This window comes from Poromitra crassiceps, assembly GCF_964638095.1.
Source record: "Poromitra crassiceps genome assembly, contig: HAP1_SCAFFOLD_586, whole genome shotgun sequence".
Taxonomy (NCBI): Eukaryota; Metazoa; Chordata; class Actinopteri; order Beryciformes; family Melamphaidae; genus Poromitra; species Poromitra crassiceps.
The window spans coordinates 16,531-88,619 of record NW_028151822.1 but is presented as its reverse complement, the minus strand read 5'-3'; the positions used below and the strand labels follow the sequence as shown (position 1 = coordinate 88,619).

At 43.0% G+C, this 72,089-nt stretch overlaps 2 protein-coding genes across 2 annotated transcripts in view; one reads left to right on the top strand and one right to left on the bottom strand.

Annotated features, from left to right (window-relative positions):
• Nucleotides 1-13,467: 13,467 nt before the first annotated feature.
• On the top strand, nt 13,468-48,377 carry LOC310771391 (PDZ domain-containing protein 2-like; the record flags this gene model as incomplete). The annotated part of the gene is made up of 8 exons (XM_083664014.1): nt 13,468-13,521; nt 14,178-15,112; nt 15,328-15,499; nt 34,183-35,044; nt 38,673-38,790; nt 38,976-39,077; nt 46,094-46,364; nt 48,232-48,377. Exons 2-8 carry the CDS (start codon nt 14,195-14,197, stop codon nt 48,375-48,377), a joined length of 2,589 nt encoding a protein of 862 aa, XP_083520140.1. The 5' UTR covers nt 13,468-13,521; nt 14,178-14,194.
• An 8,451-nt stretch (nt 48,378-56,828) lies between these two features.
• The window catches only part of LOC310771390 (equilibrative nucleoside transporter 1-like), a gene marked incomplete at both ends in the record, with an annotated part of 22,660 nt that continues 7,399 nt past the window's right edge, over nt 56,829-72,089 (bottom strand). The window contains 6 exons of the mRNA XM_083664013.1: nt 56,829-56,940; nt 59,771-59,970; nt 61,492-61,577; nt 61,882-61,990; nt 64,801-64,868; nt 66,990-67,062. Of these exons, the coding sequence (XP_083520139.1) occupies nt 56,829-56,940; nt 59,771-59,970; nt 61,492-61,577; nt 61,882-61,990; nt 64,801-64,868; nt 66,990-67,062 (648 nt within the window). The remainder of the gene's footprint in view (nt 56,941-59,770; nt 59,971-61,491; nt 61,578-61,881; nt 61,991-64,800; nt 64,869-66,989; nt 67,063-72,089) is intronic.

Sequence of the window (72,089 nt, the reverse complement as noted above, 5' to 3'; positions counted from 1 at the left end):
GTGCATGTAACAAGGCTAATATAAAATAATAATAGCGATAAACATCCGACTTGGGCTATCAGGTAAGCACTGAAATAGCCCAACATTACATACAGATGTAATTCAGTAGAGACTAAGAATGGCACATGGTCTGCTGCCATCTAGTGGACGAAAAAAGGCACTGCAATAATATTCCAGGCCTGGATCAGTGACTGATGTAATGTGCTAGTCTGGGTATGATATGATAGCGGATATCACCGGATATGATAGCGGAACCCCCTTGTGCGGCATGTGGCTAGTTGACGCTAGCTTGACACTAGTTATATAGAAAGAATACGACTTTGTAAACACTTTGGTTTTATCCAAAATGGCACAGCCGCCACCATCGCCTGACACACCAACCAAAAGTGTAAACGAGGATGCGACGAGACAAAAGAGGTATCGTTAACGTTAGCTAATCATGCATGCCGTCTGCACACAGCTATTTTTGTATTTATTTAATTTCGTCGTTTTTTATGCAGATAAAACATGAACAAAGATTATATTTACTGTAATTTTATTGTGACGTTACAGAAGCAACATTTAGATGTAATATTATTGATCTTGAGTCGATTTTCTTAAAGTGTTGAGCGAGGTTCCCGTGGAAGTTCAGTGTCTAGGGGCGTGGTCTAGACCGGATTTCAGAATCTTGAACGATGCAAACCAGGCTCTTTCTCCGCAGGAGGAAGAGACTGGTGACGCGAGGTTAACTGAGTCTGAGTGGGTGGAGCTCGGTTCAGCGGGTGCGAGTAGACTGCTGGTCTGGAGTCAGCTGCTGAGCTGGATACATGCTTTTGAGTGAATGACTCGTTTCACTATCAGAAATGTATCCATTTTATCCAATAACATTTAGAAAGTGCTGCATGATTAAATTATTGTAGCCCGTTCAAGTTAGCAGACTCAGAGCAACTCGAGGGTTACACCGAAAGTTACCCAGCAGACTAGCAGAATCGGACGTCTCTTGTGAGCTGCTCTGGGTGGGGGGCAAGGGTGATTTCCCAGGTCCTGGGGGTAACGGATTCAGGTGACTCAAAAACCCAACTCTTTAGTGAATGACTCATACAAACTTGAGTTAGTAAAAAGAGTCAAACCTCCCATCACGGTTTGTTCTCAACAGAAAAACTGATGATTCTACCTGCATCGCCCCCATATGGGGGAGGCAAGCTACGGCTGCATAGTGGTGGATTATTAATTTAGTCGAAATATTGTCTTTTTCCTAATATGGGCAAAAACCTGAGGTGTGCATGTAACCGGTCACTATGTACAGATCATATTTACATCTGGAATGATTGGTTATTGATAAGTACCTCACACAACCCCATGTCCAAAAATCCCAACTATCCCTCACTGCAAATTATGAAAATAACCACATTTATATTGATCTAACCTTCTTGGCTTTCTGTGGTGGATCTACATCGACCACCTCATCCTCCTTTGTCAATGTCCTCCTCTTCCTCGGTGCATGTGCGGTTTCCATAATGGCAGGTGCGGCAGCCAGCCACTCCTTCTCAACCCTTTTGATTTCTTCATGACTATCTGTAAGGGTTAAAATAGGCCTGGGTTACACAAACAAATGAACTGTGCAACAATAGATTATGGTGATGACACAAGAACATCTCTTAACTGTTGATGACAGGGGCGCTGAATGAAGGGCATGGTCTACTTAACTTAAAATACTATACTGATACTGTACACAACATGGTAAGGTCACTATAAACCCACAAAGAGTTAAGTCCATATCAGAGTAGTATTATAGGAAAACTATAGGACTAGTCTAGTGATGTTCCATAACATACATAAAAAAATTGTCCCCCCAAACTGTCCTGCACACACACACCCCCGTCAACCAAACTGTCCGTCCTGCGCAACACACACCACCGTAAACCAAACTGTCCGTCCTGCACACACACACCACCGTGAACCAAACTGTCTGTCCTGCACACACACCACCGTCAACCAAACTGTCTGTCCTGCACACACACACACACCACCGTCAACCAAACTGTCTGTCCTACACACACACCACCGTCAACCAAACTGTCTGTCCTGCACACACACACACCACCGTCAACCAAACTGTCTGTCCTGCACACACACCACCGTCAACCAAACTGTCTGTCCTGCACACACACCACCGTCAACCAAACTGTCTGTCCTACACACACACCACCGTCAACCAAACTGTCTGTCCTGCACACACACCACCGTCAACCAAACTGTCTGTCCTACACACACACACACCACCGTCAACCAAACTGTCTGTCCTGCACACACACCACCGTGAACCAAACTGTCTGTCCTGCACACACACCACCGTGAACCAAACTGTCTGTCCTGCACACACACCACCGTCAACCAAACTGTCTGTCCTACACACACACCACCGTCAACCAAACTGTCTGTCCTGCACACACACCACCGTCAACCAAACTGTCTGTCCTACACACACACCACCGTCAACCAAACTGTCTGTCCTGCACACACACCACCGTCAACCAAACTGTCTGTCCTGCACACACACACACCACCGTAAACCAAACTGTCTGTCCTGCACACACACACACACACACACCACCGTCAACCAAACTGTCTGTCCTGCACACACACCACCGTCAACCAAACTGTCTGTCCTACACACACACACACCACCGTAAACCAAACTGTCTGTCCTGCACACACACCACCGTCAACCAAACTGTCTGTCCTGCACACACACCACCGTCAACCAAACTGTCTGTCCTGCACACACACACACCACCGTCAACCAAACTGTCTGTCCTGCACACACACCACCGTCAACCAAACTGTCTGTCCTGCACACACACACACCACCGTCAACCAAACTGTCTGTCCTGCACACACACCACCGTCAACCAAACTGTCTGTCCTGCACACACACCACCGTCAACCAAACTGTCTGTCCTGCACACACACACACCACCGTCAACCAAACTGTCTGTCCTGCACACACACCACCGTCAACCAAACTGTCTGTCCTGCACACACACCACCGTCAACTAAAACTGTCCGTCCTGCACACACCACGTCAACGTTCTAATCATACAATATTGTCATTCTACATAGTTCTATATCATGTTAGAGACTAAACCATTAATCATACAATGTCATTCTACATACTGTAGTTACATCAGTCAGACATATCTAATTATCCAATAATATAATTCAACATAGCGCTGCATAAACGGCAAAGCATGCAACTACAAGGAATACGTCTGTAGATGTATGAAGATTTCTACATTTCCAAATGTTGCTGCCGCAGACTGAAATTGCGATTGTTTAACTTGGCGATGGAATGGCAACCACATGGCATGGCCGCCATTATGCACAGGTGCAGAGAGCAGACCTGCGGGTGGGGGAGGGGAAGCTTAACGCTACTTCCAATGTCATACATTGCGACTAAAAGTATATTTGTAGTTGTGTTTACTTACCTCTGACTGCCAACACTTTAGCCAGGTACATTTTCCAGCCATGTTTGGGTGGTTTGCGGGTGTGGCATCCGTGTTCAACCAAACCAATTAAGTCTGGATTATTTTTAACAAATCGTTCTTTGAGTATGCTGACCTCGTTGCCTTCTGTCCAGTGGACAAACACCCAGGGTTCCGCCTCTGCCATTTTATTACTTACTTATTATTTTACTCTTTTTGCTATACCTCTCGGGACTCCGCGTTCTAGGGTGCACTTCAGCGCCAAGGTCTGCGCGCATGCGTAGACACCGCTAGTGCTGGGGCCTTCATAAATGTTTTGGTAGCGCCTGCATACCTTGTCTCACGGTACGTGCACATCATGAAACGCTCGGCGGCTTGCCTCCTGTGAAAGCCGCTTTGACGCTGATCTTGATAGGCTGTCTTGCTCTATTTCCGTGTCTGATTGGTCCATTTACCTCGCGCCCCCTGCCGCTGGAACCGCCCACAGCGTTTCACTGGCGCCTGGCGGTCTCTGCTTCAGCTTGCTGAACATGTGGGTTCAGGCAATACAACTTCTTCTGCTCTTTCTGGCAGACTGGATGCCTTTTGGCACAAAAGGTCTTGAAACAGTCTTTGTTGTGCCCTGGCTTAATACAGCAGCAAGCATGTGATGTGGTTAAAGAGACAGTTCAGAGCTACATTGGTTTTGGGGAAGTTTACCTTGAAACAAATAAATATGGCCTTGGTTTAGTCTGACTCTGAAGCATGTCAACAGCAATCTCAGACTAACTTGGTTCAATATGTTGAGTGGATTTAAAGAAGAAGAAAATACAGCAGAATGAATGGACGATATTGTGTGGCTCTCCTGCACTGCATGCTGCAGCAGTTAATTAACGGCCCCCTTTGAAGTTGCAGACTGCAGTTGGACAACAGAGGTGGGGGATGGTAGCACAAGTTGTCATTTGTGAAACTGGTGGCTTTTTTGCCTGAAAGGATTGTAACCCTCGCCATGAGCCCTGTAAAGTGACCTTTTATGTTCATCAAAGGTCGTAGATAGTTGGGTTTTAGTGTGTTTCTAGGTAAAAAAAAATCTGCAGAGCAGCTGCACATTTTTGATAGTCAAATCTACTGCTTCATCAGAGATGCTCACAAGTCTTTGAGGTGCAAGTCCAAGTCAAGTCTCAAGTCCCTATCGATGAGCGTTCTATCATCTACTGCATGCCATCCGGTCTGCATTGATAAAAATAAGGAATCCAAAGCATGTAGCATTATCATCACTCCTTTATCTATTACAATACAGTAGCAGCAATGATTAGTGATGACATTAGTAGACATTTCCTTAATGTTAATTAAACAAAAAATACAATTTGTTAGAAAGAAAAATAAAGATTGTTCCCAAGTCCCAAAGCTTCAAATCGAAGTCAAGTCCCAAGTCTTTGATGACGAGTCTCAAGTCAAGTCTCAAGTCACTGTGTGTTACTTAAGTCCCACTCAAGTCCAAGTCTCAAGTCCAAGTCCCCATCTCTGCTTCAAGATACAAGATGTTTATTGTCACTCGCTTTACAAGTACAACCGTGTGAAATTCTTGGGCTGCGTTGTGACCCTACATGTCGCAGTTATCATCATCATCATCATCATCATCAGTACACGTGTCATTATCACTCACTCTTGTATCTGATATCCAACATCAGGAAATCTTCATCAAAGTTACAGCTGTCGTATAGTATTGCATTTTTCCCATGTTATATATTGCATATTGCTCGGGGGGGTTTGAGTCATTACTGGGTGTGTTTTATTTGTTATTTAAGAGTCTGGTGGCCTGGGGGATGAAACTGTACAGCCTGCTTGTCCGAGTTTTTGGGGTTCTGTATCTCCTCCCTGATGGTAGCAGGGAGAACAGTTTGTTGAGTCTTTGATTATTTTCTGGGACCTCTTGAGGCAGCGCTGAGATAAGTTCTGCAGTTCCGGCAGCTCGCAGCCTGTTACGTGCTGGGCAGCGCGTCTCACTCTCCTCAGTGATTTGAGGTCCTTCGCAGTCCCGTACCAGGAGGTGAAGCAGCCGGTCAGCAGGCTTTCAATGGTGCCTCTGTAGAAGTCTTTGAGTATCATGGGACTCAGGCCGAACTTCTTTAGTCGCCTGAGACCATGCAGGCGTTGTTGTGCCCTTTTGGCAACAGAGGTGGTGTGGCTGGTCCAAGTTAGGTCCTGGTGTATGTTGACACCTAGGTACTTGAAGCTGTCCAACCCTGTGCCGTGCTGTAGATGGTGATCGGGCGGTGCTCCCCTCCTTCTCTCCTGTAGTCTGTGATAACCTCCTTGGTCTTAGCCACGTTCTGGGAGAGATGGTTGTCCTGGCACCACTGTTCCAGGACAGCCACCTCTTTCCTGTAGGCCGTCTCGTCGCCGTGATCAGCCCCACCACTGCTGTGTCATCAGCAAACTTCACGATGGTGTTTGATGTTTGGGTTTCCACGCAGTCGTGGGTGTGTACCAGTAGGGGCTGGAGACACAGCCCTGCAGCGCTCCTATTCTGATGGTCAGAGGGGAGGAGATGCGATCGTCTATTTTTTACCACCTGTTGTCGGTCTGTGAGGAAGTCCAATATCCAGTCACATATCGCTTTGCTCAGGCCTAGATCTTTGAGCTTCTCGACCAGCCTGGAGGGCACAATGGTGTTGAACACTGAGCTGTAGTCCACAAACAGCGTTCTTACTTTTGTGTCCTTTGCCTCCAGGTGGGAGAGGGCCGTGTGCAGCACTAGGGCTACGTCTTCTGTGCTCCTGTTGGTGCGGTATGCGAATTGCAGGGGCTCGTGTGTGGAGGGGAGCAGGGGGCGGATGTGTGATATTACTAGTTTTTCCAGGCACTTGCTGGCTATGGGGGTTAGTGCTATTGGTCGCCAGTCGTTGTATATAACATTACCTTCACATGTATTTGTATCCGGCGTCTTGCAAACCAGGTTTGTGCACAAATCTACTCCACTTAACTAACTACATGAGTGCATGCATTTCCATGGATCGACTGTATTTCTCCATGGTCTTATCTGCCTTTTGAATGAGTCAACAGAATTGGCAGACCATATGTGGGCAGAGCATAACTTGTGTGCACTGGTGCAGCCAGTGTTCACAATGACGGAAAAACATTTTTCCCCCCATAAATGCAGTATTGTGGGTATCGGACGAATGGGGTCACCCCTATGTTCCCCGGGTCCTATGTTCCCCGGGTCCTATGTTCCCCGATTGGGGCCGAACGCAAGTCCGACCTCATGCTAGTCTGACCTCACGCTAGTCCGACTGGGGCCGGGTGCGCCTGTGAGGTTAGGGTTAGGGTGAGGGTTGGGTGGGGGTTAGGGGCCGTCAGCACCCGGCCCCGGTCAGACTAACGGTCGGACTAGCGAACGCAAGTCCGACCTCACGCTAGTCCGACCTCACGCTAGTCCGACTGGGGCCGGGTGCGCCTGTGAGGTCAGGGTTAGGGTGAGGGTTGGGTGGGGGTTAGGGGCCGTCAGCACCCGGCCCCGGTCGGACTAACATGAGGTCGGACTAGCGTCATAGAAAGGGTTCTATGTTCCCCGGTCCCACAAAATCGGGGAACATAGCACCCGGGGAACATAGGACCCGGGGAACATAGGTACGCTCCCGGACGAATCAGCGTGACGATCAATCCCCCAGAAATGCTGATCCCCGTAGCAGTTAACTAGTATGAGTAGTGCCAATGTTAATATCTCAAAAAATATACATCACATCGCTTATATTTTGACATTCTCAGTAAGAGCAAAAGTAGCTCAAGAGTTTAATATACAGTTTAACATGTCGTACAAATGTTGTGTAACTGTCGCAGTTTTTAAAATGTAAGCAGCAGAGCCAGCTAGAGTGAGATGCTCAAGCTCCCATGGCTGTTTTGCACCAGTTTGTTAACCTTATCGACTGATCCCTCATACTGTATGTACTTTTGGAAGCAGGGACAAAGAGGTTAAAGGTCTGTGATGTCACAACAGGAGTGGCCTCAGTGGCGGATTTAGGCTGTTTGAAGGGCAGGGGTGAAACTATTAAAAGGGCAGCCATCCATGGGGTCCCACCAACATGGAAAAAGCTATGTTGTAGGAATGACAAAGTATTGGAGGTAAACGCTGATCCAGCAAGCCGCTGGCATCGTTTATTGCATACAAGACAGCAGGTTGTAGGCTAGCTAGTAGAGCGGCTAACTAGCTGGTAGGTGCAGGCTATGAAGAGTGGCCTATAGTTGCCTCCTCAGCGAGGTGGGTCGGACTAGCTGGCAGTCCCCATCCAGCCATCCTCAAGTTTCTTCACCATGCCTGCCGCATACAAGAACAAATTCAACTGCATCATAACGGCTCATTGTACTGCCCACAAATTACTCTGACCTGAACAACACAGCCCTAAAGGCCCTGACACACAGGCGACGTTTGGCTGTCGTCAATTGACTGTCGCGTCTGTCACCCTTGTTTTTGTGGCACGTCCCACACCGTTAACTCTAGTCGTTGGGTTTTCCAGCCGATAGGACATGTTGATCAGCATCGGGCTGTGTGGGTGAGAAAGATCACATCAGATTGGCTGGTCAGCTGAAGCAGCTGCAGGATAAGAGGGCACGCACACGACCTTCTGCTCAATTTTTCAACTTGATCACATCTGGTAATTCCATACACAAATGTTCTCATTATCCACCTCCAACTCTTTCAAGCAAAAGACTCGACAAGGGCTGACAACACCAGTGCAACTTTTTCAGACATATCCTCTTAGAAGCAGTGAGAGTAGTGTGAAAATGGTAGGCAAATGCTGCTTTGTTTCATAACATATGGAGTCCTAGGTCTCACGCAGGGCCAGAACCTACTTGCTGGTCGGCTGTGGTCATCGGGGTGTGTTCAAATGCAACGTTTTGTCCCGGAGAAAGGTGACATGATGCAACACAACATTCTGCCTTCACTGCCATTTGCCATCATTGCATGTGTCCAGGACAAGGGGGACCACTTGCTCCCCTTTTTATAGAACTGGCCCTGTATAGGCCTGCTTTCACTCACGGGAGGCCTGCTTTCGCTTAGCAGCAGGTTCTCTGGCCCATGAAGCTTGCTTTTTCTCAGCATTAGTCATAGCCCTCAGTGATATCATTCGCTTATATAAGAAGATTATGACATCACTTTTTACATAATTAGTGATGTCATAACATGATTTTGCTCTTATGACATCACAGATGATATCATCAGTGGGACTCTTATGTCTTCACCAATGATGTAATAACTCCTTTTATGACATCACTGGTGGCATCACAATTGCTCTTATGACATCACTGATGAATCATCAGTGGGACTTATTACATCACTTCCGGGACAGACAGAGATTGGATGAGTTGAGTTCCCTCCCCCTCCCTCCCCTGATATGTGAAGCACTTTGGGGTGTCCTGAAAGGCGCTATATAAATCCAATAACTTAATTAATAATTGCACAAAGCCCCTTTTATATAAAATTAGAGAAGATTGTATTGTGCCACATTTTCTTATTCACCTTGTGTTTGAATTATGTCTTGAAAAAATATCAGGAATTGAAATTACAATCGGAAACTTCTGAACTCATAACTGATTCATAATGTGAGTCAAACTAGGTTTGACCAGGTGAGACATACGTTTTAGCAGGTAAAACAGCTGACAGGAAGTCGTGTTACAATGGGTCAATTGGCTGCATAAGGTGAATTTTGAAGCTAATCATTCAATCACAAAAATGAAAGACAACACATGAATTTTGCATGCTGGCTACATTGAGGCAGTTTATAGCCAAGTCTGTCTACTGTTTATTTGGGTGCTGTGTTTTTATTTAGAAGGCGACGTGATTAATGTATTTGACAGGTTACTTACAGGCTATTGTGCAACAAAAAATGCTCACCAGTACCAAGATAGCATTCTTTTTGGTAAATTTGAAAGACGGCAATTGAATCATTTTGAGAAATATTGTGTAGAGACTTCTTTAAATATACTTGTTGAGGATTATGCTGTATTTTCTGACAAAGCCATAATCAATTCTCAGGTCTATAAAAGCACAAAGTATAGAAAAGCAACCAAAAGAAATGATTCAGTAGTTGAAACACGCAATGGTACAGCAAGTCAAATTGAATCATTTGTGTCTGTCAAAACTTTGACTGGAGAACAGCATGTTTTTTGCCTGTTAAGAACATTACAAACAGCAAGACTGAATACCATCACACCACCCGCTCACTTGTTGGCTCCACATGGTGCAGCTATAAAGCACATCCATGCAGTTGATGATGTTGGCAATCTCACAGCTGTAAAGCCCACAGATTTGTGTGGTAAATTTGTTGTATATAAGAAAGACACATGTTTCATTATCTGTTTGTTGCCAAACCTTTTTGAGAGGGACTAAAGACCGATATTATTTTTTGCTGCTTCAGGTCCAATGTTGTGGAATTTTCGAGTCACAATATTATCCCTTGTTGGTTTCCCTGCGATGGCTCGCCCATTTCGCTGGCTCACAGCCGCTTGCCAAGCTGATGAGCAATAGACCTGTCATTAAGTCCCACCATGCTTTTTGAATGGAGTTTGGTTACGGATTTGCCTAACCTATAAACTATCTAGGCTACTTGTCACCACCATATCTAGCTTTACATGTTGTACATCACCCTCCATGGCATATGTGAAGTCCTTTCTGATGGCTTCTTGACGATATCAGGCCTCCTTGGGATATAACTTTTAACAGTGACGGCTGCCATGTATTCTCAGTGCTGTGCTGCAGTCAAGCCGTGTGTGTGTCAGAGGGGCGTGGCTTATCGATAGGTCAATTGTGGCTCGCCACGACGCCCTCCTTACTCGAGTATTCCCAAATGTAATGTACTAAGCATTGGGTTTGAATGAGAAAATGTACTGACTTTAAAAGGTAATTCATAAGCATTGTTGATTATTTTTAAATATACATCTGTTGTGTTGCTGTTATATGTTTATGCAATTGACATGTTTACTGTTTTCTATTTTGGTCTGTCAATGTGGTTGCATTGGAGGATTGTTGCTAATTGATGAGCCAGCTTGGCAATTTCTTACTCTGGTGAATCCAATGACTTCTCACTTTGGAAATGTCAGCGAGTGTGTTGATTTGCACCAAATAAAGACTTCTTAAGATGACCCATGTGCTCCAGTGACCTTCTGTTTGATGCTGATGTGTTCCTGAACTGCACATGCACCGGCCCTCATCTCCCCAACTGTTTTAGCACATGAACTCAGGTTAGGACTAAATGCCTCTATGCATAAACAGAAATGCATCTGAACCGGCTTCCGATAGCTTAACTCCATACCTGATCAGTTGTTCATCTCTTTAGCACTTTTAAATTGAAAAAGGAAAAGTAACATTTTAAATTGAATTACATAATTTTATGTAAACTATGCATTCACGTTTATAAGTTGCAAAGTTTTAAACCACATACGTGATATTAGTTTCACATTAATTCCATAATTCACATTTTAAGTGTTTTTATTTTTACATACATTTAAAATGAATACATTACTGTACATTTGACCTATTTATCTGACAAAGGTTGCACGTGTTAATTTTACATTTTCCACATGTGATTGCCTTTATTCAAATGTCAACTAGTTTGTGAAAAAGTGTTTCACATGTGAATACTACTCACATGTGGTTAGGTATTCATTTCCATGTGAGTAGATCTAATCATGTGTGAAACTCAAATTAATTTCAGCTCACATGTGAGTAGATACAAGCACATGTGACTTTGACAACTTTATTTTGTCACATGTGGAAAATGTCATGTCACATGTGACATTGACACATTATACTTTCACATGTGAACATTTTTATTTCACATGTGAATAAATCATAATCACATGTGAGATTGCATGTTTCACATGTGACTTTGACACACATAACATTTTCACATGTGGAAAATGTCATTCACATGTGAATAAATCATAATCACGTGAGATTGCATGTTTCACATGTGACTTTGACACACATTCAATTCTCACATGTGGAAAATGTTATTCACATGTGAATAAAGCATAATCACATGTGCGATTGCACGTTTCACATGTGACTTTGACACATGTAAAATTATCACATGTGGAAAATGTCTTTCACATGTGAATAAATCATAATCACATGTGAGATTGCAAGTTTCACATGTGACATTGACACACATAACATTTTCACATGTGGAAAATGTCATTCACATGTGAATAAATCATAATCACATGTGAGATTGCATGTTTCACATGTGACTTTGACACACATAACATTTTCACATGTGGAAAATGTCTTTCACATGTGAATAAATCATAATCACATGTGAGATTGCATGTTTCACATGTGACTTTGACACACATTAAATTCTCACATGTGGAAAATGTTATTCACATGTGAATAAAGCATAATCACATGTGCGATTGCACGTTTCACATGTGACTTTGACACATGTAAAATTATCACATGTGGAAAATGTCTTTCACATGTGAATAAATCATAATCACATGTGAGATTGCAAGTTTCACATGTGACATTGACACACATAACATTTTCACATGTGGAAAATGTCATTCACATGTGAATAAATCATAATCACATGTGAGATTGCATGTTTCACATGTGACTTTGACACACATAAAATTATCACATGTGGAAAATGTCTTTCACATGTGAATAAATCATAATCACATGTGAGATTGCATGTTTCACATGTGACTTTGACACACATTAAATTCTCACATGTGGACAATGTTATTCACATGTGAATAAATCATAATCACATGTCAGATTGCACGTTTCACATGTGACTTTGACACACGTAAAATTATCACATGTGGAAAATGTCTTTCACATGTGAATAAATCATAATCACATGTGAGATTGCAAGTTTCACATGTGACATTGACACACATAACATTTTCACACGTGGAAAATGTCATTCACATGTGAATAAATCATAATCACATGTGAGATTGCATGTTTCACATGTGACTTTGACACACATAAAATTATCACATGTGGAAAATGTCTTTCACATGTAAATAAATCATAATCACACGTGAGATTGCATGTGTCACATGTGACTTTGACACACATTTAATTCTCACATGTGGAAAATGTTATTCACATGTGAATAAATCATAATCACATGTGAGATTGCACGTTTCACATGTGACTTTGACACACGTAAAATTATCACATGTGGAAAATGTCTTTCACATGTGAATAAATCATAATCACATGTGAGATTGCAAGTTTCACATGTGACATTGACACACATAACATTTTCACATGTGGAAAATGTCATTCACATGTGAATAAATCATAATCACATGTGAGATTGCATGTTTCACATGTGACTTTGACACACATTAAATTCTCACATGTGGAAAATGTTATTCACATGTGAATAAATCATAATCACATGTGAGATTGCACGTTTCACATGTGACTTTGACACACATAAAATTATCACATGTGGAAAATGTCTTTCACATGTGAATAAATCATAATCACATGTGAGATTGCAAGTTTCACATGTGACTTTGACACACATTATACTTTCACATGTGAACGTTTTTATTTCACATGTGAATAAAGCATAATCACATGTGAGATTGCAGGTTTCACATGTGACTTTGACACACATTATATTTTCACATGTGGAATATTTCATTTCACATGTGAGATTGCACGTTTCACATGTGAAAGTGAGTTTTCACATGTGAAATGGAAGATTTCACATGTGAATTACATGTGACTTTTTCGTAAGGGTAAAGTCAAGCTCAAACAGATTTTTAAAACGAATTGCCAAAATCAGAACTTCATAGGTGCAAGTTAAAATGAAAACAATGACTCTTCTTCTTCTACTCCTTTTCATGTCTTTCTTCTTCTGTGGTTTGCCCCCCTCTCCGCAGCAGGGCTCACTGAGCTCAGAAACAGAGCTAGCTCAGTACTTTTCGCAGGAAGTGGCCGGCCATTCCTCCCTGTCTGAATCCATGTTGATGGCCTTGAGCAGTGATGACATGCCCCACCATAGGGGCTGCAGTGCCTCAGTGGTCAACTCTTCCCCACAGCCACACGGTACGCTCCACCACAACCCCTCCCCACAGCCACACGGTATGCTCCACCACAACCCCTCCCCACAGCCACATGGTACATTTCACCACAACCCCTCCCCACAGCCACACGGTACACTTCACCACAACCCCTCCCCACAGCCACATGGTACATTTCACCACAACCCCTCCCCACAGCCAAATAGTACACTTCACCACAACCCCTCCCCACAGCCACACGGTACACTTCACCACAACCCCTCCCCACAGCCACACGGTACACTTCACCACAACCCCTCCCCACAGCCACATGGTACATTTCACCACAACCCCTCCCCACAGCCACACGGTACATTTCACCACAACCCCTCCCCACAGCCACACGGTACACTTCACCACAACCCCTCCCCACAGCCACATGGTACATTTCACCACAACCCCTCCCCACAGCCACACGGTACGCTCCACCACAACCCCTCCCCACAGCCACATAGTACACTTCACCACAACCCCTCCCCACAGCCACATGGTACACTCTACGACTGTAAATGTCAAGTTAAAGCCTGGCTTGATTCAATCCTTTGTGAAAGCATGAAATCTTTCTCGCACAAATCTCAAGTAAATCCAGCTGAAAAGCCATCACCAGCATCTCATTGTCAGTATTCACCTTCTCTTTGAAAGGAGTGGAGGGTGGCCATATGTGCAGTGCAACACATGGCAAGACCCCTGTCCCTGTGAAGCAGCATGCGGAGGCAGTGTGCCAGCCCAGTGTTGGCTCAAGGCCCGCTTCAGTTGGAAGCCCACTTCTCCACCAGCGACAGGTGATGTGCTGTGAGGATGAACCCAGCGATGACGACCAGGACCCTGTCAACACTGGAAAGACCCCGCCCTTCTGCCGGCCGAGGAATTCCAGGGCTGCTCCCTCCGGTGATGCCCAGTCATCCCAGTTACCGGAAAATGATTGTGGGATTGTAATTGCTATGTCATCCTTGGATGTAGACCAAGATAGCCAAGATGGTGGGGATTTGCAGAGGGATGGAAATAATGACATGCCCACACCGCTCTATGGTAGCTCCCTGGGATCTGAGGAGGGTATCGTCATAAACTCAGGTTCCGAGTCACCCTTCATGCCCATTCGCTGCCCCTTTGGCCATGAGGCAGGGGTGACAGCCAGCATGAGTTCTGGGTCTAGTCATTTGGGCGTTAAAAAGGATACCTGTGCAAATCGAGATGGTGGACAAACGGAGTCCAAACGCTCCCCCAAACTGGAACACAAAGCCGTAACACGGGTCAAAAGCATGATGAACATCGAAGCACCCAACCTGCCCCAGCCACTAAAGCCCAAAGTTGATGAGTCTTCTCCAGTGTTGGCCTCATCCCAGCCCCCATCCCAAGCCCTGCAGTTTGGGGGAACAATCCCCAGGACTCCAGGTTGGGTGATACCCCACCAGCACTGCAGCAAGGGGGAGGCCAATGAGTTGGCAGGAGTTTGCACCATTGACATGGTGATCCTGAGGAGAAGTGAGGATGAGTCATTTGGCCTTGATCTGGAGATCAAGTCATCCCCTCTTAAGGTCATCATCACTGGGCTAAGGCCTGGAGGGGCTGCAGAAAGGGTATGTCTAGTCTGCTACATCTTTAAGTTATTCCAATGTCAGCTAACATATAGTATATAGATGCTCTTAAAATATTGTATGTCCTTCATGTGTTCATGACAGCTAAAGTTATTTGAGGAAATGACGAGGTAAGACAAGGTAACTTGATCACTGGTGCTACTGTTGCTCAACGAAAAATTGTGTTTTCTCCCTGATTTATGGCCTCATCCTTCCAGGAATCCATGGGTAAACTGGGAGTTGGAGATGAGATTGTGGCCATTGGAGATAAACTGGTGAGCTCATCTAGCTACCAGGAGATCTGTGAATTAATGCACAACCTTCCTGTAATGCTCTCCCTGGAGGTCAGGAGACCAGTTTTCTCCCTGGAGGTCGGGAGACCAGTTTCAGGTGAGACCCTTGCTTGCAGTAAAATTACTTATTCCTTGCATCGGAGGTCATTCGGCATCAATGTGGATGCTACTATCATGCTAAAAACATTGAAACTCAAATTATATAACTATCATGTAGAACTTCAACTGATAAGTTAAGTTTTGCAAACCTATGGGCTCATTCATAAAACTTGTTACATCACGCCGTGTTGCATGTTGGGACGGGGGCAACATCTGTTGGGGCCAGGCCATTATTTAACGGTAGTTACCTGAAAACCTGTGTTGTTAATTTTTCTTTGCCTGAAAGTTGGTTAAATCATCTTCATGGAGAAGGTAAAAGAGAAAGAAATCTAACCGTACCATACCATAAGACTTTTTTTAAATTTTTTATTTTAAATTTTTAGAGAACAATAATAAAACACAAACAAAACAAACATGCTCAGACATAGGAAAGAAAAGAAAAAGGAAAAAAATACACCATCGGCGTTCAACATTACAACATGGTGCTACCAGCCGCATAAGGTGATTGTGTTTGTAATAGATATTGTGCATGAGGTCCCACGAAAGGGGTCCATGAGAAACCAGACGTGCGAGCCATCTGTCACCTCTAGCCTCAGTCACTATTCATTGTTAACCTTGTCAAAGTCGGCCAAAAACAACAACCCTTCAGCCGGAGGCGGAACTCGCCATTTTCGGCTGCTCGGAATCCTCTCTGCTCCCTATGGCTATACAACAGTCTCTGACGCAGGGAACGACTGTCGCCAAGAGACTCATTCTGAGGGAGTGGAAGTCTCCCTCTACACCTTCTTTTCAGCTGTGGCTGACGGACACGATCTCGGTTATACGTATGGAGAGGCTCCGGTTTTTGAGGACAAATTCTCTTGGGAAGTTCTTGGTTGTCTGGGACCCGTTTCTGGCCTATTTGGATGAGGTTAATAACGGTACGTGACTCGCATAACTGACTTCTCATGGACCCTTTGCGTGGGATCCTACGCAAATCCCTTGCAGGCACATGGGGACCTTACGTGGCTGGTAGTGCCAAGCTGTAGTATTGGAATGTGAACTATGTTTGTTTTTTCTTTCTCTGTCTGAGCCTTTTGTGTTGTTTCTGTTTTACGTTTTGAAAATTGCAAAATAAAAAGAAAGTCGGCCAAAAACGGGTCCCAAATAGTTGAAAAGCTTTTAAGCGAGTTGGCCCTCAGGGACCTGAGTTTCTCCATCTGTATAACAGAGATCATGTCCATCAGCCACACCTGAAAAGAAGGTGAAGAGGAGGACTTCCATTCCTTCAGAATGAGTCTTTTGGGAACAGTTGTCCCGAGTGTCAGAGAGGACTCCGAGCAGCCGAAGATGGCGAGTTCTGCCTCCGGCTGTAGAGTTATTTTGTAGGCCAGTACCAGTCAAATATTTTGGCCCAGAATCCCGTTAATGAAGGGCAGAACCAGAAGGCATGAGTTAGTGTGCCCTCTGACACCTGACACCTGACACCTGTCACACAGTGGTGAGACAGAAGGAGAAGATCTTGCGTAGTTTATGCTTGGAGTAGTGAAGACGGTGAGTTACTTTAAATTGGATCAGCTGGTGTCTGCTATTAACTGAGCAGAGTGGTACCACAGACAGACTCCTCTCCCATATAATGTCAGATAAATCAATACCAAGTTCCCCCTGCCATGTATCTCTAATCCTCTCAGTAGAGGCCGTGTTGCAGTTATCAAAGATACATACAAATCTAGAGATAAGATGCTTGGAGTGAGGGCTCAGCAATACATAGAAAAAAGCATGTTCATTTGGGAGTGCTTCAAAGGTGTGAATCTTGGATCGAACATAATTTCTGATTTGCAGGAATCTGAGCCAGTTCTTGCCGGGCAACTCAAACCTCCTCTTCAGCAGATCAAAGGATGCAAAATGACCATCTATGTATAGGTATTTGATGGAAACTAGCCCCTTCTCACTCCAGGCATGGTCGTTTTTGTCTGACCATGGAGTCAAAAAAGACTGATTGAAACAAATTGACATGTGGACAGAAACATCTGGTAGACTCAAAACACTCCTGACTTGGTTTAAAATTCTTAAAAAGATGTAAAAGGTTTTTCATGACAAAACTTAAATTAGAATTGTCTAAGGTCCCAGGTCTCTCTGACTTAGCAAATAGCATGGCTGGCAAGGTAGAGTTGACAATGGAGCTGGCCTCCATTTTCAGCCACAGGGGAACCCTGGAAATTCCTGGAGTCCCTTACTGCCAGTGCATCAGAGCCCTAACATTGCCAGCCCAGTAGTAATGCCTAAATACTGGTAAGGCCAGCCCTCCCTCAGACTTGGGTTTTTGTAAGTGAATTAAAAAGATTCTGTGGTTCTTATAATTCCAGATGTAGGACAGAATTACGGAGTCCACTTCTTTGAAAAAAGCGAATGTGAGAAAGATGGGAAGATTTTGACAAAGATAAAGGAACCTAGGAAGATAAACCATCTTAACTGAGTTTATACGGCCAATCATGGAGACGGGCAGGACTTTCCCGTTTTCCATACACTTCACCACTCTAGTCAAACGCTTTGCCACGGCAAAAGTCAGGAAGAAGACATTTCAGGTACGAACAGACTTGAATACTGCTTGATTGATTTGTGCAATAATTGTGAGAATGTGTGTGTGCACTGTAATAATAACAGCAATAATAAATACTAAATAATAATAATAAAAGTGCTTGTTGTGACATCTCAGTGGCAATGTTTTCTTTCCAATCAGGCTGTTTATGAAAGAACATGATGGCTAAACCTACAGTTTGTGTTTGTAAGTTAGAATGCTGACAGGAGAGCAGGTGGTGACATGAAAGTTAGTGAGAAAAGGAGAAGATACTGAATAATGACATCACAACAGTATAATCCTAATGTTGATTTAAAATGAGATATTCCTTTAAATACGGCTAAAAAAGGTAAAAAAAAAACACTCAAGCCCCCCCTTCCGCTTGAGGGGGGGCCCTGCAGAGATGAATAGCCCAGGGGCCCATGAAGTGTAAAATCGGCCCTGAACACAGCAATCGCACTCGGATGCGGGACAAAACAAGCGGACCGAGATCGCCAAGAAACGAACTCTGGTGCGGTTCGTTTGTGGTGAGAACGTGATCCGACCTCGATCCGACACAACTACAGGAAACAGTGCGCATTTTTGGATGAAACAGCTGCCGTAGTCAGCTGCGCTGTGCGTAATGGCCTGAAGAACACGCATTTTTATCGTTTAAAAACATCTTCATTCAGATCCTGCTTTGGCGACTTATGAAACTAGCGTTTGCATGGATAAACTTTGGGGGATTTTTGCATCATCACATCAGCTGTTTGAACTCGATCAACTTATCTGGTCTCCATTAAATAAATGAAAACAAGTCATGGTAATCAGAGCCAGCCTTCTGTGTTCATATGCGTAATCCTCTGAAGTCTCTGTGATAGTAATATCAGAAGGGTCTTTGATCTTCTATCTCCAAATTCCCGATAGATAGCCTAAATAAATACATACATACATAGGCTAAATAAATAAATAAATAAATAACTTTCTCCCTCTCTCTCCCGATCCCTCCCTCTTTCTTTCTCTCTCTCTCTCTCTCTCCTCGCGCACGCCCGACGTAGCCTACAATGTAGGTCTAACAAAACGCATTCTGCTTCTCCATACAACCTTGCCCTGAACCGCCACTGTTATTTGTACCTGTCCCCTGTATCTGTTGCCTGTTGCCTGTATCTGTTGCCTGTTGCTTGTCTTTTGTTTTACTTTTAAGCGTCTTTGAGTCTTGAAAAGCGCTATATAAAATAAATGCATTATTATTATTATTCTTATAATCATATAGGAAAATCTCTGGGAATTATGTTTTCCATCCCGAGAGGCTATTAGCCTCCTGGGGCCCTATTCTCCCACAGGCCTTAGGCGCAAAAACTGGCCTTAAATGCAAAAAAAACGTGCCTTGCGCCTGCCTCGGGAAGATAGCAACATGGCTTTAGGCCCCGAAATGCGCTTTACGCCAAACAGGCGTGGCGCAGTGCCAGAATAGGCCAGAATGGGCGTTTCAGCCTTAAATACTGGCCTAACGATATCTTCCGCCCTGGCGTTAATTTAGTGCTTAGCGCTTTTCAAAACCAGGCCTATTCAGTGCGCCGGTTGCGCAGAGCTCTCCTCTGCCATCTGACTCTCTGTCCCCCCTCTCTCTGTGTCACTCCCTCTCTCTTGCTCATCAGACAGGCAGACTGCTGGAAGAAAGTTTGCCGGTTCTCTCTCTCTCTCACTCCCTCGTGCATCAGACAGCAGACAGGCACAAAGCCACAGATGTGAAATCTCCCAGTATGCATTGAGGCGCATTGAGGCGCATTGAGGCAAATCTGTTTGAGAAGAAATAGCAACCAAATCAGCTTAAATAGGGTAAGTGGTAGATCAAAATAATGTTTATCTTAACACAATTGCAATTGTGGAACATTTCAATATTGGACAAAATAAAATCGCTAAATCAAATCACAACCCTATGTGAAACATATATGTCATCCTGGGCCTATATATATCCCTCGCAGATTTAACGTGATTTAGATAAGTGACAGCGTAACGCGGTTCTACTGTCATGTCCTATACTGTGATGTCCACTCCAATAAATTGGCCCTACTTCACATTTAGTTTTACAATAAAAACACATTTCTGCAATGACTTTACATAATGTAGGCTATATTTATGTGCATCATCCTACCTGCAGCAGGGGAGAGAAAACAATATCATTCTGGACAAACTTTCACCAATCTAATCTCATCATGACATAGGGATAGGCTATTTTTTTCTAGCCAATGCGTTTAGAACATTCTTTTCACTTTGATCTTGCTATAGTGTAGCGTATTTACATATTTACAGTATTTAAACTGCAGTTAGATCGGTTTGAGAAGCATAATAATATGGAATAATAGCCTATATATGGAGACAGATAGACGGGGATGAAAGGGAGGGGGGCGAGCAGAGCGCTTGGCTTTACTGGATCGCTCCGTGGAATTGGAGCTTAACACTTTCAGTGCCACGGCCCTTGGGCAAAAGGTTGCTTGCTGTGCCACATAGGCCGCAATGCATTTTAAAACAGTCATATAATTTCTTTAATAATTACTATGTAAACACTGAACACGCACAAATAACGATGAGACTCTCTTCTATCACCTGCAAAAAAAAGTTTATTGATCCCATTTTCCGTTCTTTAGTTATGAGCCGGAGAAGATAGCTTGATTGAACGAAAAACAGAGCTTTTTTTCTACGAGCTGAGATAATGAGCCTTTTGTGAAATTAAACATTTCAAGCACATCACTGACTCTGAAGCTAATTTTCTGATGTAGTCACACCTCAAAAATAATTTCCTTCAATAAAACAGTGAAGGCAAGGGAATTTTGTTTGGAAGAATAATATTTTTAGCTGAAACCAGCAGCGCTGGCGCCTGCATGCGCTGCTGGTTGCAGCTTCTTGCTGATCTTTTGCTGCTGGTGGGCATCGGATATTCTGGCTTGCGTTTGCCAACCCTGTCCTGCTGTCTGGGTCTGTGTTGTGTACTTGGCTCTGCGTGCCCACCTCCCCCCCTCCTCCTCCCCCCCCCCCCCCCGTTGTGGGAGGAGTGTCTCTCTGCTCTGCTGTTTTCTCTGCCTGTGCTCAGCACTGAAAAAGTCCGCTAGATCCTGCTTTTTTACAGCCGCGTGTACCAGCTCCCATGCTTCGAGTTGAGAATAATAACAAATCCACGGCTGATCATGTGTTGCAGCGGACACGGAGGCTGTTGCAGCGGACACCGAGGTGCTCAATTGTGATAGCAGATTGGCTGCTGCAGGGGCACAGCTAAACGTTGCTTCAATGAAGCCGCTGCATACGGACGGATGCGATGCGATTTCCTTCCCCCCAATGACTTCTTCTGTGTGTTTCACTCCACGTTCTCTCATCTGGAGAGCGCTGTCGCCACCTAAGGGTTCTGTAAAATAGGTTAGACACATTCAATACCTCTGAATATTGTAAGAGGCGATGTAAGAGGCATAGATCGACACCCCCCCGTCAAAAAAAAAAATCGAGTTATTGACGCCATTTGGCATCGCTGGCACTCTACGGTAAATTTCTAATGACGCCATATGGTGTCGCTGGCACTGAATGTGTTAAAAGGCAAGCTTGTGATTCGTTTACTGCACTTCCCCAATGAGCAGACTGTGCATAATTTTATGCTTAAAAGGCGTGGTTGTAATGCTTGAGGCCGCCTGTAGCGCCGACACGAAGATATCGAGTGGCTGGCCCACGCCCACTGATCTGCGCTGCGCTGGGCGCAGTTTATAGGCTGATGCAATGATAGGGGCCCTGGAGTGTCTCCTGGCCAATCCAGGAGGCTTGGCAATACTATTTGGACCGTTTGATTTGTGGCTGTGTGTGAACACAAACGAAGCAAGGCACAAATGCAACAATTGTATCAATTAAGCCCCTGAATCAGAACAAAGCGAACGACCTAGAGGTGTGAATACACCCTACGTCTTAAAACAGAGACCGCAAAGTTCAACTTAAATATTAGTTTAGGATCTCTGGGTATGGTCAAGCCAAGATAGGTGAGGCAGTCCTTTGCCAATTTGAATGGGAGATTTTCCAGGAAACCAGGAGTGAAGACATCAGAGAGGCATAAAGCCATAAGACATTGAGGGCCCTATCTTGGTACAGGCGATATCCCCTATTTGCGCTTGCACACCTGTTTGCGTGCCTTAATGATTGCAGTCCGACACGCGCAAGTGTCCAGGTGTTATGCCGAGTTTTTGCACCCCCGTCCGGCCGGCGCTAAACGCATCCCCACCTCACGGGAGCATATTGTAATGATTTATACAGAAATTATATAATTGTCTGGGTAGACGTGACCTCCCTGTTTTCAAAGTTAACAGCCTCGAATTATGGTGGGGATGCAATTCTCGGCGGAGATGCAGAAACATTCACAGCACCTGCCACAGGCTCAAATTAGAGCCCTGCCAAGTCATCTGCACCCCCAAAATGCCAGCGCAAACGGGATTGACAGAATTATTGACAGGTGTGGCCAAGCATTGCCTGGGTGTTACATCAATCAAACCAATCAGATTCCCGTCTCGCAATCGCTTTGTTTGCGCGAGGCATGCAATATTCTCTCATTTTCTCCATGTGTAATTTGGTTAGGCCTATATCTCACAATAACATCACATCATATACCTGTTAAAAACATCTGTGATTTGATGCAATTTGGGTTATATTGTTGACTGGGAAATAGAAACGTGTTTGCAGCGGGGAAACTGCGGAGACAAAATAAAATATGGGAGGATTTAGAGTTGACTCACTTGTGCCGAGGACAGAGAGAGATGGAGAGAGCTTGTTGACAATCGTCTGTGGTGCCAACGACCCTCCGGGTTATGGGATAGGTGAAGGTGAATAGCCTATTGCAAGTAGGCTACAATGTCCATGCTCCAACACGTTTTCTCAATTAATTTCCCTCTTTGCAATGTGATAAAAGTTTCTCAGTGACTTATAGTTGATTGCCTAACTGAATTATCTGCTAATACCCAATTTTAGCAGCCGAATTTGATGTCCTGGCATGGCACGTCTGTGCGTAATGACATATCCAAAAGGAATTACTCTGCAGCACTGCGCTGCGCAGCACGGAGATTATAGTGCGCTCAAGCGTAGCAGTGTATTTTAGCACGTAAGAGGTGCTTTTCAAAGCTCTTAGCGTAAAGTAATTGCGCGCATGCTGACGATATGAGAATGCGATCTGTCCCCACATTTTTGCGCCAAAACGCCTGGTTTGGCATGTGGCACACCTACCCTCATGCATGTCCAGTACAATTCCCAATTTGCATTGCGCGCGCCGTTAAACCAGCGCAAAACCAGAGCAAACACTGAATTACCGATTTTGCAACGATAGGGCCCTGAATCTCAATGCTAAGCAACCGTGTTTGGACAAACTAACCATGATTTACAACATACAGTAAATTTACGTTACCTCCACTCACATACCAGCACATCATAAACTATCTCGTTTTTGGGCTGAGTGCATACACTTTTCATGGGTTTAAGTTGAAGCTGATTTTTCAGAGGATCACACAGATTGAAAGGAGGACACGAAAGGGGCAGGCAGGATCACCACGTATGCTACCGATCGCTCTATCAACTGTCAAAAAAGTTTGATATCTTAAGGACAGCAAATGTAACATTACCACAGATTAAGGTCCTTTAAAGTATTTATTATGCTTTAAAAAGCTGCTTCAGAAATAATGACACAAGATGTGCGTGGGGAGAGAGGGTAAAAAAGAAGAAGCCATAACAGAGCAATCTGTTCATTAAAAACACTTCAAATACATTTTTCTCTCATGTAATGTAGCCTGGCTGTGTCTTGTTGTTCCATATTGCTCAAATCAGGGGTGGCCAACTGCGGCCCGCTGCCCATTTTTAAGTGGCCCGCCATGAATTTAGAAGTTAATAAATAAAAAAATAAAAAGGTTTTTTTCGTTTCCGTTTTAAACTTTAAAACGGAAAAACGAAAACGAAAAAACTGAAAAACTTTGTTTTCATATTTCGTTTTTCCCATGTAAAACCATTGAAAATGGGTTACTTAAGTACCCTGACCTGGTCTATTTTTTTTACATTTGAAAACATACAGAAATACCCATTGTAATAGGTGAGCACATCAATAAACTAATTATTTAGGTAGAAATCTAATTTTTGATGGCACAAGGGTTCCTCCCCCCCCCAATGAAAACTGACTGTTTTCATTAGGCCTTTTGTACTGCTTTTATTATTGTGTATCATATTTTTAGTCTCCCCTTGTCTCTCCTTCCTCCAGCGTGGTGGCAACACACACGCATCCCCAATAGTCTCTGACACCTGCACTTTAAAACTAGCAGTTACATTCTTACACACTCACACGCACCCATCTCTGACACCTGCACTTTAAAACATGCACTTATATTCTTACACATCCACACGCACCCATACATTCATTCATCAGTTCTTATTCCACACTGACACCTCAAGGACCGCAATGGAAATAAGCTTCTAGCTTTATTGTGTTTATCCTTTTGATAATGGTGTGTCTATGTTTGTACAGTATATATGTCTTCATTATCAATAAAGATGTCAATCAATCAATCAATCAATCAACCATTAATGCCATTAAATAGGAATAGGTCTCTTTATCAAAAATAATAATACATAAAATGACGGCCAATATGGTGATTTGATTGTCTATCGCCAATCTCTAATGACCACGATTGGATGATATGAAAATAGGGAGGATCGACCATCCCTAGTCCCGTCCCAACATGACTGGCATGACGCCAACTCCGCAAGCTCTATAGCAGCGTGAAAACTCTGCGACACTGTAATTTGACCTAATTATTATTATTATCTCTGCCAGGAGATGATGTGTTCAGTCATGTGTGTGAGTCTCTGTCTGTCTGTCTGTCTGTCTGTGTGTGTGTGTGTGTGTGTGTGTGTGTGTGTGTGTCTCTGTCTGTCTGTGCGTGTGTTCTCCAATTATATGATCCAGAAGAGAGACTCCAATTCCATGATCCACAGCAAGATGACGGAGAAGTAACATTAACATTTTAAACTGTTGTTTATTCTCCAGTAGAGTCGATGTGGACAACACTCGATGCTTGAAACACGATGAGTGATCTGTCTAAAAACACTGAGCGAATGTGAAAAGTGAAGTGAAAGTATTTTTCTGACTGCCTCGTTCGTCAGGTAACATTATGTACGCTACAGCCCATACATGGAGTTGACTATACGAACATCATGCGTTAATGAGCTTGTCAACATGCTCACATAAATCACCTGAAGTCTGTCAGCAAATTGCTCTGCGACCGCGTAATTGCACGGCACACCTGAGAAGGATTATTCAGGAATGTGTCTGTCATGTCCACTGATGATCACTCCAACCAAGCCAACCTGCCTGCCACAACCTCGATCTGCTGCTCCCGTTACTCCACTTATAGACTATATGCGTCGGATAAAACGTGAGTCCATATAATCCCTTTGATGTGGAGTTATGAATCAATTTAGTTGTATTACACATGCAGGAGAGTTTCCAACTTCCATGATTGGAAGTTGGAAAAGCTCATTACTGTTTTGCTTGCACCTGTGTTTACCCTGCCTTTTCGACACAAAATGGCCACCGTGAAAAAGGCCCATATATGAAATATGAACTATGGATATGAGTATCCTGTTATTATATACAATATATAGGCTACTGTAAGACAGGCTATAAAGCATGCTACGTGCTGTTCACTCTTGGCTGTATGCCAAACTCAATTAAAACAATGTGGCCATTTAATGTTGCCTTGTTATTGGCAAGTGGTTTGGTTTGGCCATGGTTAGCCGTCGTGGTGCCTGGCAGAGATCTGCACTCTACTGAATGCACTTTCTAGTTCATTAATTAATTTAAAGCTGCATTCAGCAATGTTTTTGTGTTCAAATAAGTGTTAAATGGCTCTATATTCTGACAGCAATCACTGAAATAGAGTGTTTGGTCAGTGACTTGAAACCCCCACCCCCCCACTGTCCTCTATCTCTTTCCTGTAGTAGGAAGGAAGTTCGACGGAATCTGACCAATCACGACACGTGTGTCCACGAAAAATGCGGCATATGCGATTCTGATTGGACTAATGAGCGCAAAACCCGCCTTTCTACTTCCCATTCCGGTTGGTGCATGATTCCCCCCCACGAAGTACAGACGGTATGGCGGACGCATTTGAAAATTGCGGACGCCAACTCGTCTGTTCTAAGAGACTAGGGGTTGGGGGTTTCAAGTCACTGACCAAACACTCTATTTCAGTGATTGCTGTCAGAATATAGAGCCATTTAACACTTATTTGAACAAAAAAACATAGCTGAATGCAGCTTTAAGATAGTGGGAAAACATATTGAAGAACATTTTCATAATATGCCAGATTATAGCCAGAGGCTAATTTCCATTTGTACGGTAATCCCTTGGCAGGTTGATGTTATAAAACAGACAATTCCAAACAGTATACAAGTGTACATAAACTTCATAAGCACAAAAGCAAACAACAGTAAATATACAAGCCACAAAACCAGACCGGGTTACAGCCAATCAAAACTAGCAAGAGAACCTCTTTCTCCTCATGCATTCCTACTGTTGCAATTCACCTTATGTAGCCCCGCCCACTTGACCCATTGTGTCATGACTTCCTGTTCAAAACAATGGCAGGTTTACCTGCTCAAACTAGTCTGACTCACCTGGTCAAACCTACAGTAGTTTGACTCACATATGAGTCAGACTAGGTTTCAGATCAGAATCAGAATCAGAATCATGAGTCACAGGAAGTGTAGACACAATCAGAACTTCCGATCGTGTTTACACTTCCTGTTAGTCTCTCAAGCCAGACTGTCCTACATAAGGTGAATAGAGTGCCAAAGGCATGCTCTCTTCCGGGCTAGGCATACATGTACGAACCAAGAGATTTCATCCACCATTTATTTTTCCATATACTGTACATTTTGTAAAATGCTTAAAAAAAATAGTTTTACTCATCACCAAATGATATATTTAGAATCAGGAGAGACCATAGAACATTTCACTCGGACCAAAACTTAAAAAGAAAAACATCGCATTAAACGTAAAAACGTTCCAAGTTTTGGTCCGAGTGAATAGCTGGATCACTTGGTTTGATCACCTAAAACTCTTCTTATAGGCATTTTATGAAATTTTAGATGGAAAGAAGAATGGGGGACGAGATTGGTTCTGGTGCATATGCCTAATCCAGAAGTGGGTGTGACTTTTGCTCTCTATTGGCCCTTGGCTTACTGTAGATCTTAATTAAATAGAGAAGTATGTCTTTCCCTCCAATGCTGCCTTAAGATGTAGGATCAACCTTCGCTTGCTGGCAGTACCCTTCACTGCAAGCATCTGGCTTTGTATCCATGGTGACTATCTTATTTATCTTTACCTCCAGTAGTTATCGCTAGAGTTACCTTGTAGTTCCTCAACTCCCTGTCCACTTTCTTTTGATCCTTATTTTGATATTAGATGACTTCTTAGTAGACTAGTATAAGTCTTTGGCCATAGTGTGGACATTGCTGTGGGATGCTGTTTCTTGGTTACAAAAAATATTCCTCATGTCATTTAACAGAGTACCGCAGGAATGAGTCGGGAAGTAGCACTTCCGGTTCCTAAGGGGAAAAGTGAATGGGATTTTAGTATGGGGATTTCGGTTAAATGCATGAAATAAGGTCTGTGACTGTGGTTAACAAAAGTTTATGAAACAGCAAAGTTTGTGTTCAGCAAGATAATCTTCACAAACCACTTTTGAAGCCTAAATGCGTTTTTTTTATGTGATTTCATAAAAGTCATAAAAGTGTACAACGAAACTGTAATCATATGCGCAGGTGCCAGCACAGTTCGGCAACTCACCTTTCTGTTTGTTTGGGGACTTTGAACTGTTTTTAATGTGTTTTTCTCGGTCTCAAGCACGGTCTGAAGCAACTACTATAAGAATGTTTGCCATCTATATATATATATACATATATACATACACACATATATATGTGTGTATATATATATATATACACACACACACACATATATATATATATATATATATATATATATATATATATATATATATATATATATATATATATATATATATATATATGCATTATGTTACATGCATTTAACCGAAATCCCCATATAAAATCCCATTCACTTGTCCCCTTATGAACCAGCATGGCGGCGGTTTCTGGGTAAGCCTACGAAAATACATCATCCCTGCGATACTCTATAGCAGGTCTATTCAACTGGCGGCCCGCGGGCTGGATACGGCCCGTTTGAATTTTGATCCGGCCCGCCAGAGTTTTATATTAAAGAAAAAGAAAAGAAATGTGGGTGGGGGACAAAAATCTATGACTGGCCCAGGAGAAGCTTTTTTATTTCATTTTTCCTTGTTTGTTACATTACAGTGTTTGATTTTCATCATAATCTGGTTTTCCATAATAATAATAATAAGTTCAGTGTTTATGCCTGTGTTGCTGTCTGTTGTAGTGTAAAACGACTAAAGGGAGAGCAGGTGGTTACATGAAAGTGAGTGAGAAAAGGAGAAGATACTGAATAATGACATCACAACAGTATAATCCTAATGTTAATTTAAAATTAAATATTCTTCTAAATATGGATAAAAGTCCAAAAAACATAAAATTTTCTTAGCGGGCAGCGTCGAGATTCCATTCCTTACAGCACCCCCTACTTAATAATAGTTCCAGCACGGCTGCGGAAATGTGGTGGCGGGTTGTGTCAAGTGTACATATAATGGCTCGGGGTCCGGCCCCCGGCCCCTTAGGTTTCTGACAATGTGGGCCCCTGAACAATTTAATTGAATAGCCCTGCTCTATAGGGATGTTGACTCAGGAGGTCCTGTTATTAGATCAGACTAGTGCAGTGCCCGTTCACCCGTCGGATAGTAGTCCTGCCACAAAGTGTAGCAAAGTGCAGTGCCTCACTGACCTTTAGGGGGGTTGTCGCTAGTGTAGTCCTGGAGCAGTGTTAATTTCATTGAGAAAAACAATGACAAAAATGTTCGTCAACAAACAAGACGTTAACAGGACCTTAACTCATTGAGTGCCAGCCACTTTTGGAGAACGGACGCTCCCAGAGCGTGTTCAGTGATTTCTCGAGGCCCACAGAATATTGTGTAATATTACACACATGTAAACACCGAACACGCACAAAGAACGAGGAGATTCTATTGTATCATCAGCAAAAAAAAGTTTATTGATACCATTTTCCGTTCTTTATTTATGAGCCGGAGAAGATAGGTTGTTTTCAGCAAATTTCAGCGTTTCAAATTAGAAGCTGAGATATTCCGCCTTTTGTGAAATGAAGCATTTCAAGCACATTCACTGAGTCTGAAGCTAATATTTTCTGATGTAGTGATGTGGTGTAGTTGTGTGGTGCCCTGCGTGCCCCACCCCCCTCTCCCCCCCTCAGCTGCAAACTCCTCCCCACACTAACACACAGCCTCACGCACCCAGGTCTATTTTCGGAGTGCTCCGTTTTTGTGCGCCGGCTCCCAGCGCGACACGGAAAAGCCAAACCGGACTGCTGAGAATGGTTTGGCCCTTCAGCGTCGGGTGCTGCTTTTCTGGCGGCTAATCGTGTGGAGAAACTATGCAGACAGACAGACAGAGGCAGAGGGGCTCAGTTGTGGGCGCGGATTGACTGCTGTTCGCAGCCAACGTCAGCTGCAGCCAGAGCCATCTATATGGCTCTGGCTGCAGCATGAGCGGTTTCTCTTTCATCACGGGGCTTTTTCCCGCTGTTTTCCTGACCTTTCTCTAATCTGGAGAGCACTGTCGCCACCTAATGAGTCCGTAAAATAGATTATACACCTTCAATAGCTACAATATTTGTACAGGAGATGCCTGAGGCTTTGATCCACGTCCCACCGTCAAAAAACGCATTTGACGTCGATCGACGTCCTTGGCACTCAATGAGTTAACTAAATAAAAACCAAGTTGTGGTGACAGAAACTATGATCATATCTATTGACACTTTTGTCAATGAATAAAAACTAGATGAAAATATTAGGGAAGGACGAATTGGGAAGAGATCCAATCAGAAGAGGAGAAGAAGTTAAACAGTTAAAGCTGTGTTGGCACGTTTAAGCCTTAATACCATTCCATAATAAGAGATTTATAGATCTTTCCATTGAGTTTGGAAATTCTAGAGAAATATTTAATTAATGCATTAGACTTTAACTAAGCCCATTAGTCAACTAAATCTACCATAGATTTCGTCGACATTTACCAAAATTACCACATTTAGTTTACCAAAGGAGAAGAAGAGTGAGGTAGTGTCCTAAACTCGTTTGATCGTTCCCTATTGGCTCATTTCCACCACATTTTACAGCCCTGCACAGCCCGTCACCACTCGGCTGTATTTGTTTCGACCCGATGGATGTTTTGTTTCCACCACTGCTCGATCTGCCCCCGCCCACACCTGGTCGTCATAGCGACCGCATATCTGCCCTCCGCCCATAACCGAAGTAGGCTATAACATATAACGTTAAAATTAAATCCATACACAGAACTTTTAAACTGTTTATGAAATACTGGTGCCTAAATGACCTACAGCAGTGATACTCAACTGGCGGCCTGCGGGCCATATGCGGCCCGCGGGCGCCCCCTGTGTGGCCCGCGATGGAATTGCAAAAAAATAAAAAATAAATTATATAGATTTTTTTTTTTTTACAGTGCACCTGAACGCAACATGCAAGATACCCGCTGAATAAGGCCATGTTCAGACTAGGAGGCCAAATCTGATTTGTGAACTTTAATGACCTATATGACTTTATCCAGATTGGTTTTATGAGTCTGGACGCTCCAAGTCTGATTTGTGTCACTTGTCCCAAACCACATATGGAGGTACAGTAGTTTCCAATCTGCTTTCGACTGATGTGACTTGAGTGTGGACGCGCAGATCCACCAAATCTGATTTGAACGTCACTCGCAACTCGTCATCAAATGCTTCTGCGCAGGAAAACCACATCACCAACATCACTGACGCCCACGTCGTTACCATAGCAACCCATGCAGATAGGCTGTTTAGGTCTGGCCACACAGATCCGACTTGAGAATCAGATGTGTGGCAGTGCGGACACACTCCCAAATCAGAATTGGGAAACCAATCAAGATAATGATGATTGATCACTTTATCAGCAAATCGGATTTGCCTGTAATGTGAACATGGCCTAAGTGTCAAAATGTTCATGTCATTCTGGCCAATACTCCACTTCTGTTATAGCATTTCAGTCTGGAATATGGAATATCTTTCAATAATCTATGATTTAGCTGCTAAATTGTCAACTACCGCCGTCTGCTCCCTACCCAGGCACTTATGTATGTACTTAACCTAACTAACTATCCGGTGTGCACAACATTGTCAGACTAAACTCCGGCTGACACCCCAAAAACCTACAATCCGCTACAGAAAAATGTATATTGATTGTTTATTAACTGGCCCCTGGCCTTCTATCATTTCACGAAAGTGGCCCTCGGGCAAAGCAAGTTGAGTACCCTGACCTACAGTGTACATGGGCAAATGTGACAATCGGCCAGGAGAATGGATATCACTTTGTTGTTAGTCAAACTCACATGCATGCGCTGCGCGAGGGACGGGGGTTGCGCTACAGAGTGAAGCCTCTACCCCGGCGGCCTCTCACCAGGCAAGACCGCGGCTTCACTTACCCCCGCCTGCGGCCTAGCGCAGACGATGCTGCACACAACTACAGGAGCTTCCTGAGCAGCGGACTTTTTCTCTCTCAAAACAATTGAAAACCACCGCCATGTTAAAGCTGAGTAAGGAGATCGATTTTATTTCACCAGAGGCGAAGGCAGCAACACAAAAGACTGATGGAAATAACATAACAGAAGAGAAGGTAAGCCCCACTAAACTGATATGCATTGACAGTCAGTAGATAGAGTAAACATGATTCTGCCTGACCAATCAGTCGTCTGCAGTGTTTTCACGTCACCGTATGAACCCGGGTTCACAGCGCTAGAACCTCAACAGAGCAGGGACCAAAAGCAGCACCACTCAACCCCGACTCAACCCGGGCTGTCCACGTTTTTGATCGGTGGAATGAGACAAAAAAGCGAGACGAGCTGGGCGGGGCCGCGTTGATACCAGCGGTGGAAATGGGCCATATGTAGTTGACTATATGTAAACACTACATGGAGAATACTGAGTTAGTGAACCATTCCGAACACGGCTACTGTCATCTCTCTCTGAGTCATGTCTAACAACAGGTCCTGACTGTTTCTTCACATTTCCTTTCTCACCACAGCTGTAGATCGGCTGTCCAGTTTGATGATGTCATCAGGAGGCTGTGATGGAGCGGACCCACCCACATCCACTCGGGTGCCAACTGATGAAGGACAAGTAACGAGTGAAAATCCAGGGAATGACCTACCACAAACAAATTCCAACCCCACAACCCAAACAAACCCTGACTCTCAAATACCTGTGACCAATATAGATGATTTTATATCAGAACTAAGCTTCTGCAATGATACATATAAAACCTCCAAATCCCTTTCCAAAACTGTATTAAGTAATGATACTGTACTCTGCTGCTCTAGCCAACACAGTGCAACCCTGCCTGAGAAAGGTCTTCAGGACTTTTCCATCTTGGATGCAAGAAATAATAAAGATCTAGGGAAATCATTCCTAAACAGTTACTCGTTAAACATAAGCCATCTCACAGAGAACAGCTCTTTTTCCAGTGGCTCAAGTGGGGAGAGGCCTGAGGCTGCCTCTAAGAGGCCTGAGGCTGCCTCTAAGCACTTGTTTCATACGGTGGATGACTTGGAATGCGACTCCACCACTGACAACTGTCACATCGGCGATAAAATGGCCGACCGTGATGCAAATCTCCAAGGACCATGCTTGGATGAGGAGGAAGTGGGGATTTGTTTCTGTGAATCCCAGCAACCTGCTGCTTTGAACCGATCTTCACTCAGCCAGTCACTGAATGGACCGTTGCCTCCCCAGCATGCCAGCAGCCCAAACACAAACATTGCTCACACCTTTGATATGTTGCTGGATTCCTCCGGCCAAAAGCTATGCCAGTCTTCCAAGGATACAATACATGTGCCTTCCACAGAGTGCCACATTAATAGAGCTAATGGGACATGTGACAAAGTTGACACATTTGTGGCATCCACTCCTGCATATGTAAAGGTTTATAGCAGTCCCTCCCCCACACTAGATACCCACAGTGTCACTCCACAGAGTCAAGAAAGGACTGCAAAGTTGCATGCAAATGGCTCACAGATCTCAGCCTCTGGGAAGCAGTTGACTACACAAACACCACCTCGTTCCACTCCAGCGGAAACAAAGACCCCCAATTCAAGCAACAGTAGATCAGGCACAGGAGTGTCAACATCCCTTATGATAAGAGACAAGGAGAGAGAGAAAGTCCTGGATTCCAGAACAATTTCAAACATCCCAACTAGCCCCTTGCTTAGGGGCTCCAGCCCAAAATGTCTCTATAGTTCAAGCTGCCCTGTGTTGAGTAATAACTTTAAACTTCGGGACAACGCTCACAACAGGTCAAGCACTAGTGCTCCCAAACTGAAGGGCCTGAACATTAAGTGTAAAAACAAACCACAAGAGCAACTTTCCTTAACATCTACCAGAGCAGAAAGTCCAGTTCCTAGGAAAGCCACTGCTTCCCCAGTCCAGTCACCAAAACCACAAGCCAAGAAGGCAGCCATGTCCAGCTGTTTGAAGACCAGTAAACAGCTTGATATTAGCAGCAGTCTTGCCTCTCCCATATTAAGTGACAGAGGACAACATAAGGCTAAGTCCTGGTCTGCAGGTGCTACATTAGACACCGCACAATCTTCTAAAAAGAAAAAGGAGGTTAATTCGGGCCAAGGGGAGCAGGACTCCCAGGCAGTTAGCATAGCACAGGGCCAGCCAGAGACACCGGCCACTCAGAGGACATTCATAGAAGTCAGATTGTCATCCTCATTGGGGTCTTCATCATCGCCATTCACAACGGTTCTGGCATGCAGAGAAACTGTGAATACAAAGGACTCTAATACAACTCAAAGGTTATTTTCACAAAATGGCGTTAAAGGCAGCACAGATACAAGATTAGCACCTATGCTTTTGCCCTCCAGCTCCACATTTAAACTAGAAAAAACTAATGGGATGGCTGATAATGAAGTACTTAATGCAATGTATTCAACAAATGAAACTCATTCAATCAAAACCAATGGCTCTGAAACTTGTACTACAGCAAAGACGTCCAGCAGGTCTACTCTGTACATAAAAGCATTCGAAAGACGAAGTTTCTCCTCAGATGCTGTCTTACCTGCGGAACCCAATCCCTTCTCTGTCAGACAGAAGATCAAGTCCTTTGAAAACCTGGCTATCTTTGACAAGCCGGTGGTCAAAGGCATTGACATTCAGTCGTATGCTCCGACATGTAGGCCCCCACTGAACCAGAGGCTTTCTGGTTATATGGACTTGGTTAACTCTATTGACTGCCGTGCACTGCGAAGGAGTTTCAGCTCTTATGTGGAGACTCTAAACCCTGCCAGGCCTTTTCATGGCAAATCTCCCTCGAGTATTACACTGATGAACTTTGACCTGCCCCCTTCAAGCTGCAACACCACTCCCCCGCCCCAGGACAAAGTTGGGGGTGAAATTCCCAAAGCTTCGGACGGGGTCACCCCACACACTCCTCCGGTGCTGCGGAGTAAACATGCCAGAGGAAATGCCAACCTGTCCCGCACCAGGCTGCGGGAGCTCAGGGCACTCAGTATGCCTGACCTGGAAAAACTATGCCCAGAGGACTTTTCCAGTGAACCAGGTGCAGTCACATATAAAATTGATACTACAAGGCTTATGGAGTCCCCCATGACTGAGGGCTTCTCCCAGTCTGCAAGCCCCACAGGAGTGGATGTGACCAGGGTGAGCCAAGCTGATCCTGAGGCCAGTGAAGATTGTCAAGGGAGCCCAGGGACCAATGGGCAGCAGCCAGGCTGGTCCATCAGGTGGGGGAAACACATTTCAATTGAACTGATTCCTCAAAACAAGTCAGTGGTTAGTGGACTAAATTTATACATTTCATTGCACACTGATATTCCACTTTGTTATCCCGTAGCATAGCAGCATGACATCATCACGCTGGTCATGACAGGGGCGAGGCCTCTGCAACCGCGTACCTGAAGATTTTTCTAGCAGCGCGTAGCTCCGTAGCTCCCGGAGAGCGCTGCGCTGCCAAGCTCCCCTTAATTCGAGCTATGGTAGCGAACAACAACGGGACTCCCTAAAACACTGTATTTAGTCATCGACAGTAAATAATATTGTAACAGACTGGTTTGTGTAGGTTTTATGTTCTCTCTATATATATATATATGTTATATATATATATATATACAGTATATATACAGCTTTGACATTTTAAATAGCCCCGGCCCCCAGATCTATTCATCTGTCATTGATGTTTTAAAGCACTCATAAATAACATGATATAGACCAATTTCGCGTGGACGTCACGGGTTTACGTCAGTGGTTGCAAAAAACTTACATTGATATAGGAACAGAAGATAATAGGTTGTTCTATTGCAACATCGGCGCACAGCAAATCCGCCATTTTGGCCTGAAAGAGACACCTCTGATTGGCTGTCATGGTTCTATGCTGTTGTCCCATTGGCCATTGAGGCTTTTTTCAAGCCAAAATGGCGGCAGCCTTTTGGCTGCCGCCAAATATATATCAAATATATATCAACTCTTGCCTTCAATACTCTCTGCAAGTAGGAAACAAGCTGTAGAGATTCTCGGAATGAGGGGAAAAAAAAAGTCTTGTGCGCGGCTCAGCCGTATAGACACTGAGCTTTCCCACTGGGTATATGACGATGTCCGGCACTGCCTCTTTGACCAACCCCACAGTGAGTACGGTTCACTTTCTGCAACCAGTTCGGCTCCACCCACGAAAATACACAATCGTTGTTTGCAAACAAAAAAAGTGTCTATATGACATAGTTGACCAGAAATGCAACAATTTGCTTCCTCTCTGTGTGCTATATAGAAGGAAGAGACATAACTCACCACAACGTTCAAATTTTGCATTGGGGCTAGACTTTAGGGACAGTTCTATTGAAGTGAATGGGTAAGTAACTCCCCTGTAAGTGATGTTTGTGTAGATGGGCCATTGTATTTAATTGAGCAGTATTGTGCCATATGTGACCTGTATGCAGAATATATATTACGTGGGGAGACATTTATTTTTGTATCATTGTAAAGTAACAGCACAGTAAATATATTACTACCGTATTTATTTATTAGATTTATTTCAAACATGGTAAAAAACAAAAATAAAGAATAAAAGTAATATAGGCAAGAAGTGCCAAACAATCATAGTCAATTAGAATTCACAGCATACAATATACAGCAAATTCACACTCAATTTACATTTGTTTGTCATGCCCGAAAAGGAGTAAGAAGAAGTTAACACTTATCAAGTCCTACCCCCTGTTTTATATCTATAGGCTTAATATGAAAGTATAATTATAGTGTAATAACATGTTATGCTACTGTAATAATATATAAGAGATGTGTGCATACTCACATTATATCCATAATAATATCACACATACTCTAGAGTTGTGCCTAGTACTTTTGTAGCATACCATGTATACATACTAAAACACTTGCGTGTATACACGCACACACACTATATATTTAATATCATATCAATCTAATATGATGTCTGTAGTTCTTTATAGATCTAGCCTCTTAATAAGTGCACGTGCAAGTTCTTAAGTGCACCAGATTGAAGCATTTTACTTCAAAATCAACATTTTCAATGGGGAAGACGCCTGTCTGTCAAGCTAACGACCAGTAAACAAGTTCCACGTGAAGGGGCCCACCTGTGATTGGCCGAGACTAAGGAGGCGTGGAGATTGGTATGGGTGGGTCGCGGGAGAGAGGGGGGTGTTGTGGAGGAACTGGGGAAGAAGCTGGGTCTGAAAGCGGCTTTGGTTAGAGTGGGAGACTAGTGAGTGTCTTTCGAGGCTTGCTTTGGTGTGACTACGGCCCACTGTAGTTGTACGGTTTTGGGAAGTGCATAACTGGAATACGCCTTGTGTCTAGTTTGTGACACGTTACAATATTAATGTTGTTTTGTGTGTCTGATGCACGTTCTCGTCGGCTCGCAACAACATGCCTGTCACGAGATGAGAGCATTTGAGGAAGCACGTCTATCAACCAGGCATACAGAGAGAGTTGTGTGCTGCCTTCAGGTGCTGCAGCCAGGGTCCGAAAGCTGACAGCTCTATGCGCTACTGTGAAAATCGAATCAAAACGGTGCCTGTTACAGACATCTTTTTTTGGTGGCTGTTTATTGTAGGAAGCGATCAGCACACAGAAGACACAGGATAGCATGCACATTAGTCATGTCTTAGGTTGTATTTATGAAGGTTTATGAAGGAGTGGGAGTCAGGCTACACCTTCCAGCAATCAGCTGCTAATGCTGTGAGCAATTAACAGGTTTAAACAGCTCAAGTTTTGATGGCTAGGAATAGCTAAACACTTCAATCTAACAGACAGAAAAACAAGCCTAAAACTTGGCTCATTTTATTAACAACAAATAATGTGTGAGGGATGACTAAACTTTAAATTAACATATACGGTAATAAGGCTAAAGTGTACTTTTGAAATTATTCCCCCACTTTTATCCTATAGTCAAGGCTAAGAGGCAATTGAGCTTTGCTATACTATTTACTATTGCTACTTTATTTATTTAATATGATACAATACAGTCCTATGTGTCTGAATCGGTCTGAATGGATTTTTTTTGCCTACCCAGCCACTGATCTCGCCGCACGTCACTGGTCTTTGTTTATACATGTGGCTTATTTATAGATAATATACTGTATATGCGTACATTCCTTTCATATACACATAATTAAAATAGATGCATTTTCATACACTTATTATTGTGTATAGTAGTTAATGTGAATGTTTATATACACCCCGGTCCTTTGTTTTAGCCTGTGCATACCTTTTTTATGCGAGTACCAGCACCACCATACATGTGCACCACGCACTGTGCGGAGGGCACCACGTGTCGCGAGGGGCATCATCCAGAGCAGGATTTATACCACGGTCAAAAAGTGCGGTGGATGCAGCGCAGTTTGGCCGTAATGCCCCTTCTAAAATGAACTATCCACACGACCAGCTTGGTTTTAAGTCTACCTGTTTTGAACTGGTGCCCTTAAATGAAAGTTGTGGATCTCCTCATTTAAATCTACATTACATTGAGAGTTATGCAAGCCAGAGCTGATTCTGATTCTGATGATGGTTTGTCATTTCTAAAAAGTTGGTCCCCAGAAAAAAGTTTGGGAAACACTGCTCTACGCTACCCAGATGCCCCAAAGTTTGAAATTGTATCCTTTAATTATAGCGCCCTCATCAGGCCAATTGGGAACATATTTCTGGAGCATATAGAAGCCACCACTGCCAATGGGCAAATGTCATGTCGCGGCAGAAAAACCAAAATAAGTCGATAGAAAAACAAAGGGGTTTCAGCCACTAGGGGCCTTGAACCCCTAAAATGCGAATTCTCAAGCAAGGGATGCAAAGTGTGTGTCTTAAACTATGGATTGTTTTTCTCTGCAGTTTAAACGGGCTGCTCAGTTCTCCAGTGAACCAGAGCAAGCTGCAAGCGGTCCTGTCCTCCCTCACAACAAAATCAGATGTGTTGGCCCTGCTCCAGGAAACCAAGGCCCTCTCCGAGGTAATCACACAATGCTTACACACACACACACACACACACACACAGTCCCATAATACAGTAAAGACTGGACATGTATTTGTGATTTAATGACTGATACAGTTCTCGGTAGAATGTATTTTTAAAACCATACTTTTTGTTTAAATTGGTTATCAAATTGCTTTCCTTTGCATCTGAACTGTCCACAGGTTCACAACAATACTCATTTTGTTGTCCTTATTAAAGAGGAAGGCTCTGGCCTGGGTTTCAGTGTCGCTGGTGGAGTGGACCTTGAGCAGAAGGCAGTAACTGTAAGTATAGAACGGTATAGGGATATTACACTAAATTATACTGACACCCAATAAACTGTGTAGAAGTGAAACAAGAGACTGGTTGATTATGTGAATTCCAGCCGAATAATGCCATCTAAAGTCACACAAACAATGAAGATCTACCAACGTATCTTGTCACACCAAAGGACAGTGTTAAAGATCTCTCAACATCAAATAGCCTACTCAAATCCCAAACATCAGCATGTTGCCAACAACAATGCAAAGCAAACACAGTGAATGGTGTCAATACATAGACATCAACACAGCAGTCAATACCTGACGAACCTCATAATAAACTCACTGATGTAGTTCAGTTCTTGAAGAGGAAGGTGGCGCCGGAGGTATTTTCTGGACAATTGAATTGAATTGCAGAGCCGGAGAGCGATGCAGTAGGGGTGTCAAAAATAATCGATTATAAGATGCATCGTGATGCAGACGTGCACGATTCTGCATCGATTCACAAATGTCAAAAATCGATTATTAAAAATAATAATAATAATAATAATAATTTAATAATCAAATAAAATATAATGGAAGTACATGCAGTTGTTTATTTTAATTATGGATCATAATACAATGCAAAAAAGAAAGTGAGAAAAAAGAAATCATGTATTGGGGAAAAGATGCATCGAGATGCATCGATAATCGTAATCGAATCGAATCGTAGCCCTCTGAATCGTAATCGAATCGAATCATGAGGCCAGTGAAGATTCACAGACCTACGATGCAGGGGTACAGTTTTAGATGTACGCATGCGTGAAGTCGGTACAGGTCTAGACAAGGTTGGCACAGGTCTTGACGTACGCATGCGCAAGTCAGAGTTGCCAAGTCCACTGATTATAAGCAACTTTGGGTTTCCAACTGTATAAAACGTCCTATAATGTTACAAACTTTCAACTAATTACACATTTAAAGCAGCGTATATGATATTATATATGCTTGTGTGCATTAGTGTCTTTAGGATGATTGAATGTTTGTATGTTTCATGACCGATGTTGACAGACAATTCTCCCCTAGTCTTGTTATTTTCACACATGAACTCCGGATCAGGTGAGGGTTGCCCCCCACTGAGCCTGCCCCGGATGATACGTGAAGTGTACCCTTTCACACATGAGGCATGTTGCTTTCACACATGAGTAGCACCTCCGCAGAGTTTGTAAAGTAGAGAGGGGGCGGGGGTGGGGGAATTTGGGCATGACCACACGACTTGTGAAAACGAAAAATACATAATGGGCGATAACTGCCTAACGTTCACGGCATATAATCGTTTGCGCATAACGTTAGTAAGTAATTAATTAAACAACCCTACAACTCACGCCCAGATGCATCGATTTCCTCGAGTCGCAAGCACTACAAACAAAACAGGTCTTTGCTATGTTCAGTCCTAAAATGCATCCAACCTACTAGAATTATACAGAATACAGGAAGCTAGACGTTTTTACCTTCAAAATAAAATAAATGTTGTATTACTTAGTAACAAAAAATTAGAATGTCGACTCACTACGGGTTAAAATGGACTTTTCGAAGGGAGCAGATATTCTTCCAGTTTATCTCCGTTCTGTATCTTTCGAAACACACACAAAAAACATTACACGTGCATTTACTTTATTTAATTGCCATTATTGCGAAGATTATACCCGGAAGTTTTCGTTTTATACTGCCTGACTTGACGCTACTTGGCATTTGCGGTTCTGCCATTGAATCTTAATAAACGCTGTGTACACGTTAAATCAAAGACATGAACGCAACCAGATCCAGATACCCTACCTAGCGATGTCCAATACTGGGAAGCGGGACGACCCTCGCGTCCAAAAATGCTTATTAAATGTGTGTGCTGTGCGAAGCAGACATGAAATCAGATCAGAGCCATGAGCCTTTCAATCCAGCAATCCAGCAACATGTTGGCTGTCACACACGGAGCAGGTTTGAGCTGGCATGTGTTTTTTGCTCGCTCATTCACATCGACTATTTATATAATAATAATCTGTCGCGATGTCTCTGTCCTCATGCACTCACGAGCTGACTACTTCACGGAGCTCTGGAGGGGGGGGGGGGGGGGGGGGGGGGGGGGGGGGACAATCCGCCCCTGTGTGTACCCTGAGCCCAAGACTTCCCTCCGGCTAGGAAGAGGCTCCGCGGGAGCGCGCATGAGCCACATGCACACATTCACACATTACAGCCATCCGCATGGCCTCTAGATAACTCCTGAATTCCAAACATGTCTGAAAGCGTTCTCTGACTGCCTGGAAGCAGGCTGCAGTCTAAGCTCTACCATTGATGCCGACCATTTCAGTCGGCAGCGGAAGGAAATCCCTTTCCAGTCCCTGCAAGCTCTGCCATTGGCTCTGACCAGCTCCGACCATTTCAGTCGGAGCGCTCCCTGTGTGTCGCTCTAAAATGCCTCCGCCGCTGTGAAACAACAACAACGCTATCTAGCAAGCTAGCATTACTACACGCTGAAAATGGCAAGTTTTGATGAAGATTTGGATTGTGCAATAAAGCAGGCCTGCTTGGTACTTTCGGTGGATGGTTGTAAGATAACAGAGTCATTTTCCCTGCTACTGTAGACCAGAGTGAGACTGGCAAGCGAGACTAATTCCCCCAACGTTGATTACATTCCCTGGGGCGAATTCTGCCTGATTCTGCCTGACCAATCAGTCATCTGCAGTGTTTTCACATCACCATATGGTACTGGGTCCACAGCCCTGGAACCTCGACAGAGGTGGTACTAGAAGTAGCACGACTCAACCCGGGCTGTCCCGGTTTTTGACCGGTGGAATACTATAAAAATGTGAGTCGAGCCGGGCGGGGCCAAGATTCCCCCCTCCCGATTTTCTCGGGGGTGCTCCCGATTTGAGCCGCGTCGGGCAGATAATCTTCCCAAATTATCCCGTAGTGTGTGGGGTTCAAAGATTCACAATCGGGAAGACTGCCTCTTCCCGATTGTGAATCGGGCATATCTAACATGTTAGATATTTACAACTCGACAGGCGATTGCATCTTGAGCAGAGAGCCAGTAGTAGCTGTGTTTCCATTACAGTTTTTCGCAAAATAATCTGGTCCGCGTCCGCCCGCAGCCCCGCACAGAAACAAAGGACGAGGAAATTGTCATCGAGTTGAAATACCCGTGCGTCTTTGAACGGGAAGGAAAACGAATGCTATACTGCAAAGCATGTAGCCTACAACAAGCCTACAACAATAACATACACCTCGACCAGGACATCCTTCAAAAACGTTTTACCACCGCGTATATGTGCTGAGGAATGATTTGCATCCCTGTCTGCATGTCATACGGGCTGAGAGAGAGAGGGATTGCAGGGCCGCTTCTGGGCCTTTTGGGGCCCTATGCAACATCAGAGTGGGGGCCCCAAACCACTGTCATCATAGTATCCCTGAATGAACATGAGGAGGCATAGGCTACTTCATTATCAATAACGCTTTTAATTAATAAATTAAGCACAATATGAACAATAACTGTTAAAAATATATGGAAATGAAAGTTCACAAATATTAGTTAAACAAATCCTTTCAGTGCAAATGCATTATAAAAACAAAAAATAAGATTTGTTTAGAAAACGAAATGACACAAATGTATTATTATTATTATTATTATTATTATTATTATTATTATTATTATTATTATTATTATCATTATTACTACTACTACACCCGGTGCGCACACTGAATAGGCCTATTATACTATATACTATAGACTATTATACTTTTCTGTCACATCGTCATTATTAAGCCGGCTTATGACTGCATAGTATCTTAATTACTCAAAATATAAGGCGACTAAAATTGGCCAACCATATTTTTATTCGGGCAACCAAAAGCTCTTGCCAGGTTGCCCCTCCGGCAACCACTTTTAAAAGTTAACGTCGAGCCCTGCTTCCAAGGTGAATCTTGGGCATAATCTTCTAGTGTGTGGGGTTGCGTTTGAACAGACGCGATTGTGTGTGTGTCCCAAGATTGAAATGTAAAAAAATTGGCTCTCTCTGTCCTGTAGTGTGTGGGCTCTCAAGATTTGTATAATCTTCAAGGATTTGAAAATCCTCTAGTCTGGGGTAGGCATAATACCAGCAGTGGAAATGGGACATTAGAGCCCCCTTCTCTGAGGAAGACCACCTCTGGCAGCCACCCAACTTCCAGGAATCTGGAACCCACTATTAAGCACCCCTCCCCAGGCTACACACAGACCCCCACCCCGCCAGGACCTTTTGCCCCTGGTATTCCAATATAAATGTTGTGGTCCTGGTACTCCTACCATCCTCCAGGGACCTATGTTATCCACCGGCCAGACCTTGCTGGCCCACATTTAAACACCCCTCCCGGGGTACAGACAGCCAGCCGTACCCCGGGATCTCGTGCCCCTGGTTAGCTAAATAATAAACGTACCAAACTTTAGCTTGCTTGCTAATGTGGACTTTGCTATCTAGCTACAGCTAACATCAGTGTTTGGCCACTGCTCGCCTGCCTCATTCACACTGATGGCTTTTCTCATAAATAATATTAAAAAAAAAATATATATATAGGTGTCTATTGCAAAGAAAAACATTGTCTTTTATTTTTTAAGGCTAATCGGAAGGGAGTTTACTTATTGTGGTTGATTATGGTTAGTTTCACGGAGGTTAAACTCACGCATGCATACTAAAACTGACCCGACTTTGCACATGCGTAGCTCTAAAACTGTACCACCGTCCTTAACTCATTGAGTGCCAATGACGTCGATCGGCGTCAAATCAAATAGTAACGTTGAGTGCCAATGACGTCGATCGGCGTCAAATGCATTTTTTGACGGTGGGACGTGGATCAAAGCCTCAGGCATCTCCTGTACAAATATTGGAGCTATTGAAGGTGTATAACCTATTTTACGGACCCATTAGGTGGCGACAGTGCTCTCCAGATTAGAGAAAGGTCAGGAAAACAGCAGGAAAAAGCTGTGATGAAAGAGAAACCGATGCATGCTGCAGCCAGAGCCATATAGATTGCTCTGGCTGGAGCTAACATTAGCTGCGAACAGCAGTCAATCCGCGCCCACAACTGAGCCCCTCTGTCTCTCCTGCATAGTTTCTCCACACGATTAGCCGCCAGAAAAACAGCACCCGACGCCGAAGGGCCAAACCATTCTCAGCAGTCCGGTTTGGCTTTTCGGTGTCGCGCTGGGAGCCGGCGCACAAAAACGGAGCGCTCTGAAAATAGACGCTGGGTGCGTATTAGGCTGTGTGTTAGTGTGGGGAGGAGTTTGCAGCTGAGGGGGGGGAGAGGGGGGTGGGGCACGCAGGGCACCACACAACTACACCACGTCACTACATCAGAAAATATTAGCTTCAGAGTCAGTGAATGTGCTTGAAATGCTTCATTTCACAAAAGGCTGAATATCTCAGCTTCTAATTTGAAACGTCTGTTTTTGCTGAAAACAACCTATCTTCTCCGGCTGATAACTAAAGAACGGAAAATGGTATCAATAAACTTTTTTTTGCTGATGATACAATAGAGTCTCCTCGTTCTTTGTGCGTGTTCGGTGTTTACATAGTAATATCACACAATATTCTGTGGGCCTCGAGAAATCACTGAAAACGCTCTGAAACTCTGGCACTGGGAGCGTCCGTTCTCCAAAAGTGGCTGGCACTCAATGAGTTAAATTAATGCAAAAACGTTTTACTCTGTAGGCTTACTCTGTGCATGAATACCATGAACATTGACTTTTCATGCGTCTATTTCTAATTTGAGATTGTTTTCTGTTTTTGCTCCATCTATGTGTACAGTTTGCACTAAGTCAAATTCCTCATTTGCAATCTGCAAATGAGACATTGCATTTGCAATTACTCACTATGGCCAGGGCCGTAACCAGAGTTCTGAAATAGGGGAGGTCCAGCAAGGGGAGGCGGATTCGGCGCCGCCGAAAAAAAATTGAGGTTTTTTTCCCCCCTTTTTAAGCCATATTTAGAGTAATATATCATTTTAAATCAACATTAGGATTATACTGTTGTGATGTCATTATTCAGTATATTCTCTTTCATGTCACCACCTGCTCAGCTCTGCTGTCAACATAATTGTAACTAACAAACACAAACTGTTTTAGCCAAATTCATATCAAAATGACACCTACAAACACAGGTACACAACCCAAGCCGTACACAACACACAAAGTTAGACAGACTAGACACTTACTTTCTTGGTTGTTGCTAAAAAATCTGTCAGTGTGTGTCACTCACTGTCTGTCGTTCACTCGCTCACTGTCTCGCAGCTCGCTCACCTTCAATTATCTCGCCAGGCAGACAGACAGTCATCACTCACCACCATGCTGCTGCTCTCTCAGAATCAAGTTACCGTGGATGCGGCGTCAGATGACTTCCTGCCTGACCTGCCTTTCGTTTCAAAATAAAAGCGATCCCGTGTTTTTCATGCTTTTCCTGTTTTCCATGCAGATTGTTTTATTTTTTTACAATCTTCGTTCTCAGGACACTACAATTTTCTGTTCCCAAAGTCCGAACTGAATTGGGGAAGAAAGCTTTTAGGTTCTCTGCACCCACCGCATGGAACAGTCTGCAGTCTGATCTTAAACTTAATAGCTTAGTAACCTTAAATGGTTTTAAGGCCATGGTAAAATCTCTTGAGAACAGGCTGTCTGTATGCAAATGTTTTATTTGATCATTTTAATGTTTTTCAATTGTATGTGTTTATGTGTTTGTTTGTTGTAACTTTGTGTTGCTGCTGTTTCTTGGCCAGGTCTCTCTTGTAAAAGAGATCTTTGATCTCAATGGGACAAACCTGGTTAAATAAAGGCAAAAAAAAAAAAAAAAATCTCTGAAATATTAAAAAAATCTCTGAAATATTAGGGGAGGTCCGGACCTCCCCGTCCTCATAGCTAGCTACGGCCCTGACTATGGCTATTAAATTGAATCTTGAATATGTGAGTTTACCTGCTATATAGTACACAGAAGACATGCATTAAAATTTACACTGCACTAAACAAATCCCATCGCTCCCAGGTTCATCGGGTCTTCACCAAAGGTGTAGCTAGCCTTGAAGCCACTATCCAGAGAGGGGACAGCATTTTATCCATAAATGGCACAAATCTGGAGGGCAAAACCCATGGAGAGACTCTGTCTTGCCTACATCAAGCTAGGCTGTCTAGCCAAGCCTTAGTAGTCATCCGAAGAGGCAAGGACAGTGAATTAAGTGTCTTTGACAGACATGACATGAGCGGCCACCCAAGGAGGATCTTCTCTGCCAAGGAGAAGTCTGTGGAGGCTGGAGCAGGTGAGGACCAGGGTTATATCTGTGGAAATATGGACAAAGTTGCCAATGGTTGTGATGAATAAAAAGTAGTTTAAGTCCCACTGCAGTAGGGCTTCTGCTACTGAACATCTGTCTCATAACTATTGGCTTTATGTTTTAATTCTGTTAATGTTACCTTCTTCAATAATCTGTGAATATATTCTTGATGTCAACTGTAAAACTTTGAGTAAATACTGTAACCAACACTGACATAAAGATTTAGGCCCAATCCCAATTCTTATTTTTACCCCTACCCCTAGTTTTTGAGTGCCCCTTTTCCCCCTTGCCCTTCAAAACAGAGCCACAAGGGGTAGGGGTTAAAAACAATCGCCTATAGGAAATGGGGCACCACTCAGATTCTCATAGATACACTATTTTGTCATCATATTGTACAGTATATTACCAGAAATTAATCAATTAAATTATTGATTGAATTATTGATTAATATTTAAATTATACTATTTTATTAGTTGATTGGTTTGCTCAGGAGTCACTGGAAAACATGATTATAACATTATAGTAGGCTAGGGCCTATGCAAATGTACGTTGATATTGTACATAATATTCTGTTTTTTTACATTTTATTCTGGCAATTGGGTTGCTTCATAATCTGGATATTTAACTATTCCATTTTGGTTTTCGCTGGGTCGGGTGTCCAAAAATAATTTATTTTATAGCTCCATAGTCACGTTTCAGTGTTAAATGCTTTTTACACAGACCTGCTTGGAGAATGCAGATCCATGCTGGCTGGCTGGTGCTTCTGCGACTGTTCCTACAGTAGCTTAGAAGAGGGCGCCCATACTGTCTATGTTAAAATAGTCGCAAAATAGCTAACCAAAACTTACAAAAAATATGTGAATGTCTTCCTTTAATGTCGATACTAAGGATCACTGGGTTGGAATGTTGAAACACACATTTCAAAACTCGATCACTGGGCTGGCTGCAGCCGCAAACAGGAAACCTGCCTCGGCTCAGTGCAGGCAGCCTCGGCTGAGTGAATGCAGGGAGCCGCAGCACCAATTGCGATCCAATTTCTTTCTGAAATGTTGCCACAAACGAATTCCACACATCAAGAGCATCCAGAGTCCTTTATATCGACATTAAACTCAGATATAAACAAACACATCAAGAGCATCCAGAGTCCTTTATATCGACATTAAACTCAGATATAAACAAACACATCAAGAGCATCCAGAGTCCTTTATATCGACATTAAACTCAGATATAAACAAACACATCAAGAGCATCCAGAGTCCAGAGAAAAATTCCCTTTCCTCCCTTTATTTATTTAGATTTTAATTTATTTACATGTATTTTGAGTATCTTGAATAGTAGTAAGCTCCCAAAAATACAGGAATTGTGCATTTTGTCAAAGAAGCACAACATTTCTAACATAGTGAGTGAATACCACAAGGTTTATTTTTAGATGTGGAGGGAAGTCAGATTTGGCCTCAATTCCAAGATGGCCGCCATTTCTCCGGAATATACAAATGTGCTTATAACAATTGTGCATTTTTTCAAAGAAGCATTAAATTTCTCACATAGTGAGTGAATACCATGAGGTCTATTGTCAGATGTGGAGGGAAGTCAGATTTGGCCTCAATTTCAAGATAGCCATAAAAAAAATTACCTTATGGTATATTCTGTATGTTAGAAGAAGTGCACAAGTGTTATAAGCATATTTGTACATTGGAATCGGGGAAATGGCGGCCTTGGATTTGAGCTCAAATCCGCCTTCCCTCCACATCTGACAATAAACCTTATGGTATTCACTCACTATGTGAGAAATGTTGTGCTTAAAAAAAAGCCATTTCCATACTTAAAATGTAATTAATTGTATATTTCTCAGTGGTGAATGTAGGTCCAGATGGCGTTTTAACCGTGGAGCTTCAGAAGAGCTCTGCTGGCCTGGGCTTCAGTCTGGAGGGGGGCAAAGCCTCAGCCCATGGAGACAGGCCACTTAATGTCAAACACATCTTTAAAGGTGAATTTTAGATGGAACTCTCATAGAAAGCTGTACCAGTATGCAGAAAGCCAAATACTGATCTAGGACCACCAGTCAGTGCGTATTGCAATATGACATTCACAATAACTTGAGAGACAAACTGGCCTTAGAGCACACATTTTCTAAGATCTCGTGGGCAGTCATAGCAATCCATGCATCCACACAAAATTTATAATTTTAAATGTTATTTGTAGCTTATCTAAAAAATAAAAATAAATCTCATCCAGACCCTTCTCCCTATCTGTGCCAAGAAAAGAAGCATTCCTCTGCGATCCACTCTGAATCAGCGTCACACATTGTCCCATAAGGATATTGGGCGACGCATATGGTTAAAATGCTCTCCTACCCGTCTCTGATGTCCGATCGCAGATCCGAAGATATAATAATCTCCTTACGGAAGCCAGTTATAGCCGGGAGTGTTAAAATTATATTCCTCAATAAAAATTTAAGTGACAAAAAATAATTAAAAATAAAATCCACTGACAAGCAGACACTCTTGGACACTGTGAACACTTTTCATATTTACTTTTCATATTTATTCAATCTTATTCTATTTTAATACTTTCTCACTTATACTTTATTACCTTTCCTAGTTTACTGTTGCCTTAATTGCCCTCCACATACACTGTTTACATTGTTTGCCCTATTTAACTGTTGCCTTATTGTCTATTTGTTGTTTGCTGTGATTTTGCACTATTTACCTACTGCACCTTGTCTGTAATGGAGCCCACAGCATAAGAATTTCACACGTGCGTACTTGTACAACAGAGTGACAATAAAAATCTTGAATCTTGAATCTTCCTGCGTGAAACAATCAGAATCACTTTTATTGCCACAGTATGCAAGTTACATATGAGGAATTTGTCTTAGTGTCTGTATGCAGCGTAGCGGTCACATCAATATACAGAGATAAGAAGTAGGAAGATAACTAAAGACAATCACAAAGTTGCAAGTGCAATCAAATCTTCTTCTTCTGGCGTGTGTCTTTAGACCTGCAGCTCCGTTGAGGCAAGCCAGGCCAACGTTTCATCGTCCAGTTCCATCAGGCCGCGTTCTCCATGCGGTGGCCGGTGTTTGGGGCAACTGGTGGTTATATGTTCCACAGTCTGTGCAGGGGCTCCACACTCGCATGAGGCACTGTCCTTAAGACCCCACCTCTTCATTGAGGCGCCGTAGCGTCCGACGCCGGTCCTCCGACGCAATCAAATCGAGTAAATATATACAATATGTACATGAGTGGTGAAGTGTTCCGTGGATAATAAATAAGAATTTACGTTGAATTTACAGACTGAGTTAAATAGGCGTTAAATAGGCAGTGGATTTACATGAATTTACTGTCGGAGTTAAATAAGCATTTACATGAAATTTACAGAATTTACAGCAGGGTGTGTTTGATCTTACTATCATGGTGCACCGATTGCACGCAGCAAGCAAACAACATTGCAGTCACATGCATACGGTGGCACAGTGATCAAATCCAGTGCACCTGGGAAGCAAAACATGTCATGAAATACTCAAACTCCCAAGGTTCCTGTCAGCACTGGGACCCTTCTCCTCTCCAGCACAGGCTGTGGAAAGACTGCTTTTAAATGGTTGTTTCATGCAAGAATATAATTTTTAACATCTGCGATCGGACATAGGAGAGCGTTTTAACCACTTGAGTTGCCAAATTTCCTTATGGGACGATGTGTGACGCTGATTCAGTGTGGATTGCAGAGGAACAGAGAACAGCTGAACATTATGGGGCTATGGTGTGATGTAACAAAGCAATCTTTTTTTTCTGAGTATCTGTACTTTACTTGAGTACGGTATATATATTTATGTCAACTTTCACTTTTACTCCACTACATTTCCCCTAAGCATCTTAGTTACAAGGTAAAATCTGAAGAAATTTGGTAGCCTGCAAGCAAGCAGTTTTGGCGAATCAGCGCCCCTAGTTTGCAAGTTATGTCAATCGCAATTGTAATAAAGTTCAGAAAGGGGGTTCAAACCCACACCACTATGGTGCGACAGTCAAGTCTCAAGAACGAGAGCCCAGTCCAATCCGTAATTTTTTTTCATATTTGATTAAAAAAAAATTATAGAACAATATACGAACAAGACAAACAGGCTCAGACACAGGAAAAGAAAGAAAAAAAACACATACATACATCATTGACATTCAACAATACAACGTGGTGCTATCAGCCACATAAGGTGCTTAAGGTCATAAGGTCCCGCGCAAGGGGTCCATGGGACACCAGCCGGGCAAGCCATCCATCACATATTATTCTTAACCTCGTCAAAGTAGGCCCAATCCCTTAGGTTTAACAAACATTTATTTATACAGCATTTTGCATATTTCCTGTGGTTCTGCAACAATGACAAAAGAAAGAATACAACAATCGACAAACAATTAGGCCTTTGTCATTCAAATATTAATTTGTGCACATCACTACAGGTACCTGATTATTCAAGAACAATAACATTCTATATTTAAGCAATAGATCACGACATGCCGTGGTATATGCACATTATAGCACACTTAAGGGTCGTGCTTTATGGCGTCGGGCGAAAAGACCCTTAGGTGTGGTATAATGAGCATATATCACGGCCTGAAGTGAACTATTGCTTTTATAAAACTGTTACCAAGTATGGCAATATAGAAAGGAATAAACAACTCAAATTTAAATGGCTGTTATCCAGAAATCCCTGCACAGAGCCGACGCAGTTGCTGAACAATGTCCAGGCTTGGTGACAAACAAACCGCTAACGTTAGTGTGGTGTGGTCTATGTTGTTTAATTCTATGTGTGAGTAACAGGAAGCCTTGTGGAAGGTAGCCTATAGGAGCACAATGTTGACGATTTATAAGGCTATGATAAGAACTATATTTGATTATGGGTGTTTGCCCTATGGGTCAGCAGCCAAATCTACACTGGCTAAGCTCGATATTGTTCAGGCCAGGGCTTTGAGGTTGTGCATTGGGCCATTTCCGACAACGCTGATCCTGGCGCTGCTGGTGGAAGTGGGGGGAGGCTCCACTGAGGCTGTGACATGCTAAAATCTCTGTAACAACACTTCCTTCAATTTCTTTGCTGGGAATTTGGAAATGGTGGTAGCAGGATAAATAGGGGCAAACCAAAAAGAAGAAGAAGGTAGCGGTAGCCAGCTGCTGGGGGCAAATTGTTATGGTTGGTCACTTCCTAGAGCTACAGAGTTTTTTTTTATGATTTAAAGTTTTTTTTATTATTTTAACAACAATCCCCAACATTAGACATAGTACATCAAACATAATAAATAATTTAAAAGAAAATACAGATAGATAAAACAAAAACGACAAAAGAAAAAGGCACATACACTTTTTGAATCTTACATCATACAGTCGGTAGCTCTCAATCAGTCCAGAGTCCTTTCCTATAATAAAGTGTCCTACGCTACATTAGTAGCCAGGTATGTCCCCCATTTCAAGGTGAAGACCTCCAGTCTGTTATGCATCCTATAGAGGGTATGCACACCAGAGATGGGGACTTGGACTTGGGACTTGGACTTGAGTCGCACTTAAGTCTCACCCACAGTGACTTGAGACTTGACTTGAGACTCGTCCTCAAAGACTTGAGACTTGACTTGGACTTGAGGTTTGGGACTTGTGAACAATTTTTTTTTTTTTTTTTTTGGTGCATTAACATTAAGGAAATATCTTCTGATGTCATCCAATCAATGCTGATACTGTATGCTAATATAAGGAGTGGTGATAATACAGTACATGCTTTGAATTCCTTAGTTTTAGCTGCAGTGTTCTAAGCAGACCGGATTGCATGCAGCAGATGATAGAACGCTCATCCATAAGAAACTTGAGACTTGACTTGGACTTGTGACCAAAGACTTGAGACTTGACTTGGACTTGCGCCTCAAAGACTTGAGACTTAACTTGGACTTGAGCTCAAAGACTTGAGACTTGACTTGGACTTGTAAAAAATGACTTGTGAGCATCTCTGATGCACACCCACTGGAACACGCCCCCTCAATCGGGAACGAGTGTCAAAATGAGTGTCAAATTCCTCCCTGAGCAGCAGGTGTCACTTATCTAGGCTGATTACTGCATTCAAGCTCAGTCTTGCTGTGACTCAGTGGGCGTGACCCCACAGTGACTTCTGCCTCTGTGACATCACATGCATACCCTCAATAGACATCAGCAGCTCCAGCTCACTAAACACAGCCATGCATTCACCAGGTCGGACAGCAACGGATTCTCTTCCTCTTTTCAAGCTGTCGTAACCGCAGTAACAAAAAGACACATTCGGCGTCGGTCGCCAATTAGGGTCGCTATAACCAGCCAGGCTGGCTCCAGCCACTCTTTTGCGCTCTGCTCTCAAAGGGAGAGAAAACCTTGGCAACATGAACCCAAAGCTCCAGCCTATTTTTTATTACAGCACGTTGTGCTATGTTGTCATTATTTTCTATTCAATATTGGCTTGCAAGAATAAGAGTATTGCTACTTGATGAATTATACTTTTAAAAATGGATAAAAATAATCATGCAAATGCAGTGGTCAAGTTCAAGTTTTGTAATTGTTTTATTTTAGTTTATAATTATTTTATCAATGTTACTGTAGTGTAAAAGCTGCAAGAAATAGCCAAGCCCCATAGTCTATAGCCTACCTAGGCTGTGGTTCTGAAATAAAAACATTTAAAAACAATGTGAATTTGTGTGAAATAATTTGCTGCCTTGCTAACTTGTTGCCTTGCTGGCAACAAGTTATGCTGTTATCCGCACTGTCGTGCGTGTGTGACTGTGTGTGTTTGTGGGCTCAGCTCATAGGCTACAGCAGGCCGGAGGAAGGCTGATGGTATCAGCCTTAATAATATGGAGTGTCACAGCCGTTAGGTTATAGCTTTGCTTTTTATGTTAAGTAGGCCTATTGTGAACATATTTTGACATTCAAATCAAGTTTAATAGGAATTTGTTTATTGCTATCTTTGGGGTTGCATTTGTGACTTGGTGTTTCTCGTTAGGCCTAGTATATGAAAGGTTGAATAGGCTATAGTCTCGATCAATATTTGATCACTTTTGAATGTAGTGGGGGTTTTGTTCTCTTTCTTTATGTTTAGGGTGTGAGAGTTCATTTTGAGTTGAAGTAGGCTATATTATTTTCCATCTTTGAAGTTGGAGTGGTACCGCGGTTTAAAGCCGACACAGCATGATCCATTTATTTGTGTGGGACTTGGGCAGGATTGATTTGTTTTCTGTGTGCAGATGCGACCGTGTGTGTTTGTGTGTTTTGTCCCCCTAAAAAAAACAAATATTGTTTTTTTCAAAATCTGAGGGGGCAACTGCCTCTGTTGCTGTCTGTTGTAGTGTAATTGTAAAACGACCTAAAGGGAGAGCAGGTCACCAAGTGAGTGCGAAAAGGAGAAAATACTGAATAATGACATCACTACAGTATAATCCTAATGTTAATTTAAAATGAGATATTCCTCTAAATATGGCTAAAAATCATCCAAACGTCCCAAAAAACGTCAAGACTCCGGCAAGACTCCCTTCCTAAAAAAAAAAAAAAAAGTTGTATTTATTGACATGTTACTGTTTGGCACAGGAAGTCCTCTGTGGGTTGGTTAGGGCACAGTGCAGTGGAACTGAAACATTTCCGCTTTCATGCTCCACAAAATGGTAGAGGTAGTGTGCTTTATCTGTAATAAACAATGTGCACAATCAATCATAAATCAAAAGTTATTTCAATTAAAAAAATAGCATATTAATATTTTGTCTGCAGGTCTTTACATAGTGAATAACTTCAATGTTATTGCATGATTGAAGCCTCTTTTCTGCTTTGTCTGCAGTTGTCAGAGTAGAAGATCCACTGCTGGAGTCAATCTGTTTCTGATGAATGCAGAGGTGAGACTGACAACTATACATAGGCTACTGCAAACGTATACTATACTATACTACCTTTCACCTACATTCTGGTGCACAATGCGACTGTACTGCATACTATACAACTACTATACTAGGCTACTACATACGGCAATACTATACTGTACTATAATGTGACAACACAGTCAACTTTTTGCACAAAACATTGTGTTTCACCATAACTAATGCTGCATTCGATTATAAGGAGGTCAGAGTTTCCCACTTCCTACTAGGAAAAATACAATAAAATGGCTTCTCAACTCGGAGTTCCAAGTCGGAAACTAGGGTATGAATTCTGAATCTCCAGTTGCTCCCCAGTTCATCATTTGATGCCATTTCAACATGGCCACCCACATCATACAGATCCTATCCCAAAAATCTGAATATCATGCAAATACCATGGATGACCGTGTGCTTCAGCGGATTGTCAAGCAAAGACGATTCAAACATTTGGCAGAGATTCAGAGGGAGTGGACTGAGGCTGGAGTCAGTCATAACTGAGAAGTAACTGCTGATTTTCTTCACACTATTCTAATTTCTTGAAATACTGTTTTGGGGGTTTTCTGGGGCTGTATAGGCCAAAATTATGAAAAATGAAACAAATAGTTTAGTTTAGTTTAGTTTAGTTTAGTTTATTTCGGTCAATTTCACAAGTACAGCTCAATACAGTTGTGATTAAAGAAAAGCAAGAAAACAAAATAAGAGAACAAACAGTGATTGCTGGTTGGGTGTTATACAAGCCTGAAAAGACCGAAAAGGAGTAGGCTGAAGCAAACGCTTATAGCGCCTACCCTTTTTACATTCTTTTTTTTTTTTTTTTTTTATTATTATTATTATTATTATTATTACTATCATTATTTTATTTTTTCTTGATATATAATATTGATAATATTGATAGTAATGATAATAACAATAACAATGAGTACTAAGCAAAATACAGGTATTCTATATATAAAGGCTAGAAATATTTCACTTTGTGTGTAATGAATCTATAATCTATGAAAGTTTCACTTTTTGAAAGGAATTATGGGGAAAAACTAACTTTTCCATGATATTCAAATTTTTGGGAAATGATCTGTATATTGCAAGAAAAATAAGATTATAGTATATGATTATTTTTTCAACTTACCGGTAGTATGCTTTCAGACCAATCAGCAAGCATACCAATAAAGTAGTTGTTAATGCTATTTGCTGTTACCTGTCTATAGCTGATGCTATTACCAACCATGTTTTTTCCTACTCATGACTGTCATGTCGGTGTCGTGATGTTACCATTGTGATGTCATGATGCTCATATTAATGTTTATTGTAATTAGGGTAAACGCATGAAATTTCAGTTTGTTGGTTAGTTTTTTCAAAATAGGTTTCACTTTGTCATTTGGCAAAATATCAATATTAACTTAAATTACTTAAAGTGTGGATACACAGTATTGTTGCTGATAATAATATACAAATACATATTAGAATAAATGCAATTCAAAGTTGCAAAGTCAATATCAAGTGTCAGTTGTAAGGAATCCTACACGATGCATACTGAATACATGACAGAATATGTCGCTTCTAAATTATATTGTGAAGGATGAACACACACTCCAGCAAATGAAACCAAAACAAAATGAGTGGAGAAAATAAATATATAATTATTGTTCTAGTTTGAGCAGAAACGCCACAAAGCCGTTAATTTAAACCACAGAGCATTTAGCCCCACGTACAGCAAAATTTTGGTTCCGCCCATAGAGCATGTGCCCCTGCCCACAGAGCATCTGTTGATTTGACTCTGGAAACACTCGCCACCTCCTGACTGGAGTTTAACATTGACATCTGAGCAGAGAAGTAATTTGAGATACCGTATTTCCACTAATGGCCAATTAAAAGCTGGGTTCTGGCCATCCGTTAATGGTCATGGGTGTGGCCGACACAAACAAATAAAGACTGGCCACAAATACAGGCAAAAAACTAAGGAAAAACAACTTGCATACTGGTAAACTCATGACTCATGACTGTTATATAATGTAACTGCAGTTACCTAACCTAAGTGTCACAAGATGGCAGTAGCTACATTTGAAGGACCATATGGGCACCTATGCAAGTATCAGTGGCTGACTTTTCCTTTTTTCTCTGGAGCATGTCGTCGCCGATTACTGTACCGTAATTATCATAATGTATTGCAGTAAAGAAAAACAACAAAACAACAACAGAAGCAGATCAGAAAACATGGAGGCTTCATACTAAAATATGAGCAAATATACGCAGAGGGAATTGGAAATAAAGGTATGTCTGTAATATAAACCTGCTGCCAATAAAGGCCTGGCACCCTCTGCAGTTAAGCAAAATAATATTAGAGGAAATAGGGTAAATGTGATAAAGCTGTAGTGTGTGAACATCCTCAGATACTTTAACACAGTGCTGTTCTCAGTGTTGCTGACTGTCAGATGGCAGTTTGCTCCCAGTTGTTTCCCAGACGAAAAAACTTGTGTTAAGTTTTTCGCCTAAACATCACAACTTAAGCCGCAAAACTTAACACATGCTTTTCAGCTCAGACCAGACCGGGTCACACCAGTGCTCTGAACAGGAAGGACAGCGCCGCTCCCAGAGCCAGACCCAGAGACAGGAACAAGGCCATGATGGCACCAGCTGTCTCCGCCTCCTGAGGGAGAACCTTCCTGAAGACGGACAGGAGGAGAAGCTTCAGAGGAGCTTCACTGCAGGTCATTAAATAATACACTGCTACATTTATTATAAATAGTCACCCCCCCTCCCCGTGGGACTGGTAATTTGTGTAGAAAGTGGGGCAAGGTCTTTTTTTATGAATGATAATAATCCCCCACATCCCCCCGCTCTCCCTTCCCTGCTCCCTCCCCACCCCATCCCTTTCCCTGCTCTCTCCCCCCCCACATTTCCATCCCCCTTTCTCACTCTCTTTCTCTTTCTGTCTCTATCATACGATTGTTCAATCATGTTGACATTATTACTACTGTAATTGCTATTGTTGTGTCAGCTAGATTTAGCTAGACATATTCTCTGTGAAGTCCACTGAGACATGCTTGTGAATTAGGGCTATACAAATAAACTTGACTTGACTTGATACGCAGATTGTATGTTTTCAAACGATGTGTCACACATTGAAATCTGAAAATAATTGAAGAAGATACAGTATGCTCATTTGAATGTTCACACTCCTAAAAGTATGAAGATCCTGAGAAAATCGACCTCAAAGCAAAGAAAGGAACTTTTTCACACCTGGCAGCCATGGGGGTGTGAACAATAGCTCCACATTTACATTAACCACTCCCCAACCACTCCAGCTGTCAGTCTGTCACCCCGCTGACAGACGGGAGACTGTATGCACAACCCAGTGGCAAACACCCGCTTCTCTTAAGTCTTAAGCGCAAATTATGCTCGAGCGAAATCGGCGGCGCTGACTGCGCCGAGGGGGTCGCCACAGCTGGGCGTAGGGGGTGTGCAGCACGTCGAAAATGTGACTCTGCGCCGTCAATTCATTGTTGTGAGGAATGAGGAAATGCCATTTCCTCATTTAACGTGCTTGTCCCTCATCTAGCAAAGCCTTCTGCAGGCTCACCGGAATGAGTTTTGAAATGGAGGCACAATAAAATGTTCCCCCACCGACATGATTGCAAGTTCTTGGTAAACGACACGATAACGTTTTGGACAAGTTACGTTTGAGTATGCACAGTCTCGCTGTTGCCGCTCGGCGGCGGCAAGGCTCCAAGTTGTGGCTGCGCAAAACCATGCGCTTTAAGTCAGTGGTTCTCAAAATTGAGGTCCCTGCAATAATCTCTTAAAAACATTTGGGCCCCTATCGTTGCATCGGCGCAGTTTCTAGGCCGAGCGGCAGGCGCAGATCAAAGCAGTGGGCGTGGAAAGGCGCACTTGATATCGTCGTGCTGGCGCTAGATGCAGCCCAAAGCATTACAACCACGCCTTTTAGGCGTAAAATTATGCACCATCATGCTCATTGGATAAGTGCAATAAACGAATCGCACGCTTGCCTTTTTAGCTCCAATTCCAGTGATCCCGCAAAACCAGACGAAAGCCAAACGCTCTGCCCCCCCCCCCCCCTTCCTTCATCCAGCCTGTCTGTCTGCATTATAGGCTATTATTCCATATTATTATGCTTCTCAAACCAATCTAACTGCAGTTTCAATACTGCAAGCATGTAAATACGCTACACTATAGCAAGATCAAAGTGAAAATAATGTTCTATGCATCAGCTAGAAAAATATAGCCTATTAGATTGGTGAAAGTTTGTCCAGAAAGATATCATTTTCTCTCGCCTGCTGCAGGAAGGATGATGCACATAAATATACCCTACATTATGTCAAGTCATTGCATAAATGTGTTTTTATTGTAAAACTAAATGTGAAATAGGGCCAAGTTATTGGACGGACATCACAGTATAGCAGATGCCATTAGAAGCGCGTTCCGAAGCGCGTTCCGCTGTTACTTCTCTAAATCACGTTAACTCGACAAGGGGTATATATATGCCCAGGAGGACATATATGTTTCACATAGGGTGGTGTTTTCATTTCGAGGTTTTATTTGGTCCAATATTGAAATGTTGACAATGGCAGGCTGTGTTACCATTACACATTAATTTAGAACTACCTTTTATATCTATTTTGGCTCATTTGGTGGCTATTTAGTAGCGAAATGAAGAAACACAATGCATGCTGGGAACTCAGAGAGAGAGAGAGAGAAGGGTGACAGAGAAGAAGCAGTGAAGGCAAAGAATAGGCCTGCTTTTGAAAAGCGCAAAGCGCTAAATGTAGGCCAGCTCCCAAGATATGACTAGGCTGGTATTTAGCGCCGACACGCCCACTTTGGGACTGCGCCACGCCCATTCGGCCTAAAGCGCATTTGGCAGCCTAAAGCCTATTGCTATCTTGCCGAAACAGGCGCAAGGCACGTTTTTTTGCGGTTAAGGCCCGTAATAGCGCCGATGGCCTGTGGGAGAATAGAGCCCGTTGTGTGTTATTTCCTTCATATTATTGCCTTGGACATGCTGCACATTCACACACCCCTCCCCCGCGGCCCAAACAGGACAGCTTCCCATGATCAACCCCTTACCCAATCCTAGAGTAACTTATACACAGTGCAAGGATAATTCAGAGAGCATTTTTAAATAGTTGGATGTGGTTTCTCTGCATGGAGAAAAAATAGAAGAGTAAATAGAATCACAATCATTCATGATTAGAAACGCTGTTTTGATCATCACATTTCTAGAAAAACCATAGGGTGCTAGACCTTGTTTTCCTCAGAAGGAGGACTTTCCAGTCAACATAATCTTACAAGTAAGCAGAAATAACTGAAAGAATGAGAAGATGACAACAAATAGGCCTAATAGACCCTTTTGAAAGGCAGAATAAACACAGGTGCGAGCAAAACACAGAGGCTGGCCAGAGAAAATGGGCGGGTCTCACTTAGGGCCGTAGCACATGCAGAGGCTGGCCAGAGAAAAGGGGCGGGTCTCACTTGGGGCCGTAGCACATGCAGAGGCTGGCTAGGTATCCGTTGCTGGAGGCGAACAGCGTCATGAAGAGGATGAACCAGACATCGTTCCTGAAGAAGACGGGCAGGATGGAGCGAGGCTGAATGTTACACAGCATGAAGAGAGGAACAAAGAGCAGGCGGCCCGCGACCAATAGAGGCAACAACTTACTGTCCTGCCCCGGCTGGAGAGAGAGAGAGAGAGACAAGAGAGAGAGAGAGAAAGAGAGAGAGAGAGAGAGAGAGAGAGAGAGAGTGATACAGAAAGAGGGAGAGAGAGATAATAGTGATAATGTGGTTGTATATTAGTTAGGTTGTGGTTGTACTGTATATTGGTGATAATGTGGTTGTACGTATATTAGTTGTGGTTGTAAATTCAATTGTGGTTGTAAATTCATATGTATTATCCACGGAACACTCCTCCCCTCATGTACATATTGTATATTTACTCGGTTTGATTGCACTTGCAACATTGTGATTGTCTTTATTTAGCTTTTCTACTTCTACGTCTAAATCCATAATTTTCAATAAGCTAATTATCCTTTTATTCAGAAGATTTCATCTGAAATCTAAATTTCTTTTGCACTAATGATGTAAACTCTTGCAGGTCTGTTCTATTCAAAAGAATAGCTATGTAAAATTGCTGTTTGCACTGTTAAAAGAAATGTCTTTAATGAATAGGCTACATGCCAATGTGAAGATGAATTATATCAAAATTATACACATACTCATACACACACACACACACAGACACAATTGATGTAATGTTTAGCTATATATGTGATAGATTATTAGTTGTAGAATTAGATGTGATTAACTGACATTTTAATCATTATGTTAATGTCCATTGATATTGTGATTAATTAAATCTTTTTATTACATAATTCTATGAATCTTGGTTATTGTTCATGAGGTATTTTATCTGTGGAAATCTGTGACAGAAGCTTACGGACTTTGACCCTTCAATTAACTGTACAATGTACATTATATCATTATGAGACTGATAGATAATTTGGTTTGGTGTCTAAAATAGTCATAACTTGACTTTTAGACAGGTGTGTGGCCTTATCCACGCTGGTGCCCCGAATCTTACAGAGAATACAATATTTTCTGTCAAATCTGAGACTTTCATGAATATTAATAATGAATAATTATTAATAATCATATTTCATAACCAAACCAGCTCCTACGAGCACAACACTACCATTGTCATGGTGAAGGGGGACTGTGTCATCACTTGAATTGCGTTTCTCCACTTTAAATGGCAACAGTAAGGGGCAGCGTTATCAAAGAATTCCACTCTGGGAGCTGTTTTCACTTTTTTGCATTTTCATGCCCCAAGAACGCCATTCCCATGTAAAAGGAAGAAGGCACTAACGCTAAAAAAGTTTGCAATTTTATGCAGGTAGCGTTGCCGTGTAAACGGGGCCTTAGTGTCCTGTGGAGGAGAAGATGAGAGAGAGAGGAGATGGGAAGAGAGAGGAGGGTGGGGGGGGGGGGGGGGGGGGTGCTGAATGCACGCCAAGATGGGGTAGAGGGTTACTTAGGTCAGTATATATAGGTCAATTAGATTGGTCGTGCCTGGGGAGGCATAGTATAGCTGTAGGAGGCGTGGCTGAGGTGTGGCCCTTAATAAGCTTTGATGTTGTGGTTGTATATTAGTTATATTGTGTTGTGTTTGTGTAGTGTTGTGTTTGTGTACTGACCCACATACACGCAGCAGTCAGGCTCCTGCCGGCCCAGTCACACAGGTTGAAGAGCAGGAAGCAGGAGACTGGGATGAAGTAGAGCTCTGAGGACACAAAACAAAATATAATGGAAGCCACTGAAATGCTGATTAAGCAGATTGAGTAAGCAAGGCCCTTTCAGACCTGGCATTTAAATGGCCCAGTTCTGATTTTTGGCGCTCTGATCTGACAGATCAATATACATTAAAGGAGCATCATAAGGTTCCTCAACTGTTGAGCACCAGTCTCCGTCTTCCTAACTGTGGTTTAGCGCATGAACTTTCTCTAAATTTTAATACATTAAAGGAGCTTGATGCATCGGTCCAGCGGTCTGACCGCTCTAAGAACTGTGTGTGTGTGTGTGTGTACCCCAGGAGCCGTCATTAGCGATGGTGGATTTGGCGTCGGCAGTGACAGCCGGGTATGTCCCGATGGTGACGGTGAAGCAGAAGCACACAGAGAATGCGAGCACCCAGATCTGAGAGAGGAGACACACATGGTAAATGGTAAATGGCCTGCATTTATATAGCGCTTTTATCCAAAGTGCTTTACAATCAGTAGATAGTCTACATTCACCCATTCACACACCAATGGCGGCAGGCTACCACGCAGGGTGCCTACACACCATCGGGAGCAAGGAGGGTTAAGTGTCTTGCCCAAGGACACGACAGCGGCTGGGAGGGAGCGGGGATCGAACCGCCAACCCTTGCGTCATTGGCCGACCCGCTCTACCTCCTGAGCTAAAGCCGCCCCCCCACACACACGCACGCACGCACACACACACACACACACACACACACACACACACACACACACACACACACACACACACACACACACACACACACACACACACACACACACACACACACACACACACACACACACACACACACACACACACACACACACACACACACACACACACACACACACACACACGGAAGCCTGTCTTTATTGTCACACGAACACTACAACACATGCATGCGGCCACAACACACACTCATGCTGGTGGCCGGTGAAATATGTCCTCTGCATTTGACCCATCCAGGCTTGTCCTTTTCTCCAGGGGGCAGGCCAGGAGCAGTGGTCGCTTTTTCTTTCCAGCGCCCGTGGACCATCATTGGACCATCATTGGACCAACTTCAGATGTTGTCGTCACTGGTCGCGGATGACAATCGTCTCCATGTTTTTAGTGGGGGGTTATGTACAGAGGAACCCCCTGGGGGGTACGGGGAGAACATGCAAACTCCACACAGAAAGGCCCTTTCGATGAGATAGCCCACCTGGGCAGTGGGCACTGAAGATATGGGGGGGTCACAACTCCAGCGCCCACAGCGTCCCAGGCGAGAATCGAACTCAGAACCTTCTAGCTGTGAGGCGACAGCGCTACTGACTGCGCCACCGTACGTGACGGTGAAGCAGAAGCAGAGAATGCAAGCACCCAGATCTGAGAGAGAGGGAGACACACACACACACACACACACACACGTATGTCCCGATGGTGACGGTGAAGCAGAAGCACACAGAGAATGCGAGCACCCAGATCTGAGAGAGAGAGACACACACACACACACACACACACACACACGTATGTCCCGATGGTGAGTGGTGACGGTGAAGCAGAAGCAGAGAATGCGAGCACCCAGATCTGAGAGAGAGACACACGCACACACACGCACGCACGCACGCACGCACGCACGCACGCACGCACGCACACACACACACACACACACACACACACACACACACACACACACACACACACATACACACACACACACACACACATTGTAACGACCAGCTCGTTTCAATGAACGTCACCACCCACTCATCAGGAGTTCATTCATGACTCTCAATGTTACCACCCACAGAGTCCCATAATCCAATCACAGCCCTCTCCAAAAAACCCCGCGTAGTGTGAACCAACCACCCGGAAAACTACTAGTAGTAGTGTGTGTCAGACCAGCGAGCTGGCAGCTGTCAGTGTGTGTGCAGACAAAAGTTAAACTCATCTTTAATAAGCGATCGGCGTCCGTGCGTGATAAGTCCGCGTTGTGTAGCCAAATCGTGAGAAGATTGATAGTAGTCCGCCCTGGAGAAGGATTGGGATTTCCTGAAACAGTGGAGTTTATTTTCCCTCGGAGTTCCAGGAGTCGTCCTCCATGATGACTCAGCCTAAGGCAGCCAAGGCTGTTGACACAATCTCTCCTTGACAACTGACTGAGTAACGGCTACCGTGAGTAGTTGACGCTGAGACACATGATACAAACTGAACGTACTGTGCTGTGTATCAAATTCCTGTTTTGCTGTGTTGACTTGGGTGGATCCGCGGTAAAACCCGGACTGGATTTACTGTACGTTGCATTACCCTGTGTTTTGGGAACTGGATTTAACTTTGTAACGAACTTTGTACTGGATTGCCTCTGAACTGGATTGAACTCTTGACTGTGGGGCTATACGGACACGCACTCACTCACTCACGCACGCACGCACGCACGCACGCACACACACGCACACACACATGATCTGTGTGTGTAATGTTCATTAATTTCACGTATGCAATACAAATAGAAAAGTGAGTTGTTGGCTGTTTGTTTTTTGCAGTGCTGGTTTCTTGTGTCATATTGCTATGCTATTGCTGTCTGCTACATTGTTTGTATGGTTTGACTGAATTATTTGATTTCGAATTTATTATTATTATTTGTCAGACGAGACTCTGACTTGCACCCCACTTTCCCTTAAACTAAAAGGGTCAAACTCGCTACAACACACACACACACACACACACACGCATGTCCCGATGGTGACTCTGAAGCAGAAGCACACAGAGAATGCGAGCAACCAGATCGTGGGTCACATTGCTTGGCCAGAAGGGCTTCACTAGATAAAACTTTTTTTTTTTTTTTCTGCTCAGGTGGATGTTTTAGGGGACTCTGTGTTGTGGTGGCCCATTTGCCGACATTCGTGGACTCTGTTTCTTAGCTACTAGTAGCCTGTGGATCTTCTTATCTGGTTTTATTTACTGGCTGGCTGAGGCGCTGAAAGGCTAGCTCAGGAACGCACAGAGGTTCCACGAAACTTGGCCCGAGTGCCTGTGAAAAATCAAGCCACAGACTGAGTTACAGTACGTTACATGTAATGCTTCATACATGTTAATTGCTTCCTGATTCTTACATCTATAGGACCTAGAACAGCTACTCTGCTAAGTACCATGAAACCTGGGAAATAATTGCTGTGCAGTGTGAAGCTGGTTCTGCTGTGGAGAAACATCTAAATGTGTTTGACCTTCTTGAAGATTCTCAGGATGGAAACACTCTGGCCGCCGCCATGTGCCGCTTCAGCCGCGCTGCTCTCTGAGGAGAGATGAGAATATATATATATATATGTTGTATGTATACATATCTATCTATCTATCTATCTATCTATCTATCTATCTATCTATCTATCTATCTATACATACATACATTAGTTACAGTCATGTGTATCAGAGGAGATAGGACCCCTTTAGCTATTTTTCTGGCTGTCTTGATGATTGAAATGTCTGCTCGCCCTTTTTGGCTATTTGGGGGCTTCCGCAGCTTCCCTCACAGTACGTGAGGGACTTGGCGCCGTTCGGCCCCCAGCCCTCAGCAAAATCTGGCCCTCTGGTAGTGAGGAATTCTTTGTGTGGCCCTCTCTATCATGAAAGTTGCCCATCCCTGATCTACACAATAAAGTAGAAGTTGGCCTGAAATTAGCCTGCCATTTTACATGGTGAGGCTAATGATCTGGGGCACGTCATCAAGTCCTGGAACCACCTGGAAAGTCCTGCAAAACACCTCACGCCCACACACACACACACACACACACACCCCATGATGGATTGGCCTGACATTTTGCCTGTCAGGGAGGTTATGATCTGGGGAAGGTCATAGGCCCTTCATCAACTGGAAAACACCTCACACCCATCACCCCAGGTCAGATTGGGCTGCAATTCTGCATGGTGGGGGGTTCTGATCCGGGGAAGGTCATGAGCACGTCATCAAGTCCTGGGAACCACCGGGAAAGTCCTGGAAAACACCTCACGCCCTCTCCCCAGGTGGAATTGGGCTGAAAATGTGCATGGCGGTGGGTTATGATCCAGGGAAGGTCATTGCCAGGTCATCAAGTCCTGTAACTACCTGGAAGGTCCTGGAAAATCCTGAAAGCCACCTTACGCCCACACCCCAGGTTGGATTGGACTAAATATTTGCATGGCGGTGGGTTAGGACCCAGGGACGATCAAGGCAGGTTGGATAATCCTGGAAACCATCTGGACACCACCATAATTTCCGGCCAAGCAAAAGACGCAGTTGTATTGCTTTGTACCTATTTAGCCCGGGCAATGCCGGGTACATTGCTAGTAAAGTAAATATATATATATATATATATATATATATATATATATATATATATATATATATATATATATATATATATATATATGTAGTGAATATGAAAGTAAATATATATATTTACACACATATATATATATACACACACACACACACACACACACACACACACACACACACACACACACACACACACACATACAGTACATATCTCCCCCCCATGCAATGCAATGAATGAATGATAACCAGTGTTGGGGGTAACTCATTACAAAAGTAATATATTACATGTAATATATTACTTTTAGCAGTAACTCAGTAATACAACTTATTACTTATAGGATTTCAGTAATATTATACCAGTTACTTTGTCAAGTAACTCAAGTTACAAATTGAGTTACTTTTTTTTAAATCAAAGCACATATTAAAAAAAGATACAATCATTTCCTAATCAAACTGTGTGTTTTTATGCAAATAACCACTATAGATGACAATAACAAAGGAAAAGGATAATATTTAGAATTTTGGATTGTTCACACTGACTTCAAGGTGGTTGAAATTATTTTTAGGGATGGTTCTGGGGCGGCGATGTCATTCTGCTGCTGCTGTTGTTTTGGTAAAAGTAATGCAAAAGTAGTGTAATAAGTAACCAGTTACTCTACACAGACAGTAATATTGTAAAGTAACTTATTACTTTCAAATGAAAGTAACTAGTAATATGTAGTATATTACATTTTGAAAGTAACTTGCCCAACACTGATGATAACCCACACTTTGAAGAATATAACATTGCAAAATAAGAAATGGTAGTGGCTCCTTACCAGATTTATTTTAACATTTTTATTTATTTTCAAGATTTATTCTTACGTTTTTCAATTGATCTCAAGTACTCCCCATAGTACCCCAGTTTTGGAACCACTGCTTTAGGCTAAGGGTGGAGATTGGCTATGTGTTTGCATACATATCCTGCGCATCCTACGCTGCAAACAGATGCAGGATATGAGAGGCAACCATTATGCGCACATGAAGGTGCAGTAAAATAAAGTATATCTCTGGCCTAAGGCTCCACCTGGTGTTGCAATCCAGACAGTCGACTCTTCCTACCTTTCTTCATCAGACTTAAAGAGTTCTCCTCTTCAGACGTCTTCTTGCGCTCCTGATAAAACTGGAAGAACTCCTAACAAAAACACAGACACAGGAAAGAGTTCGACAGCGAGTTTATCTTCTGTACAATTTAGTTTATTTTATTTTCGATCAGTAATACATTACAGATTACAATAATTATAGTAATATTTTAATATTGTATGTATGTATTTATTATATCATTTTTTTTTATTATTATATAAATCTCTCTGCACTGTGTGCATCTTTACGCATTGGTGAGGGCGGAAACACGCAATTTGAAAGACTACTATTCTCCCACACGCCTTAGGTGCAAAAACTGGCCTTAAACGCAAAAAAACGTGCCTTGCGCCTGCCTCGGGAAGATAGCAACATGGCTTTAGGCCCCAAAATGCGCTTTAGGCCAAACAGGCGTGACGCAGTGCCAGAATGGGCGTTTCGGCCTTAAATACTGGCCTAACGATATCTTCCCCCCTGGCGTTAAATTAGCGCTTTGCGCTTTTGAAAACCAGGCCTTATTCAGTGCGCCGCGGATATTCCACGCACAGCTTCTCCTCTGCTGATCTCACAGTTTGTCACCCTCTCTCTCTCTCTCTCTCACTCCCTCTCTCGTGCGCTCAGACAGGCACAAAGTCAGATGGAAAAAAAGGTTGTTATACCGTACGTAGTATAACAACATGACAGTTTTTTATAACATGACAGTTTTGAGCCCGTGGCATTCAGAGGCTGTTGCATCATCCTAATTGTGCAGTGGGGGAGAAGGCGAGAGAAAACGAGATAATTCTGCCCAAACAAATGTTCACTGCCTGGCTTCCCTACCAAAGCCACGAATGTGAAATCTCCCAGCATGCATTGGGCTAATACATTTCTATAATAAATCGCATCCAAATTAGCCTAAATAGATAGAAAGGTAGATAGAAATAATTCAAGGTTCAAGGTTACTTTATTTTGTCTCCCAAGGGAGAAATTTGTAATGTAATGTTGAAAAAACGGTGGAGCTACTAGGAGTATTTTTATATAGCAATATTTATTTATTATTTATTAATATTTATTTATTTTATAGAGCGCGTTTATACGCGTGGGAGATGGGTCTCCGCCCATACCCTCTCTCCTGGAATCTGAGACGCATCTGGGTGGCCTTATCGACAAAGTCACGTTTGTCACTGCATAATCTGCGAAGGCGCATAAATTGTCCCGTGGGCAGATTATCCTTGAGATGAGAGGGGTGATAACTAGTGGCGTGGAGGAGGGTGTTCCTGTCTGTGGGCTTACGATAGATGGATGAGTGTAGTTTATTGTCTCTGTTTACAAACACAACAATAAACTACACTCATCCATCTATCGTAAGCCCACAGACAGGAACACTGTCAGCCCGCATGGACTTAACGAGGACCTTGACCTACAGTAGCGTGTTTTATTTAACTGTGTTGCATTCAGTCATGATATTGTTATCCGGGCCCTGTATGTGGTGTTCAGCTGTCCCCCCTCCCCCTCCTCCCCCCCCTCCCTCTCTTCTCCCCCCCCCCCCCCCTTTTTTTCCCCCTTTTTCCTCCCTAGCCTATTCCTCCCTAGCCTATAACTTATGGCCTATACCCTATAGACTGTTGTCTTCTGCTGTAACCATTATTGTGTATTTATTATTATTACTTGTGTATGTTGTTGCTATTCTCCGTCGCTTTAACAAGGCCCATCCTATACTGTGATGTCATAGCACTGCCCACCATACGTCATCCCAACTGACTGTTGCCACGTATTTTGCTTTATATACACAGGTGCGGCGGCCGACGCCCAGCTAACATTGCCTGAGGAAGACCTACGTGGTTGAAACGCGTTGCGTTTTGTCTGCCCGTATAACTTTGAAGATATATTCTGATTTGTAACTGCCTGTACACAGATATATTACTTCGCATTAAATATTGCTATATAAAAATACTCCTAGTAGCTCCACCGTTTTTTCAATTTGAATACTTTTGCCTTTTGAGCTGCTTGGGTCCACACTTTCATTGATTTCCTAATGTGTAATGTTAACACACAACATGCAATTGTAGAACATTTCAATATTGGACAAAATAAAATTGCGAAATCAAAACACAACCCTATGTGAAACATATATGTCATCCTGGGGCTATATATCCCTCGCAGATTTAATGTGATTTAGATAAGTGACAGTGTAACGCGGTTCTACTGTCATGTCCTATACTGTGATGTCCGCTCCAATAAATTGGCCCTACTTCACATTTAGTTTTACAATAAAAACACATTTTGTCAATGACTTTACATAATGTAGGCTATATTTGATTGATTGATTGATTGATTGAAACGATTTATTTCAAACAGTTAAAACAATACATAAAGTGAAAAAAACAGTAAACATAACAGTCTAATAGACTTCATCAAAAAGAAAATACGTAAACTCAAACATAAAAAAGGCGAACTGTTTGAAAAGGGGCAGGAAGAAGCCTAGGCTTATCGAGTCCTGCCTGGAAAAAAGGCAAGACACGCACAATCCAAACCTAATAGGGCAGGTGCAGAGCTCGAGGCAGGAATAGTAGAAAAATGAATAAAGCTCGCACACTGCAAAGGCTCCAGTTTTGGTGTTTTTATTTGACACCGGTGGTTACGTTTCGGGCAGCATGCCCTTCTTCAGACAGTGTGACATAGGAAGACGCCATCTTAAATACATGCATGGAACAGTCACATGACGCAGTCAAGTGGGTCAACTTGGTCATGTGACAGGAAAAGCTTGGATGAAGAAAAGTTACATACAATTACAATTATACATTGTGATCAAAAGTGAAAATAGCACAGTTGTGGCATATTGGCTATACTCCAGACTTTTATGTGGACAGAACCAAATCTGACCATAGAGAAACAACAATAATAATACACATCTCCCACAAAATGGGCCTGGGCATCCACTGGAGGTGCCCAGGATGACAGTATACAAAGATAGAAATGGAACAATACAATACAATATATTATAATAAATGACAGATAAAGCAGGACAACTCACATATGCATTGTACTGCTAATTAAATGAGTTCCAAAGTGGTATTAATGCCTAAATGCGAGATCTGCATTATGTGAAGGAGATATATATATATATATATATATATATATGTGTGACTATATGTACATACAGTAATAGGAGGAAAGCTCAATAGTGTGGTCCAACACCACCGTCAGGCTAGCGGGCCGTCATAAGGTGTGGGTACGCTAGAGAGGCGCCTCTATATGTTTGAAACCGGTGTAACAATGGCAAAAAACGCAGGACCACGATTGCTTGAAGTAATAAAGTTAGAGTAATAAAGTTAAAAAGAGAGAGAGAACGAGAGAGACCATTCGAATGCAACACACAAAAAGTTCAGTTATAGGAAAGGACGAATGTCCATTTCCTCATTGAGGCCCCTGGGTGCCAAAGTGTCCAGAGTGTAGATCCAGAAGAGCTCGCGTCTTAGAAGAAGATTGTTAATGTCACCCCCCCTTCGTGGGAGTTGCACATGCTCTATCCCAGTGTAGCTGAGAGAGGCAACAGAATGGTGCATATGATTGAAGTGGTTAGCTACAGGACTCTTGAGATCATGGTTCCTGATATTGCTTCTATGCTCTGAGATTCTGTTCTTCAGAGGTCTGGAGGTTTTGCCTATGTACATCAGGCCGCAGGGGCATTTTAACATGTAGATCACATTACTGGTTTTACATGAGATAATCCCCTTAATGTTAAAGGTTTTGCCTGTGTGTGGGTGATAGAATTTGTTGGTTTTTCGCGTGAAGTTGCATTGTTGGCAGTTACCACACTTGTACATCCATGTCGCGTGAGGAGGCGGATGTAGATGGACTGAAACGTCTGGGGTCTCTTCTTCTCCAGCGTTGTCCGCTTTGTCTCTGTCCTGCGTCTCTCTGTGTGGATTGAAGGTTCTGTTTCCACTGATAGACTGTGCCTTGTTCATAGTCTTTTGTGTCACGGTCAAATTTTTTCTTTTTAGACAAAGTTATTTCTTTTCGCAGCTCAGTTTGTTTCTGCTCACATTCGTTTAACAGCCGGGTCATGTCGTCTTTGTTGGGCGCATCCGCCATGAGTTGTTGTTGGAGTAGATTAACCTCTTCTTTTGTTTTCGCCAGTTGGGAGGATAACTCCTGAATGGTGAGTGCCATGAGGTCGAATGAGCACTTATTTAGTATCTCACACCAACGTTTGATATATTCTTCGTTATCTCTCCCAATGATCGGGCTTTTAGCAAGCCGTAGTCCCCGGGGGATTCTCTTGACTCTTAGGTAGTCACTTAAAGATACTGCATGTAAATATTGACGTACCTCCTTATCTTTGAGTTTATATAGGGTTTTGATAGACCCGTTGTTAGTAGAGCTCACCGTAGTATCGTTGAAGAGAGTGTCTTTGAGCATAATGCGGGAATAGTCCTGCTCCGTGAATTCAAAAGTGTTCGACAGCAAGTCAGTCATGATAGAAGTTAAAAAGTAGCGTAAAGGTAGCGTAGAAAAAGGCGTAGGGAATCTTACGCAGTATCACGTGGTCCGGTTTTGCAACGGAGTCCCAGGAGTGCTGTGTCAAAATAGGTGAATACATGGAAAAAAGGCAAGACATGCACAATCCAAACCTAATAGGGCAGGTGCAGAGCTCGAGGCAGGAATAGTAGAAAAATTAATAAAGCTCGCACACTGCAAAGGCTCCAGTTTTGGTGTTTTTATTTGACACCGGTGGTTACGTTTCGGGCAGCATGCCCTTCTTCAGACAGTGTGACATAGGAAGACGCCATCTTAAAACCTAATACGACATGACCCTTTTTTAGACCACGAGCCCCCTCCACCTCCCTCTGGAGCCCAACAAGGAGGAAGAAGACGCGGAGGGGGCGCCGTGTTCTACAGGGAACCCTACGAGACCCGCCACAGAGGGAGGATTTAAACGTCATTAACTTGTCAAGTAAGCCCATTTCGAACACTTGTGCCAGCGACGCCAAATGGCGTCAGGAGAAATTTACCGTAGGCTGCCAGCGACGGCAAATGGTGTCAATAACTCCAAATTCATATTTTGACGGGGGAATGTCGATCTAAGCCTCTTACATC